Source organism: Hemiscyllium ocellatum, chromosome 17 (assembly GCF_020745735.1).
Source record: "Hemiscyllium ocellatum isolate sHemOce1 chromosome 17, sHemOce1.pat.X.cur, whole genome shotgun sequence".
Lineage (NCBI taxonomy): Eukaryota > Metazoa > Chordata > Chondrichthyes > Orectolobiformes > Hemiscylliidae > Hemiscyllium > Hemiscyllium ocellatum.
The window spans coordinates 72,735,926-72,808,014 of record NC_083417.1 but is presented as its reverse complement, the minus strand read 5'-3'; the positions used below and the strand labels follow the sequence as shown (position 1 = coordinate 72,808,014).

Sequence of the window (72,089 nt, the reverse complement as noted above, 5' to 3'; positions counted from 1 at the left end):
ATAGGGTTGTTAAGAAGGCATACAGTGTGTTATTGGTAGAGAGATTGAGTTTCAGATCCACAAGGTCATGCTGCAGCTGTACAAACCTCTGGTGTGGCCGTAGTTGGAGTATTGCGTACAGTTCTGGTTACTGCATTATAGGAAGGATGTGGAAACTTTGGAAAGGGTTCAGAGGAGATTTACTGGAATGCTGCCTCGTATGGAGAGAAGTCTTATGAGGAAAGGCTGAGAGACTTGAGGCTGTTTTCATTAGAGAGAAGAAGGTTGAGAGGTGACTTAATTAAGACATACAAGATAATCAGAGGGTGAGGTAGGGTGGATAATGAGAGCCTTTTTTCCTCGGATGGTGATGGCTAGCACAAGGGGACATTGCTATAAATTTGAGGGGTGATAGATATAGGACATCTGTCAGAGGTAGTTTCTTTACTCAGAGAGTAGTAGGGGTGTCGAACGTGATGCCTGCAACAATAGTAGACTCACCACATTTAAGGGCATTTAAATGGTCATTGGATATACATATGGATGAAATGCAATAGTGTAGAATAGATAGGCTTCAAATTGGTTTCACAAGTCATCGTAACATCAAGGGCCAAAGGGTTTGTACTGTACTGTAGCATTCTATGTTCTATTTTTTTCATATGGCCTGATCGCAGTGGGGTTCTGGGGCTCAATGTCAGAGAGGACAGTAGATCCAGAATTCCTTATCGTAACTTATTTTATTTTACAAAAAAACCTTTCAGTGTCATCATTTACAATTGTGATAGCCCTTCTTCAGTCAGTACAGAAATGGTGATTTAATAGCTGTGTTTCTAAATTAGCTTGTTATGCATAATTTCCACCCATGGCTCTGACCTAAATCTAGACTAAATTTTCCATTTTCACTTTCTAAATGGTTTCTTAATCTCCTAATCTGTGTTTTATATTCATCCTCATTCCTTAATTCGCCGGGTGTCATGATACTTTTGGAACTGCAGAATTTTTGTCTTCACTTGCTGTCAATATGATGCATATTTCAAAAGTGATCTCCAAATGAACACTTAGGAAGTATAGTATTTGCAGATGAAGTCAAACAAAAGCAATAGGAAAGATTATGTTTCATGAGAAGAGATGGCTGCTTACCAAGAACATTAACAAACAGTTCAAGAAACAGTTTGTAAAGAGTGTTGGACTTTGGCTCAATCTACCAACTTACTTTCTTCTCCTGTGTGTTCTTTAAATGAAGCAATAGGAGAAGATATTCAATGTCACACTCTTAGTTTTATTTTAGCAGTTAGTGGATAAAGTAGACAGAGCTCTGGGTCTAAACCTTTCTGTCCCTGACAAACTACAAAATGTGTCAGTTCAAAAAGAAAAGACGTATTCCTGCCCCTGACCCAGTCTTTTATACAATAAAAAACGTCATGCAATCACTGAGATGGGATTATCTTCTGATTGGCTGTTGTTCTGACTCCATTCTCCGCCTCCTCACGTTCCCGGATGTCCGACCCCACATGACCTTCTTTTGCCCGCGAAACGGAGCACCACGTGACCTCCTTCGGCCCGCGAAACGGAGCACCACGTGACCTCCTCGCACCCTTCTGGGGCGCGAAACAGAGCGTCACGTGATCTCCCTCCGCACACGCAACGGAGCATCACGTGACCTCCAAACACCAAGGACATCTACACTCGCAGCCAGCCATCTATTCTACAGTAAGCCATATATTCACAAGAGCTTGATTTGGAATGTTGCTTTGTGTAGATGGAAAACTGAGACTTTAAAAAAGAAAGGAGAACCACTTATTAACTTATTAGGGTGGCATGGTGGCTCAGTGGTTAGCACTGCTGTCTCACAGCACCAAGGTCCCAGGATCAATTCCAGCTTCAGGTGACTGCCTGTGTGGAATTTGCATCTTCTCCCTGTGTCTACTTGGGTTTCCTCCGGCTGCTCCAGTTCCCTCCCACACTCCAAAGATATGCAGGTTAGGTGAATTGGTCATGCTAAACTGCCCATAGTGCGAGGTGCATTAGTCAGAGGGAAATGGGTCTGGGTGGGCTACTCTGCAGAGGGTCAGTGTGGACTTGTTTCGCTGAAGGGCATGTTTCCACACTATAGGGAATCTAATCTAATTTAGCTAGCTTTGAATTTGAGGTCACAGGAGGATGGAAAGAATCAATTGGACAAAAAAAGTGAACATTGATGAAGTGCTGTGAAGAGTGAAAGAAGAAAGAAATTTGTGAACATAATTAGCAGCCAACGAAGAGTCTGGGCATGGTTCATTTTAACAGGAAATGGACTTGGAAATTACATTATGGAGGAAAGAGAATATTAATGGTAGATAACTTGAAAATTGCAGGAAATCATTGGTGAATCAAATGACTGATGAATGATAGCAGTATTCCTGTGAACCAAGAACCTGCTTTCAGCAGAATCCATATCATAATGGTCATTCCCCACACACTCCCATTTATGATTATTTCCAGTGCCCTTCTTCCACAAGAGGTCAGTTCTCATCCTTTGGTCACAGCAACTAATTAGTAACTAACGAGGGACCAATTATGTTCTCCTCTGGTTTGTATTCATTAAGGCTACAATTAACATTCTGATGGAAAAAAATTGGAATACCATTATAAAGTCACCATTGTTTATATTATTTTAAGTCAGGAAACACATCTTTACCTTCCGTTTTATTCAGTTCTAGTAATTTGGTCTGTATAATGGTCAGATGTTTTATTCTGAATTTTAGTTTATTTTGCAGAATGGTTGGTCTGTTAATCTGACTGGATGATATTGCGAGGGTGAGGCCAGAGCTAGTGTATCTCATCCATTTAGCCACATGGTGGTAGCAGAGGCTAGTAAAATGAGCTCATCACTTGCTACCTGAAACTGCAGTCTCTGTTCAGGATGAGAGTTGGTAAATCAAAACTGAAACAGAAGCTTCCAGTCTCCAGATATTTATACACTGGATGTACCAGTGTGAAAGATTTGCAAATGAGACCCTTTGCAGGTTTAAACTTCCTATGGGCATTGGCCCTGCATACGACATCCTCCAAAAGAGCCCTAACTCTGAGTTACAGCAATACACTTCAGAAGGTCCTGACTCACTTATCTTGGCGGAAGGATCAAAACCAGTTTTTCATTAACTATACCACTGCCCTCCACCTGGACACTCCAAAACTTCCCATTGACCTCTGACCCACCTGACCTTCTACTGACCTGAGCCCACAATGTAACACAAACTCCAAACCCCTGCCACAACAATCCAACTTCCCCTAGTCTCTGTGACCTGACTGGACAAACACCTGGTCTGACTCATTCACCATGCTGACTCTCGACTGATTGATGTTCCCACACCCCCAACCCAGCCACTTTACACACCTACCTGCTGCTCTCCCTTCTCAACTACCTGTCAACCCAGCCCTCACTTGCTTAATTTTTTTCAACTCGTTCATGGGACCTGGCCAGCTGTACCTGTGCCAGAATTTATTGCCAATCCCTCAATTACATTAAGGAGGATTTGTGATGACCTAGTGGTATGTTATTATCACTGCACTGTTACTACAGAGAGGTTCTGGGGACACAGGTTCGAATCCCATGATGGAATTTGAATTATTTAAGAATCTGTGATGAAGAGTCTAACAATGACTGTGAACCCATTGTTGATTGTTGAAAAATCCATCTGGCTCACTGATGCGCTTTGTGACAGGAAACTGCCATCCTTACCTGCTTTGGCCTTTCTGTGACTCCAGACCCACAGCAATGTGGTTGACTCTTAACCGACCTCTGGGCAATGAGTGATGAATGATAATTGCTAACCAAGCCAGCGATTCCCTCATCCTGTGAATTACTTAAAAAAAAGGTCATGATTTGGAGATACCAGACTGGGGTGTGCAAAGTTAAAAATCACACAACACCAAGTTATAGTCCAACAGGTTTAATTGGAAGCACTAGCTTTCGGAGCGCTGCTCCTTCATCAGGTGGTTGTGGAGTATAAGATCATAAGACACAGAATTTATAGCAAAGGTTTACAGTGTGATGTATCTGAAATTATACATTGAAAAAGACTTAGATTGTTTGTTAAGTCTCTCATCTTTGAACATGAACAGTTCCTTCATATGTAAATCACAGAACATTTAAAAGGTACATTCACAAGTGAACTTTAACAATTGGTGTCATGTCGGCCTAGAGAATGTATTGAAGGTGTGAGCTGTCCTGTGTGAGACTATCTGTGCCAGAATGGTCAGACTGATTCTCAGCTAAAAACTGGAGTTACAGATTCTTACATGGACTCATGCAGTTTTTGAGCAAAGTAAAATGTAATTCTGAAGTACAAATTCACCCCACAAACTTATATGTGTATGGATGCATGTGGGTGTGTGTGTTGGGGGAATGGGGTGCGAAGTGAGGGTTATAAGGGTGTATGTATGTGTGTGAGTGTGAATGTAAATGGGTATATGTCTGAGAGGGTGCATGTGTGAGTGTGGGAGTGTATGTGTGAGTATATGAGAGAGGGTCTGCATGAGTGTGTGTGTGTGTGTGTGTGTGTGTGTCTGTTGTGTGTGTGCATCTGTCTGTCTGTGTGTATAGTGCAATGAGGTCACCTATACTGTGACATGAACCCAAAGTCTCGGTTGAGGCCATTCCCATTGGTATCGAACTTGGCTATCAGCCTCTGCTTGGCCACTTTTCGTTGTTGCCTGTCTTGAAGTCTGCCTTGGATAACAGTCACCCGAAGGTCCAAGGTCAAATGTCCTGGACCGCTAAAGTGTTCTGCAACTGGGAGGAAACACTCCTGTCTGTAGATTATTGTGCAGTAACCATTCATCCGTTGCCGTAGCTTCTGCTTGGTCTCACCAATATACCATGCCTCAGGGCATCCTTGCCTGCAGTGTAAGAGACAGACAACAGAGTCACGTGAGAGTTGTCTTCTTGAACTATTGTAGTCCATGCACTTTGGGTACATCCATAATTCGGTTAGGCTGGGAGTTCCAGATGTTGATCAAGCACCACTGAAGACAAGACAATATAACTTCAAGTCAAGTAACTTGGAGGGGAATGTGAAGCTGGTTGTGTTCCTAAGTATCTGCTGCTCTTGTCCTTTTAAATGGTAGTTGTTATTGGTCTGGAAGGTGCTATCTAAAGAGTCCTATTGAATTTCTGAGAGGTGGCAAATGGAGTTTAATGCAGAAAAGTGTGAATTGTTTCATTTTGGAATGAGTAACAGGAATACAGCATACTGAGCTAATAGTAAGATTCTTGGGAGGGTGAGCAGAGTGTCCATGTGCATAGATCCCTGAAAGTTGCCACGCGGGTTGGTAGCGTTGTTAAGAAGGCATACAGTGTGTTAGCTTTTATTGGTCAAGGGATTGAGTTTCAGAACCATGAAGTCATGTTGCAGCTGTACAAAAATCTGGTACAACCTCACTTGGAATATTGCATACAGTTCTGGTCACCGCATTATAGGGAGGATGTGGAAGCAATTGGAAAGGATGCAGAGTAGATTGACTAGGATGTTGCCTGATATGGAGGGAAGGTCTTAAGAGGAAAGGCTGAGGGATTTTGAGGCTGTTTTTGTTAGACAGAAGAAACTTAAGAGATGACTTAACAGAGACATACAAGATGATCAGAGGATTCATTAGGGTGGATAGTGAGAGCCTTTTTCCTCAGATGGTGATGGCTAAAACTAGGGGACATGGCTTTAGATTGAAGGGTGATAGATATAGGATATATGTCAGAGGTAGTGTTTTTACTCAGAGAGTAGTAAGAGTGTGGAATGCCCTGCCTGCAACAGGAGTAGACTCACCAAGTTTAAGGGCATTTAAATGACCATTGGATAAACATATGGATGATAATGGAATAGTGTAGGTTGGATGGCCTTCAGGTTGGTTTCACAGGTCGGTGCAACATCAAGGCTAAAGGACCTGGACCGTGCTGTAATGTTCTATGTTCTATGACGTGCATCTTGTAGGTAGTGCAATACTGCTGCTAATGTGAATCAATGGTGCAGAGAGTGAATGTTGTGGATGTGGTGTCAATAAAGCGGGCTGCTTTGTCCTGGAAGGTGTTAGCTTTTTGAGTATTGTTGAGGCTGCACTAATACAGGCAAGTGGAGTGTATTCCATCATACTCCTGAATTCTGCCTTGTCGATAATGAAAGGCTTTTTGGGAATCTGGGATTGATTACTTGTTGCACTTTTCCTACCTCTGACCTGTTCTAGTTGCCACTGTATTTATCAGGCCAATCGAGGTCAGTTTCTGTCAATGGTAACTGGCTAGATGTTGATAGTGGAGTGGTGATGTGATGCTATCAAATGTCAAGGAGTAATAGTTAGATCCTGTCTTCTTACAATGATCAATACGTGATGCTTGTGTGGTACAAGTATTGATGGTCACTTGTCATCACAAGCCTGGATACTGTCCAGGTTGTGCTGTATTTAGGCATGGACTGTCTGATAGTCTGAGATATCATGAATGTGGCTGAATATTGTGCAATCATCCATGATGCTGTGGATTTCTGAAGGAAACTGAGATGGGTCATCCACTCAACAATTCTGGCTGAAGGTCATTGCAAATGCTTCAGTTTTGCCCTTTTTACTGATATGCCAGGATCTTGAAATCATTGAGGATATTTGTGGAACATCTTCCTCCAGTGAATTGTTTAATTGTCTACCACCATTCATGACTGAATGTGACAAGACTGCCGAGTTTATATCTAATCTATTGATTGTGGAATCACTTAGCTTCTTATTCTGTTTGGTATAAAAATAGCCCGATATTTTAGTTTCACTACTTTGTTACCTCATTTCTAGATATGTTTAATTTTGTTCCTGGCATGTCCTCCTGCACACTTCATTGAACCTTACAGGATTATCCTCTCTCAGTCATTTCTGAAAGAGGCTTGGGCCCTTAAGATTTTTCTCACTTAAATATGACAACAAATGCTCTAAATTCAGGGATGTGGGGTGTCTTCCAGCAATGCTGTCCACTCTGGTCCATAAGAGGATTGCTGTGCTCCAGTATTTGAGACAGATACTGCTTTGAAGCTTGGTCCCAAAAGAGTCATAGGAAATTAATCAAGGAATTTTCATCTGATTTTGGTTTGAAATCCAGGTCGTTCTCAAATAATGGGCATTCTGGCAGCATGATGTGCTCATAATGTCGCTGATGAATTAAGGAATGAGAGTTTTGAGGACACTCCCCTCTGTTAGCAATTATGCAATTCCAGCTGAGATCAGTTTGCGTTGTTTGTTCTGCGCATGCGCCAATGTCCGCGCTGAAATCTTCGTGCCATTTTGTACACGTGCCGGTGCCAGCTGCCGATAGAGCAGCTTTCTGTGAGAGGAACTGTACAGAGAGCAGGTTTCTGTGAGAGGTACTGTACAGAGAGCAGGTTTCTGTGAGAGATACATTGAGCAGCTTCCTGTGAAAGGTACAACACTCCTAGATTGTCCCTTCTTTTGAAAAAAATGGAGGAGCATAGTGACAAGAATGTTAGCAAGAAGCATCCTGGTGATAAAATTGTGCAAAACAAAAGCTATAACACTGGAAGAGAAGCTAGATATCATAAAGCATTTTGAATGTAGGCAGAGAATCTGTGATATAGAACATAGAACATAAAAAAATACAGTGCAGTACTTGCCTTTTGGCCCTTGATGTTGCGCCGACCCAAGCCCACCTAACCTACTATTCTCCATATGCCTATCCAATGCCCGTTTAAATGCCCATAAAGAGGGAGAGTCCACCACTGTTACTGGCAGGGCATTCCATGAACTCATGACTCGTTGAGTAAAGAATCTACCCCGAACATCTGTCCTTATACCTACCTTCCCTTAATTTAAAGCTATGCCCCCTCATAATAGCTGACTCCATACGTGGAAAAAGGTTCTCATTGTCAACTCTATCTAAACCTCTAATCATCTTGTACACCTCTATCAAGTCACCCCTAAACCTTCTTTTCTCCAATGAAAACAGCCCCAAGTGCCTCAGCTTTTCCTCATACGATCTTCCTACCATACTAGGCAACATCCTGGTAAACCTCCTCTGCACCCGTTCCAGTGCCTCCACATCCTTCCTATAGTATGGCGACCAAAACTGCACACAATACTCCAGATGCGGCCGCACCAGAGTCTTATACAACTGCAACATGACCTCAGGACTCTGGAACTCAATTCCTCTACCAATAAAAGCCAGTATGCCATATGCCATCTTCACAGCACTATTTACCTGGGTGGCAAATTTCAGAGATCTGTGTACATGGACACTAAGATCCCTCTGCTCATCCACACTACCAAGTATCCGACCATTAGCCCATAACTCCATCTTCTTGTTACTCTTACCAAAGTGAATCACTTCACACTTACCTACATTGAACTCCATTTGCCATCTTTCTGCCCAGCTATGCAGCTTATCTATATCCCGCTGTAACCTGCCACATCCTTCCTCACTGTCAACAAATCCACCGACTTTCGTATGATCCGCAAACTTGCTCACCCAACCTTCTAGCCCCTCCTCCAGGTCATTTATAAAAATGATAAACAGCAATGGTCCAAAAAACAGATCCTTGTGGAACACCGCTAGTAACTGCACTAGCTGTCTTCTTCCCGCCAGCCAATTCCTAATCCAAATCTCAAACGCACCCTCAATGCCATACCTCCGTATTTTTTGCAGTAGCCTACCATGGGAAACCTTATCAAATGCCTTACTAAAATCCATATACACCACATCTACCGCTTTACCCTCATCCACCTCCTTGGTCACCTTCTCAAAGAACTCAATAAGGTTTGTGAGGCACGGCCTGCCCTTCACAAAACCATGCTGACTATCCTTGATCACGTTATTCCTATCCAGATGTTCATAAATTCTATCCCTTACAACTCTCTCTCAGACTTTGCCCACAACAGAAGTGAGACTCACTGGCCTATAGTTACTAGGGTTATCCCTACTCCCCTTCTTGATCAAGGGAACCACATTTGCTATCCTCCAGTCTTCTGGCACTATTCCTGTAGACAACGAGGACATAAGAATCACGGCCAATGGCTCTGCAATCTCCACCCTTACTTCCCAGAGAATCCTAGGATAAATGCCATCAGGCCCAGGGGACTTATCTATTTTCACCCTTTCCAGAATTTCCAACACCTCTTCCCTACATAGCTCAAAGCCATCCATTCTAATTAATTGTGGCTCAATATTCACATCGGCAACAATGGCCTGTTCCTGAGGGAATACTGACGAAAAATATTCATACAGTGTCTCCCCAATCTCTTCAGCCTCCACACGCACAACTTCCCACTACTATCCTTGACAGGACCTATTCCTACCCTCGTCATTCTTTTATTTCTGACATACCTATGGAAAGTCTTTGGGTTTTCCCTAATCCTACCAACCAAGGACTTCTCATGTCCCCTCCTTGCTGCTCTTAGCTCTCTCTTTAGATCCTTCCTGGCTACCTTATAACTCTCAATCGCCCCAATTGAACCTTCACGCCTCATCTTTACATAGGCCACCCTCTTCCCTTTAACAAGGGATTCCAATTCCTTATTAAACCACGGCTCCCTCACACAACCCTTTCCTCCCTGCCTAACTGGTACATACTTATCAAGGACACTCAATAGTTGCTCCTTGAACAAGCTCCACGTATCGATTGTGCCCTTCCCTTGAAGCCTACTTTTCCAAGCCACGCATCCTAAGTCATGCCTCACCGCATCATAATTTCCCTGCCCCCAGCTATAACTCTTGCCCTGCAGTGCACACTTATCCCTCTCCATCACGAGAGTAAAAGTCACCAAATTGTGGTCACTGTCCCCCAAAGTGCTCACCTACCTCCAATTCTAACACCTGGCCTGGTTTGTTACCCAGAACCAAATCCAGTATGGCCTCACCTCTTGTTGACCTGTCTACATATTGTGTCAGGAAACCCTCCTGCACACATTGGACAAACACCAACCCATCTAACGTACTCAAGCTATAGCTGTCCCAGTCAATATCTGGAAAGTTAAAATCCCCCATAACAACCACCTTATTACTTTCACTCTTCTCCTGAATCATCCTTGCAATCCTTTCTTCTACATCTCTAGGACTATTAGGAGGCCTGTAGAAAACTCCTAATAGGGTGACCTCACCTTTCTTATTTCTAACCTCAGCCCAAACTACCTCAGATGGCGAGTCTTCATCCATCGTCCTTTCCACCGCTGTAATACTATCCTTGACAAGCAATGCCACACCTCCCCCTCTTTTACCCCCACCTCTGACCCTACTCTAACATTTAAACCCTGGAACCTGCCATAGCCATTCCTGTCCCTGTTCTACCCATGTCTCTGTAATAGCCACAACATCAAAATGCCAGGGACCAATCCACGCTGCAAGTTCACCTACCTTATTTCATATACTTCTCACATTGAAGTAAACACACTTCAAGCCACCTTCTGTTTACAGGCACCCTCCTTCGAGATTGATGCCATGTTCCTAACCTCCCTACACTCAAGGTCCTGCATCCTAAAGCTACAGTCTAGGTTCTCATGCCCCTGCAGAGTTAGTTTAAACCCCCACAAAGAGCACTAGCAAACCTCCCCCCAAGGATACTGGTGCCCCTCAGGTTCAGGTGTAGACCATCCTGTTTATAGAGGTCCCACCTTCCCCAGAAAAAACCCCAGTTATCCAGATAGCGGAATCCCTCCCTCCTGCACCATCCCTGTAGCCACGCATTTAACTGTTCTCTCTCCCCATTCCTCGACTCTCTATCACATGGCACGGGTAACAAACCTGAGACAACTCTGTTTGTTCGAACTCTGAGCTTCCAACCTAGCTCCCTGAAAGCCTGCCTAACATCCTCATCCCTCTTCCTACATATGTTATTGGTGCCAATGTGTACCACAACTTCGGGCTGCTCCCCCTCCCCCTTAAGGACCTGGAAAACACGATCAGAGATGTCACGTACCCTTGCATCTGGGAGGCAACATACCAATCGTGAGTCTCTCTCACTCCCGCAAAACCGCCTATCTGTGCCCCAAACTATTGAGTCCCCAATAACTATTGTTCTGCTCTTCTCCACGCTTCCCTTCTGAGCAACGGGTACAGGCTCCATGCCAGAGGCCTGAACCCCATTGCTTACCCCTGGTAAGTCGTCCCCGCCACAAGTATCCAAAACGGTATACTTGTTCTTGAGGGAAACGACTGCAGGGGGTCCCTGCACTGGCTGCTTCCTCCCAGTCCCCCTCACTGTCACCCATCTATCTGCAATCTTTGGAGTTACTACTTCCCAAAAGCTCTGATCTATGACCCCCTCTGCCTCCTGAATGATCCTAAGTTCATCCAACTCCAGCTCCAGTTCCCTAACACTGTCTTGAAGAAGCTGGAGATGGGTGCACTTCCTGCAAGTGTAATCAGCAGGGACGACCATGGCATCCCTCACCTCAAACATGTTGCAAGAGGAACATTGGACTGCCTTCACTGCCATCCCTTTAAAAAAACTAGGTCTAAAGAATAGAACAAGCAAAATGCAGCACTTACCTGGTTACCACCACAGGCCTTACTATTAGGTTAGAGGAGGAGGGCGGGTGTGAGGCACTACCCCTGTAGTGCCTCGGGTTCCTCTCCTGCGCGCCTTTACAGGAAAAACCTTCCCAGGTAAGCTTGCGCTACACCAGCTTCCAGGTCCGCTCCGCGCTTTTTCAAAAAAAACTTTTAAATTTAAACCGTTAAAAAAATGTAACCGCGTCTACAACGAGACACCGCCAAACAGCCCTTACCTGCTCTGCCGAGAGAGTGAGGCCTAGGCCTTGGAGCTGCACGCCTTTACAAGAAAAACCTTCCCAGGTAAGCTTGCGCTACACCAGCTTCCTAGTCCGCTCCAGGCTGTTCTAAAAAAAATTTTAAATTTAAACCGTTAAAAAAACGTAACTGCGTCTATAACGAGACACTGCCAAACATCCCTTACCTGCTCCGCCAAGAGAGTGAGGCCTAGGCCTTGGAGTTGCGCGCCTTTACAGGAAAAGCCTTCCCAGGTAAGCTTGCGCTACACCAACTTCCGGGTCCGCTCCATGCTTTTTAAAATAAAAACTTTTAAATTTAAACCGTTAAAAAAAACGTAACCGCGTCTACAACGAGATGCCGCCAAACAGCCCTTACCTGCTCCGCCGATAGAGTGAGGCCTAGGCCTTGGAGCTGTGTGCCTTTACAGGAAAAACCTTCCCAGGTAAGCTTGTGCTACACCAACTTCCGGGTCCACTCTGCACTTTTTAAAAAAAAACTTTTAAATTTAAACCGTTAAAAAAAACGTAACCACATCTACTACGAGTCACCGCCAAACAGCCCTTACCTGCTCCGCCGAGAGAGTCAGGCCGAGGCCTTGGAGCTGTGTGCCTTTACAGGAAAAAACTTCCCAGGTAAGCTTGTGCTACACCAACTTCCAGGTCCGCTCCACGCTTTTTAAAATAAAAAGTTTTAAATTTAAACCGTTAAAAAAACATAACCGCGTCTACAATGAGACACCGCCAAACAGCCCTTACCTGCTCCGCCGAGAGAGTTAGTTTGCTTAACTGGAGTTAGGGAGTCTACCTTATACCCCGTATTTCCCGTTGTCCCTGCATTAACATTATTTCATAATATACTGTATTAAATGTACTTTTGTGGATAAATACGGTTTAGCTGACCTTCATTCAGCTGTGCTATACTTTGTGTTAGACATTTGGGTGATTTTTGAGTGATGGTGAGTGCTTTTTTTTTGCTGGTCTGCCCTTAATCCCATTTTCTATACAGGCACCATTATTTCTATTAATCGATTTATTATTAAGTGAGGTTTTGCTGAAATGCAACCACAGTGTTATATGAAAGCTACCTGTAGTGACTCTGAGCCAGATTGGAAGGTTTGATCCTCAAAAATGTGACTGATAGAAGGAGGATCACTCAAGTGTAAAGTGCCATTGTGGATCAATTTGTACAAAAGGACAGCGCTTCATTTCTGCTTATGTTGATGAGAAGCTGATGTACATGATTGATAGTCAAGTTGAACAATTATCCCAGGTTGGACTGGTGAATATTTTGATTTTTGTTTAATTCACTCATTGGACATGGGCGTCACTGGCTCATTAGTCTGTGCCTGTCTGAATGCATGGAGATACTGCACTGATTCACTAGGAGTAAGGTTTGCTGAATATTTACCTGCACATTACATTGAACTGAATGTAATATCTGATCACAATGGCTTGCAGTTGGTGCCAAGTCAGGTATAGGCAGAAGAGATCGAGTGAATCGTTAGAAGAGTATAAAGGCAGTAGGAGTGTACTTAAGAGGGAAATCAGGAGGGCAAAAAGGAGACATCTGATAGTTTTGGCAAATAGGGCTAAGGAGAATCCAAAGGGATTTTATAAATTCATTAAGGGCAAAAAGGTAACTAGGGAGAGAATAGGGCCGCTCAAAAATCACCAAGGCAGCCTCTGTGTGGAACCACAGGAGAAGAGGGAGAGACTAAACAAATATTTTGCTGTGTTTAGTGGAGAAGGATATGAAAGATATAGAATGTGGGGAAATAAATGGTGACGTCTTGAAAATGTCCATATTTCCGAGGAGGAGGTGCTGGATGGGTTAAAATGCATAAAGGTGGATAAATCCCCGATGTACCCTGGGAAGCTAAGGAACTGATTGTTGGGCCACTTGCTGAGATATTTGTATCATCAATAGTCACAGGTGAGGTGCTGGAAGACTGAAAGTTGACTAACATGGTGCTATTGTTAAAGAAAAATGGTCAGGAAAAGGTGATCCTGACATCGATGAGCCTGACATCGGTGTTCGGAAAATTGTTGGAGGGAATCATGAGGGGCAGGATGTCCATGAATTTGGAAAGGCAAGGACTCATTAGGGATAGCCAACATGGCTTTGTTCGTGGGAAATCATGTCTCACAAACTTGCTTGAATTTTTTGAAGAAGTAACTAAGAGGATTGATGAGGGCAGAGCAGTGGACGTGATCTATATGGACTTCAGTAAGGCATTCAACAAAGTTCCTCATGGGAGACTGGCTGGCAAGGTTAGGTCACATGCAATACAGGAAGAACTAGCTATTTGGATATGGAACTAGCTCGAAGATAGAAGACAGAGGGTGCTGGTGATGGAGTCTCGCCTTTCAGACTGGAAGCCTGTGACCAGTGGTGTGCCACAGGATAGGTGCTAAATCCACTGCTTTTTGCCATTTATATAAATGATTTGGATGTGAACATAGAAGGTACAGTTAGTAAGTTTGCAGATGACACCAAAATTGGAGGTGCAGTAGATAGCAAATAGGCTACCTCAGAGTACAATTTGATCTTGATCAGATGGGCCAATGGGTAATGGGCAGTGGCAGACAGAGTTTAATTTAGATAAATGTGAGGTGCTGCATTTTGGAAAGATAAATCAGACCAAGTCTTGTACACTTAATGGTAAGGTCCTAGAGAGTGTTGCTGAACAAAGAGACCTTGGAGTGCAGGTTCATAGCTCATTGAAAGTGGAGTCGCAAGTAGATAGGATAGTGAAGAAGGCATTTGGTACGCTTTCCTTAATTGGTCACAACATTGAGTACAGGAGTTGGGAGGTCATGTTGCGGCTGTACAGGACATTGGTTAGTCAACTTGTGGAATGTTTTGTGCAGTTCTGATCTCCTTGGCTCAGACGTATGTTGTTTAACTTGAAAGTGTTCAGAAAAGATTTACGAAGATGTTGCCAGGGTTGGAGAGTTTGAGCTATAGGGAGAGGCTTTATAGGCTGGGGCTGTTTTATTTGAAGTATTGAAGGCTGAGGGCTGACATTATAGAGGTTTATAAGATTATGATTCACATGGACAGGGTAAATAGACCAGGTCTGTTACCTGGGGTGGAGGAATCCAGAACTAGAGGGCATAGGTTTCAGGTGAGACAGGAAAAATTTAAAAGTGACCTAAGGGGCAACGTTTTCATGCAAAGGGTGATGTGTGTATGGAATGAGCTTACAGAGGAAGTGGTGGAAGCTAGTACAATTACAAACTTAAAAGGCATCTGGATGGGTATATGAATAGGAAGGGTTTGGGGGATATAGGCCAAGTGCTGGAAATGGGACTAGATTAATTTAGTCTGGTCAGAATGGACGAATTTAACTGAAGGGTCTGTTTCCATGCTGTACGTCTCTCTGACTCTATTTACAGCAGCATCTAGCCAAGACTCTCGTCCCTTACAGACAAGTGTTCTCCTTTGGATCATGCTGCTTTCCTTAAAAATTCGCAAACTTCCTGAGAAAATAGCCAATGGCTCATGGTTCAATGATATTGCTGGAAATGTTCTCATCCCTGCTGTTCTGGAAAAGGACACAGCGCTGTTCGCCAGTGATAGCAGGTGTAAACCCTCTCACCTTATTGAGGGTACATGGACCGAGATCACAGCAGATGTTATCAGCCATGTGGTCCACAGTCAGAACTGGGTCCAGAGGCAATTTCCTTTGCTCCATCGTAGTGACACAATGGCATTTCAACCAAGTGCCAAGCATTGTATATATTGTGTAAGATTTTATAAGCTATGGCAGCACAATTGCTCAGTGGTTAGCTCTATTGCCTCACAGTGGTAGGAACCTGGGTTTGATTCCAGCCTCGGGTAACTGGCTGTGTGGAGTTTGCATGTTCGCCCTGTGTTTGTGTGGGTTTCCTCCCAGTGCACCAGTTTCCTCAGACAATCCAAAGGTGAGCAGGTTAGGTGGATTGACCATGCTAAATTGCCTATTGTGTCCTTGGATGTGCAGGCTAGGTAGATTAGCCATGGGAAATGCAGTGTCACAGGGTTGACTAGTGGGGTGGGTCTGTCTGGGATGCTCTTTGGAGGGTCAGTGTGGACTCAATGGGCCGAATCATCTGCTTCCACACTATAATTCTATAGCACTATAGAAGTTGGGAGATACACCAGTGGGAATTCGCATTCTAAAAACTTCAATATCAGAAATGAAATGAGGCCTGAAGGAGTGGGTAAAAGCACGACAAGGCATGTTACAGCCTGCCGGTCTCAGCATTGGAGTCAACAACTTCAGATGATTATCTCATCTTGACCCCTCTGTTTTCATTCTGCTCCGTAATTTTATTTCATTTATTTTATTTATATTTTTTAAATGTTTTTTCACTGTTCTGTACCTCTTATTTCTTGATTGTCTCTCTTTCTCTCGCTGCCCACTCTCTCATCACTTTTTTCCTTTCCTCTTCCCCCTTTGCTACCCTTCTCTCCTGTTTTCCATTTTGCCTCTGCTTCACCCATTCTCCATCCCCCCACCCCCACCCCATTTCCCTCATATTTTGTCACATAGCACTGGCTTCAGCCTTGGTCATTCACAGCTCCTAATCTCCCTATAATCTCTCTGTGCACTGTCATTATCATCTCTTCATTGCTACCTTTGCTTCTGAAGCCATGACTCACCTTCTCTTAGCCTAGTATAAATACCTTCCTATTTCTCCCTTTTTGTAGCTTTGACAAAGGGTCAGTTAGACTCGAAACGTTAGCTCTTTTCCATCCTTACAGATGCTGCCAGACCAGCTGAGATTTTCCAGCATTTTCTCTTTTGGTTCCTGAAGGAGTGTGGTCCAGTTTAAGAAGATAAACTTGTGCAGGTTGCAAAAGGGAACTGTGCTTGGACCACCAACAGAGAGGGCCATTAGCAGCATGGAACAAATTCAGCTGCTCAATGTGAATATGCTCAAAGCCTTTACCCACCTCGAAAATAAAATAGTGCAGAGTCCTGGAGAATTGGTGTGGCTGGCTGCAGGAGTCCCAAAAAGTGGAAGAATAACTCCTGTAGAGGAGATGGAGTTCAACTGGCTAGCAAACAGAGAGGTAGGACACCCAAGACAAGATGCATTCAACCTGGTATTGAGCACCTGAATACAGGAGATCCCTGTAATGCAACAATTTGAATTATGTTGAAAATGTGGTACTGGAAAATCACAGCAGGCCAGGCAGTATCTGAGGATCAGGAGAATCAACATTTTGGGCATAAGCCATTCATCAGGAGTGAGACTTGTGAGCCAAGGGGGTAGAGAGATAAATGGGAGGGGACTGGGTCTGGGGGAATGTTGCTGACAGTGCCATTGGTAGATGAAGGTGGGAGAAAGTGAGGACTGCAGATGCTGGAGTACCAGAGTTGAAAAATGTGGTGCGGGAAAAACACAGCAGGCCAGGCAGCATCCGAGGAGCAGGAGGATCGAAATTTCGGGCATAAGCCCTTCTTCAGGATGAAGGTGGGAGTAATGGTGATGGGGCAGAGAGGAGGGTGGAACGGGTAGGTGGGAAGGAAGATGGACAGGTAGGACAGGACCTGTTGAGCACATTTCAGATGTGTAACAGCGACTGACAAAGGCCATAAGTAAAGGAGCAGACAGCCAGACGATTGTTGAGGCAGACTTCTTGATAAGTCCTGTCTGGAGGAAATGCTTGTGATTGTGGCTACAAGCAACCTGCTGGAGATGCAGGCTGGGGAGCATTCAAGATCCCAAGGATTAGAAACAAGGGGGGATCAACTACACTATCAAGCATGCTTTGTCAGTCAGAACCATTCTAGTTGAGCTTAGGCTTCAACTCCACTTTCCTGCCCACTCGTCATATCCCTGGATTTCTGGAGAAACCAAAAGTCTATCTACCTCAGCTTTAAATCTATTCAATGATGGAGCGCCCACAAACACTCTGGGCAGAGATTTCCAAAGTTTCAGTATCCATTGAGCAAAATAATTTATCTTCATTTCATTCCAAAATTTATCCTGAGACTATGTCTGCAGTTCCTCAGCTGGGAGAAACAAGTGACAGATGCCTCGAGGTTGTGTGCAACTGTGTGTCGATGGTTGTGGAGTCTCTCAAAGCCATGAATCATCCCGGTCTTAGACATGTGAGCAGATGACTTCCTGTATGAAGAGGTTAATGACTACCATGGAGAGCTAAATACCACACAACACACTGTGGCTGCTGGATATACAGTATACCTAAACATTCCATTGTCCGACCCTAGGCTCCACATCACTGGCTAAACATGTGTGTAATTGCTTTTCAGATATCCAAGTAACATGGGGCTGTGAACAGGAGAATGAGAGACCTCCATCATCTCAGACGCTCTCTTTGTTCTCTGCAGTAACATCTATTTTAAGCCTCAAGAAAAGCAATTTATTCTTTCCTCTAAAAATTGTGATAAACCCTGACTTTTAATTAATAACAGATTTGTATGCTAACTGTTCATAATTTACCTGTTTTTCTGAAACTAGTGTCCATTTTTTGTAAATTATAATTCTTTTTAAGTCTAGAAATGTGGTTTGTGCATTCTGTCAGCCTAGGATCTGAAAGGATATTGTGAAACTTGAAATGATTCAGAAACGATTTACAATATCGTTGCCAGGGTTGGAGGGGTTGAGCTGCAGGGTGAGGCTGAATAAGCTGCGACTATTTTCCCTAGAGTGTCGGAGGCTGAGGGGTAAGCTTATGGAGGTTTATAAAATCATAGGGGCATGGATAGGATAAACAGACAAGGTATTTTCCCTGGGGTGCGGGAATCCAGAACTAGAGGGCATAGGTTCAGGGTGAGAGGGGAAAGATATAAAAGGGACCTAAGGGGCAACCTTTTCAGGCAGAGGTGGTGTGTGTGTGTAGAATGAGCTGCCAGAGGAAATTGTTGAAGCTGGTATGATTACAGCATTTAAAAGGCATCTGGATGAGCCTATGAATAGGAACGGTTTAGAGATATATGGATTCCTGATGTAGGGCTTTTGCCCGAAACATCGATTTCGCTGCTCCTTGGATGCTGCCTGAACTGCTGTGCTCTTCCAGCATCACTAATCCAGAATTAGAGATATATGGGCTAAGTACTGGCAAATGGAACTAGATTAGTTTAGGATATCTGGTCGACGAGTTGGACTGAAGGGTCTGTTTCTGTGCTGTACATCTCTTTGACTTTGTGACTGTTGAATGGGGTTACAGACATTTAATTCTTTGGGGTGATGAGGGTCTCATGGATTGTCTGCAATATTTGAGAGGTGGAGGTTGAAAGGTTTCTTCAAATTTAATGTCAGTTCATGGGAGTGGAATCTTGCCAACACACAAGCCCCTCACCTAGCAGCAGCATCGTGAGTGGTCATCACTCCTGAGAAGGTGTATTCTCAACAGAAGCTACTTACAGTAGTGTCTATCTATTGAAGATGTCCACACAGAGCTGTTAAGGAGGTAGTTCTAGACTGTAGTCTGTGCTCTCTTTTAGAGGCAAGAAGCGAGTATACACTTGATAGCATCATTCATAAAGGGATGTTCCTGGAAAAGTCCTTCAAGAAGGTAGCTAGCAGAATAGATAAAAAGGCACCTGCAGGTTTCTTGTGTGTGACCTTACAAACTATTTTGTAAAAAAATAGGCTTCATTGCTTTGGGATAATACAGTATACCAACATAGATTGAGATTTGGTTCATGGAAAGAAAATAAAGAATGCAAATGCAGAAATGAGGCCCAGAAATTTTGAAGGTAGCTGAAACTCGACCAATTACCTGACTCCAACAACCTACTGAAAAATGTTCTCTTTGGTCAGATATTTCATAGGATTCTGACTCACTTATGCTTGTTATTTACCAAGCAACAGTTGGATGATTAATAACTCACTCAGGTTGCTGGGTAATAATTAAAGTGACTCTCGAGTTAATGTTGAGACAATGAGGGCCGTTTTCCTCAGATGGCAATGGCTAGTATGAGGGGACATAGCTTTAAATTGAGGGGTTAAATATATAGGACAGATGTCAGAGGTAGTTTCTTTACTCAGAAAATAGTAGGGGTGTGGAACGGACTGCCTGCAACAGCAGTAGACTCACCAACTTTAAGGGCATTTAAGTGGTCATTGGATAGGCATATGGACGAGAATGGAATAGTGTAAGTTAGATGGGCTTCAGATTGGTTCCATAGGTCAGTGCAACATCAAGGGCCAAAGGGCCTGCACTGCACTGTAATGTTCTATGTTTATTATATGATCACCGCTACCTAGGGACACATTCCATATGAAGTAATTAATATTAATAATTAATACTCATTGCACAGTTCCAGATCTTGCATAGCCTGTTCCCTGGTTGGCTGCAGATCATGCTGTTCTAAGAAACTTTTCCAAGAACCCACTTCTCCTACAGCAGTCTTTGAATATTACTTTCCTCTCTAATCTCTTGTACACTGTGCCAGTTTGTATGTAGCTCTCATAATCATGCAGAATTTACAAAATTTACATTTCTGCTGCTTAATTTTTTTTATTATAAATTTATGAGATATTGATCATAGAATCCCAACAGTGTGGAAACAGGCCATTTGGCCCAACAAGTACACACTGACCCTCAGAAGAGAAACGCAATCAGACCCATCCCCTTACTCTGTTACTCTACATTTACTCCTGACTCATGCCCCTAACCTACAATAAGCACAATTCCACGCTGTTCTCAGCTGGTATGACAAATAAATCTAGACTAATGGCATCAATCGAAATCGCAAACTCAGCTAGTTAACTCCCTCAGGCTGGAGTGAATCTTGTCAAACTTGCCTCCAGATTTGATTAAGTCAATGGAAGATGATCATGACTGCCCTATTATTTACACTGCACAGTGACAATCTATGTCGTGTTGAAGTTTGCTCGGGAAGAATTCTGTGCCCTTGTGCCTATCATTCAGTTTTCTTTTAAATTGATTCATAGATTCATACAGCCTACAGCCTATTGAGTCAGCACGGACATAATTACCACGAAAAATGCACAAATCCCAATTTCCTGTAATTTCTCCCAAATCCTTCAATGTTAAGAATGTTAAAGTACTCATCCAAACATTTGTTTTTAATTGTAGGGTTTTGGGCCTCTACTAACTTCTCAGGCAATGCATTTCCGATTCCCAACGTCCATTGATTGAAAAAGTTTTTTTTCCAAATCCCCTCTGAATCTTCTGCCCATATCCTTAAACTATGGCCCTCATGATTGACCCCTCAGCCAAGGGGAATAGCTGCTCTACATTCACTCTGTCCATAGCCCTCATAATTTTATACATGTCAATCATTTCCTCCCTCAGTCTTCCCTGCTCTAGAGAAAATAATCCAAACCGATCTAGTCTCTCCTGATAGTTCAATTTCTCCATTACAGGCAACATCCTGATACACCCAGGATGTTGCCTGTAATGAAGAAATTCAACTAGGATGCAAGCCAGCATTCATTGCTCATTCCTTGTTGCCCTTGAGAAGATGATGGTGAACTGCCTTCTTGAACTCTTATATTCCATTTGGTTTAGGTAGACCAACACAGTGACAGTGAAGGGATGGTGATATATTTCCAAAACAGGACAGTGAGTGCTTGGAGAACCACATCCAGGTGCTGGTACTCTCATGTATCTGGGGCCCTTGTTCTTATTGATGGTAGAGATCATGGCTTTGGATGGTGCTGTCTAAGGAACCTTGATGAATTAGTACATGGTATCTTATAGATGGTAAATGTTGCTTCAAGTGATAATAAGGATTCAAAGTTGCTTCTTCTTGATGTCAAGCTACTTGAGTATTATTAGAGGGTGGCATGGTGGTGCAGTGGTTAGTACTGCTGCCTCACAGCAGCAGGGACTCGGGTTCAATTCTAGCTTCGGGTGACAGTCTATGTGGAGTTTGCACATTCTCCCTGTGTCTGTGCGGGTTCCCTCCAGGTGCTCTAATTTCCTCCCACAGGCCTAAGATGTGCAGGTTAGATCAATTGGCCATGCTAAATTGCCCACAGAGTTCAGGGATGTGTAAGTTAGGGGAATGGGTCTGGGTGGGTTACTCTTCTGAGGGGTGGTGTGAACTTATTGGGCCAAAAGCCCTGTTTCTACACTGTAGGGATTCTGATTCTGATTCTCATTCTCATTCTAGAGCTGCACTAATCTAGGTAGGAGGTAAATTGTGCCTTCTCCAATGGTGGAAGCTATTTACAGAGTCAAGAGATGAGTTACTTACTGCAGGATTCCTATTTATATGTCAAGTCCAGTTTGGTTTCCTGTCACTAGTAGTTGGTAATATTATTGAACATCAAGATGTGATTGTTTGTTTCTCTCTTTTTTGGAATTGGTCATTGCCTAGCAGTTGTCATTACTGGAATATGTATGAAACAAACTGTGAATGTTTCTTGCTAGTATTTATTAAATGGTGACAAGCTCCTTATAATGATTGTGCACTATCCCGTTTATTGTCCTACATATGTTTTTAGCTGCTACATGGACCAAAAAGATTGGCGCTTCCTCAGCCAGTGCGAGTTCTTCTCCTATCCAACTGAGATGTCCCAGACCTGACACTGAGCAAGCAGCACAGCCATCCTGCCTTGCGCTCTTTGCTGCTGATAATGCTGCCAAACCCCTTTATTATTCTCACTCTGACTCCACCATTTTCCTTCTTACTCTCCGTCATGAATAGCTTTGTGTAACACATGCCGGGATCATTTAGTTCTCCTTTGCAGCCCTCACCCTCATCTAAACAAATGGAAAGAACCTCTAACCTGTGACTGATTGGAAAATCCTGGGGCTTGTGCTCCTTTCCTTTGAATCCATTTACTTGCCTCACTTGCAGTCACAAACTGCTGACACTGAACACAGATCAAATCAGATGACTGAACCCCCAGAGGAATGGTTACCTCTTGGTAGTCAGAATCCAGGTAACTTTGCCCCCTTCTTTGGTGCATTACAGCCTGCAGCTCATAAAATCTCTGACAAAGCTCCTCAAACTTTGAACGCTTCCTGCAAACTTATAGTCATACAGATGTACAGCATGGAAAGACATCCTTTGGTCCAACCTGTCCATGCTGACCAGATATTCCAAACCAATCTAGTCCCACCTGCCAACACCTGGCCCATATCCCTCCAAACCCTTCCTATTTATGTACCCATCCAAATGCCTCTTAATTTCACTGTTTAATAATTTTCTCAGATGCACTCCGATGTCCAGCGATGCATGAATTCAAACATCAAAGGCATGAACTATACAGGTTGTCTCTCTCTCTCTCTCTCTCTCTCTCATGCAATGACCTCACCATGTGCTTCCTTTCTCTATTCTTCTGCCTTTTAAAACTGCTGTTCTTTAGACATTTTTTTCCAAAGTTCCAAAACAATGAAACAGCATATAAAACAGTAATTGCTGCTCCTGGAATTCGAGGAAATCACCCCCAGCACCTAAAATACCTCAAAAAAGGAGCAGGTGTTACAGCCAGAAAGTTTTCCCATCCTCTATCTTGGATTACCCAGATCCTCTACGATGGATTACTTATTAATTTTCTTAATTATATTATTTTAAAGCAAATACTTCATTATTTTGTTTTATCTTTACTTTGTTTACATACCGTACTGTATGTTGTGCTAACCTTGCCACAAGTTACTGTACTATATTGACATTTAGAAATAATATAAATTGGTTATTTACCCAACACTCAACAAATAACTAACTTCTCATGTAGCAGAATATGAATTAATTCCCAAGACTGCAAATGTTTCTGAAAATTAAAAATAGAAGTAACAGATTAGCTCTTTCCCTTCTCCCCCTAACCTCCCTTAATCACTAATCTCTGGTGTACTGTTAAGAAATACTAAAATGCTATGTCACCCTAGGTTGGCTAGGTTTATGTAATAGGGCATGATGGCTCAGTGGTTAGCGCTGCTACCTTGCAGTGCCAAAGATCTGGGTTTGATGCCAGTCTCAGGGAGTTTACACATTCTCAAATGCCAATGTGGCTTTCCTCTGGGCACTCTGGTTTCCTCCCAAAGACCAATGATGTGCAGGTTAGGTAGATTGGCCATGCTAAATTGCCCATAGTGTCCAGGGATGTGCAGGCTAAGTGGATTTTCCATGGGAAATGCAGGGATAGGGTGAGATGCTCTTTGGAGGATTGATATGGGCTGAATTGCTTGCTTCCATACACTTGGAATTCTATGATCTATTCTATCAAAAAGGAGGACAAAAGACTGACTCAATTTGCTCAATCAGGTGAGGTTCAGCTGTTTATTAAATAAGCTGTTCTTTCACTCTCCTTAAACCTTTTAACTCAGCTATAGAATTTAAACTGTAGTTTTCATGATAATTCAAATTACAGATGACAAACAAATTACGATTGTTCCAAAATAAAGAAGTCCCTGTGCAGCAAGTTCAAACACCAAGTACAAGGTTAAACCATGTTTCTGAACTGAAGTTGTCTGCACTAAGCCAAAAGGCCTATCTGACTCATTCCATTAGAATCCAGATTGAGTTGCTTCTTTACTAAGCCTAATTGCTCTTTCATGGGAGACTCTTTTAAAACCTTGTCTAAGACTGGCAACTACAGAATGTGAATTGTCGATCCCTGTTTTGTGCAAATTATCAACTACAAACAAAATTGAATTTGTGCAAAATAAAAACGTAGACCTCCTTACCAAGAGCTAACTACTGCAAGCACTCAGTCTTAAAGAAGATTAAGCTGGAACTCAGTTTCACAGAAACCAATCTCCTCCAGCAGTCCTCCACAATCAAGCACCTAAACTTCCAACAACTGTTATCGATGGGGTGAGTTTAAAAGTTTTGAAGGTTTCCTGTATTTCAGCAGTTATTTTCTTCCAAAAAAGACATCACTGAGGTTGAGATCAGCACAGAATCAGCTATGACAGAGCATGTATTCAAGATTGCACACACAGGTCTGGGAAAACCAAAATCTCCATAACAAAAGAAGGTTTCAGTTTAAAACGTCAACACCATCCTGTATGGTTTTGAGAATTTCCACACAGTGGTCTCAGCAGGATCAACAATTTTATGTGCGAAGCCAGGCAAACAGCTTCCCACATTTTTATCAAGGCCAGTTCCTCCAGTCTTACAACATAGTCATGGAGTTCTTGTGACACACTGGCAATATCATGACTCTGGGTTCAAATATTACCTGCGCCAGAGCAGTCATAACATTTTAGACAGATTGGTTAAAAATACCTTCAACTCTAATGACATGCAATCACCTTCTCTGGTCTGGATACTGCATCTTCATGAATGATAGTGCATGACTCAGTGCACAAATGACGTTTTTCTTGAGATCCTATAATTTTATATTCACAGAATCATAGAGATGTATAACACAGCACCCTTCATTCCAACCCTTCCATGCCAAGCAGATATACTAAACTAATCTAGTCCCATTTGCCAGCACCCGGCCCATATCTCTCTAATCCCTTCCTACTCAAATAACCATCCAGATGTCTTTTAAATAATGAAATTGTACCAGCCTCCACCACTTCCTCTGGCAGCTCATTCCATACACGCACCACCTGCTGCATGAAAAAAAAGTCCCTATTTTATATCTTTCCCATTTCACACTGAACCTATGCCCTCTAGTTCTGGACTTGCCCAACCCAGGATAGTCTGTTTATACTATCCATACCCCTCATGATTTTGTAAACCTCTATAAGGTCACCCCATCAGCTTCCGACGCTCCAGGGAAAACAGCCCCAGCCTATTCAGCCTCACCCGATAGCTCAAATCCTCCAACACTGGCAACGTCCTTGTAAATCTTTTCTAAAGCCTTTCAAGTTTCACAACATGGTGGCACAGTCGCACAATGGTTAGCACTGCTGCCTCACAGCACCAGAAACCCGGGTTCATTTCCTGCCTCAGGCAATTATCTGTGTGGACTTTGCACATTCTCCCCCTGTCTGTGTGGGTTTCCTCCGGGTGCTCCAGTTTCCTCCCACAGTCCAAAAATATGCAGGTTAGGTAAATTGACCATGCTAAATTGCCCGTAGTGTTAGGTGAAGGGATAAATGTAGGGGAATGGGCCTGGGTGGGTTGGTCTTCAGAGGGTCAGTGTGGACTTGTTGGACCAAAGGGCCTGTTTCCACACTGTAAGTATATAATCTAAAAAAAAATCCTTCCAACAGGAAGGAGGCCAGAATTGCATGCAACAATCCAAAAGTGGCCTAACCAATGTTGTGTACAGTGTTGTGGAGAAAATGTAGAGAACCACCAGGAGACGCAGAGAGTTCTTCAAGGAGTAGGTCTTTTATTTGCAAACAAAAAACCATGACACTGAGAAAGCAGATTCTCGAATGCCCACGAACCTCAGGGTCTGTGGATTTTTATATTTTTTTATTATGTTTCTGTTAGCTCATCAGCATGCCTAACTATATTAATCAAAGTACCTCACTCTAGCTACACAATTAACTACTGACGTTAGTTCCTATTATCTCTTTAGTTGTACATTCTACTTAATTTATTCTAATGTCACGGTTAAATATTTGTTGCTAACTCTACTACAGTGATCTTCCCATTCCAGACTAACCTGTCATGATAGATATTTAGCTATTCCATCTATTACAATGGTGTTCTGTCTCAAGCAGACACTACTAATTATTAATTAGACATTTTAATGTCATGTCCCAAATATTTACGGTCCCAATCCAGTCATAATAACAATTAACAGAGAAACTTGCTTTATTACTTGTGTTATCTCATCTCGCCATAGTAACCTTTCAGCCTTAACCTTACTCTGCTAATTGGTGTAAGAAAATTCCACTCTGGTTATCCCATCCTGCCTTCCACAGACCATAGATTGCCAGTGGTGTTCATGTTTTAACACTTTCCATGCTTTCATGTTTTAACCCTTCCCATGCTTTCATGTTCTTTATTTCCATAATAGCTGCAACATGACCTCCTGACTCCAATATTCAATGCTATGACAAATAAAGGAAAGCATACCAAATGCCTTGTTCACTATTCTATCTACCTGTGACTCTACTAACCATTTACATTGACTGTAATTCTCTAATTTCTTGAGCTTCAATATTATTAATAAATCTTTTATGTAATAGTGTGTCAAATTCTTTGTTAAAAACTACATAGAAGACATGTTGAATGTCCTCAATACAATTCTGTAATTAACTTAGAAATAAAAACCCTTCAATTAGGTAAGATCTGTCTTTAACCAAAACCCTGTTGGTTCTTTGTAGCTGACTCAAACTTATCACAGTGTCTGTTGATTTGAGTCCCTAATTATTGTTTTCTAAGTGTTATCAGCATCTATGATCAGTTAACAGGTCTTTTGTTACAACGATTATCCTTCCAGTATTACTTAAGTAAAGGTGTCCCATTTGCCACCCAAGAATTATTTGGGTCCTCTCCAGTATCTCAGAAAGATTGGAAGAGCCTGATAATCTCTTCTGTTGTCTCCACACACACTACATTTAGCAATCTGGAATGGAAACCAATGTTTCCTCTCTCAGGGTAGCCACTATTTCCATTGCATCTTACTGAATGATTTCCAACCATTATATTGCCATTCATTATTTCCACCTTCTCTATTTCTCTCTGTATTATATCTGCATTCTCTTCCTTGGTGACAACTATCACAAAGTACCAAAGAAGTCATTGTGTGTCTCAGTTTATTTCTTCACCTCCAAAAATCTATCACTTCTTTTTATCTCCAAAGTGTTCCACTCTACCTTCCTTGGAGTTTGAAATTTAAATGGTATTCAGAACTTTGTGTATTCCCTTTTACCTTACTGCCATTATATTCCTTAAATGAAAAGAACTGTGGATGTTGGAGATTAGAAATAAAAACAGAAATTGATTAAAAAAAACTCAGCAGGACTGGTATCTGTAGACAGAAAGCTAAGGTCACGTTTTGGGTCCACTGACCCTTCTTCAGAATGATTGTAGCAAGGCAATGGTTGGTATATATGCTAAAGATGGGGTGGGGAATGGGAAGGAGTGAATGATAAGTCAAGATGGAAAGAAAGAGAGAGAGAAAAACAGTTGAGCATGTGTATAGGTCAGCCAGGGGAAATCAATAGCTGCTAATGGGAACCATGAGTGGCAGACAATGGATTGTTTGTGGTAGCAGCCCATGTGATGACAAGGCATAGTGTGTGGGGTTAGCGCAAGGACAGGGGAGAAGGTGTTCAGGATAGAAAATCATTGAATTTAAAATTATTAGGATGGCATGGTGGCTCAATGATTAGCATTGCTGCCTCACAGCACTAAGGAACCAGGTTCAATTCCAGTCTTGGGCAACTGTCTGTCTGTGTGGAGTTTGCACATTCACCCCATGTCTGTGTGGATTTTCTCCAGAGTCCAAAGATGTGCAAGTTCAGTGAATGGGCCATGCTAAATTGTCCATATTATTCAGGGATGTGTAGGTCGGGTGCATTAGTCAGGGGAAATGTAAAATATTAGGATATGGTTTAGGGTGGGATACTCTTTAGAGGGTTTGTGTGGACTTGTTGGGCCTAATGGCCTGTTTTCACACTGTAGGGATTCTACGAACTTGATATTGAGTCCTGAGTCCCCAGGCAGAAAATGGGATGCTGTTTTTTCTTTAATTTGCACCAACTGTGACAGAAATGTTGGCCCGGGAACATTGTGTTATCTTACATTCTCTCATTGAGATGTAATATTCGTATCTGATTAACACGGTTTCAAATAGTTCATAGCAAGTTCATGTCTTTGTTATCGTAAACACCACAAAATAACTTTTTTTTTGTTCATGGGATGTGGGCATCACTGGCTCGACCTTTATAGTCAGTCTCTGATTTGCCCAGAGGGCAGTTGAGAGTCAACCACATTGCTCTGAGTTTGGAGTCACTGTGGACCAGGCCTTGTAAGGGTGGCAGTTGACTTACTTAAAAGGATATGACTGAACCAGATGGGTTTTTCTCAACAGTCAGAAATGGTTTCATGGTTACCAGTAGACTGTTAATTCCAGATTGGTACTGAATTCAAATTCCACCATCTGCCAAGGTAGGATTTGAACCCAGGTCTATTACTAATACAATTAAGCAATTGCCTCTCCCCATTCTCACTGTGCCACAATCTGGGATTGAGCCAGGGATGTTTTCAGTCTGACACTGAACTCTCTTGGCCAGTGCTTTTTCTTCAACTTTGGTTTCTATATTGGGTATTTATTGCTCACATTCTCATCTATAATATTTTGGAATGTTTCTATAATGCCGGAGTCTGGACTGTTTATGGCTTTCCAAAGTTATGGATGAATTCAAACAAGTTTATGGTGGTGACCATCCCCCTGAAATCATTGTCACCGTGACATGCCTCACGGAATGGTGGATTAAAAGTGAATAGACATTCAACTTTTTGTTTTATCTCACGGCTCCAATTTACTTTTATTTTTCGTTCTATCAGGGGATGTCGGTGTCCCTGGCAATTCCCGCATTTGTTTCAAATGCTGAATGGTTCTTGAGCTGTGTTCACTCGGCCCTAACGTTAATTTTCATTTCTCTGCACAGATGGTGCCAGACTTGCTGAGCTTTTCCGGCAATTTCTGTATTTCTTTGTGGTTTTTGAGCATTTTAGGTCATTTCAGAGAGCGGCCATTCTGGATTATGCTACACCAGGAAAGGATAACAGATTTCAGATGGCATTATAAACATCAGGTTTTGAAATCTCAATTACAGAATATGTATCCAGTCGGAGAACATTGCCCTTGAACTCTGCATTAGCAACTGACCGGTACAGCACCATATCTCCTCGTTCCTGCAGAAGATGTCGTGCAGTGGAGAATACTGTGAGCAGGAGGAACAACTCTTGATAAAAACATGGAATCAAAGACACATGGAAGGAAGGTTTCCAAAGTAGAACATTTCAGAAGCATTTTACAGATTCAGAGCCCACCTTTCCTCGCACATCGCTGTTTACCGCCTTGCAACAGATTAGTATTAGCCCGAAGGAAAGCAGAATCTACGTATTTCTTTGAGGTGTTAAAGTTCTGTAGAAATCAACACATATTTCACAGAGATATTGCCCAACATTTCTACTGTTTGTTTCTGACCACATCCTGCAGCATATTTTGCAGCCATCCCTTGTGCAGTTACCGTTCGGTCAGTTGGTGAGAGTGTGTGGTCAGTGTTTGTTGGGGGCGGGGGTGCTGCCTTGCCGCAGGCTTCATGTGAAGCAGGGCCGCTCCCGCCATCCTGCCCATGGACAGAGAGAGGGAGAGCTGGGGGCTGGTTAGCACCATGTTTTTACACCAGCTTTCGGATTATCTGCGAACATGGTTTTCTTTTCTCAAAATTTCGGGTACTTCGAATTTAAAAGACACATGAATATTCAGGAAGTTAGTTCCGCACCTCCGAGATTCACACACATTGGAGCACTACTTGGATTTCAAGGATCGTGAATTCTTTCCTTTCTATGTTAAAATGAGTATGTATTTCTCTGTAGCCCGTGTGACAGTAACGTCTGCTTCAAGGGAATTTCGGGGAAGCAAGCGTTATCCAATTTAGGTCCCACCGCCTGACCACAAAACACGCTGCAAGAACTTATCTCAATAAATTGTGTTCCTCCAGTATGAGCAAGTTAAAGAACAGTCGGTTTATTTTACTCCTTAATGTCAAGTATTCAAATTCACTGGGCTGCAAGTAGACAGCACTGATCTAATTATATCTTGATTTTGGCGAAAAAACTGCCCAAAATTGTCACATCTGATGCAGGGTGAATTTCACACAACAAAAGCGGAATTTAGTTTTGCTGTTGTTCTCATGTTTGTTTCCGTAACATTGCCGACATGTCTAACTGGGAACCTAATGAAAATATTCTCCAGGATTTGCCTGTCTCCCCAATGATACAATATCATTCTTTCCCGATTCAATATCAAACTATCTGCTTTTTTAACGTTGCAAAACAGCAAGTTAAACTTAACACGTCTTTCAAAACAAATCTCACAACAGCCAATTCTGTTTTTTATATTGAGTGAAATGCCATTCTGACAATCTGACTACTTCGAGATGTACAGTAGTAAACTATTTACTATCAATGATCCAGCTGTTTTTTTATATAACCTCGCCTAATGCTGCGTCTAATCATCTATGTTACAGTCACAATCGTTACAAAAACAAACAGTATCTTAATGCAACCAGCGTTGTTACATTCACTAATTAGGGCATTTCTATGTTCTGACCATGAAAGATAATTGAACGTTAATTAAGTAGGAATTTTAATTGGTCAACATTTTGTCTCTGACCTACGCTAGTTCTTAAGAGCTCACCATGTGGGCGGCACGGTGAATAGCACTGCTGTCTCACAGCGCCAGAGATCTGGTTCAATTCCCGCCTCAAGCGACTGACTGTGTGGAGTTTGCACATTCTCCCCGTGTTCCTCCAGGTATTCTGGTTTCCTCCCCAAAAATGTGCACGGTATGTAAATTGCCCGTAGTGTTAGGTGTAAGGGAATGAGTCTGGGTGGGTTGCGCTTTGGCGGGTTGGTGTGAACTTGTTGGGCCGAAGGGCCTATTTAAGTAATCTAAAAAAAAACATATCTTCGGCATTAAGACCACACAATTTGGTTTTCTAAACTAATATGGGGATTGTCTAGTAAAAAGTGAGGTCTGCAGATGCTGGAGATCAGAGCTGAAAATGTGTTGCTGGTTAAAGTGCAGCAGATCAGGCAGCATCCAAGGAGCAGGAAATTCGACATTTCGGGCAAAAGCCTAACCCGGAATGAGGAAAGTGTGTCCAGCAGGCTAAGATAAAAGGTAGGGAGGAGTGACTTGGGGGAGGGGTGATGGAGATGTGATAGGTGGAAGGAGGTCAAGGTGAGCGTGATCGGCAGGAGTGGGGTGGGGGTGGAGAGGTTAGGAGGGTGGTGCTGAGTTTGAGGGAATGACTGAGACAAGGTGGGGGAGGGGAAATGAGGAAACTGGAGAAATCTGAGTTCAGATTTCTCCAGTTTCCTCATTTCCCCTGCAATTTTCTTCCTGACCTCTCCCCCCACCCCACTCTGGCCTATCACCCTCACCTTGACCTCCTTCCACCTATAACATCTCCATCGCCTCTCCCCCAAGTCCCTCCTCCCTACCTTTTATCTTAGCCTGCTGGACACACTTTCCTCATTCCTGATGAAGGGCTTTTGCCTGAAACGTCAAATTTCCTGTTCCTTGGGTGCTGCCTGACCTGCTGCACTTTAACCAGCAACACATTTTCAGCTGGGGATTGTCTAGATCCTTTTTTTAAAAAAAACATTGAATTCCTGTACTGACAGATATAACCACTCTGCATTCATACAATAGAAACCAGTAATCATTCTTTTAAAAATGCTCCATGAAATAAGAACTTGACATTCTCATCCCTAACCAAATCGATCAATTTTACATAACATTCCCTATGAAACATTAAAATTTGAGAAAGGGGGACCTTGTTGTTCTTAAATGTACAGAGCATGGCACCCATGAAATTGATAAATGAAACAAATGATTTTTATTTAGGATGTCTGATTGATTAATCAAAAATATGCAGTTCTGTTTTTTTTTCTAAAGAGAAAATGTCATTTCAAGCTCAAGACACCAGACTGACTATGTATAGCGGTTCTATAACATTCCTTCACTTCTTCACACTAATCGATATAGTTCATCATGCACTCCTCCCAATTATCTACATATATCAATATTTCACAATTTATTAAATGATTAATTAGGATTCTGACACCCAGATCCAGTTTTAATTTAAGCAGAATGCTTTATGTTGGTTTGCTGAGTGACCATTGCAACAGCAAAATCTGAAGTCATGTTGCATTCTGCTTCTCTTTCCACAGATGGTTCCAGATCTGCTGAGTTTTTCCAGCATTTTCTGATTTATTACTCATTACAGTTCTTGCCCCACACAGAATTTACAATTGTATAACTTGTCCACTCCTGATATGTATTACCTTGCCCAATGTTGCATTCAACAGTGCTCTAACTTTACTTAAATATACTCTCCCATTATATTTCTACCTTCATACAGAAGACCAATGGTTCCAAAGCATAGATCACCCTTCTCTGTATTGTGAAACAAAATGCAAATCTTATTTAATACTGTGTTCACACTATGCCTCTTAATTCTTTGAAGAGGTGACAAGTAGGTTGGACCAGGGAAATCCAGTGGATGTGGTCTATCTCGACTTCCAAAAGGTCTTTGATAAGGTGCCACACGGGAGGCTGCTGAACAAGGTGAGGGCCCATGTGGTTCGAAGTGAGCAACTGGTATGGATTGAGGATTGGCTGTCTGACAGAAGGCAGAGAGTTGGGATAAAAGGTTCTTTTTCGGAATGGCAACCGGTGACAAGCAGTGTCCCGCGAGGTTCAGTGTTGGGGCCGCAGCTGTTCATATTATATATTAATGATGTGGATGAAGGAACTGGGGGCATTCTAGCGAAGTTTGCCAATGATATGAAGTTAGGTGGATAGGCAGGTAGTACTGAGGAAGTGGGTAGGCTGCAGAAGGATCTAGACAGTTTGGGAGAGTGGTCCAGGAAATGGCTGATGGAACTCAATGTGAGCAAATGCGAGATCTTGCACTTTGGAAAAAATACAAGCATGGACTACTTTCTAAACGGTGAGAAAATTCATAAAGCCAAATTACAAAGGGATCTGGGAGTGCTAGTCGAGGATTCTCTAAAGGTAAACATGCAGGTTGAGTCCATGATTAAGAAAGCAAATGCAATGTTGTCATTTATCTCAAGAGGGTTGGAATATAAAAGCACCGTTGTGCTACTGCAACTTTATAAAGCTCTGGTTAGGCCCCATTTGGAGTACTGTGTCCAGTTTTGGTCCCCACACCTCAGGAAGGACATACACTGGAGCATGTCCAGCGGAGATTCACACAGATGATCCCTGGAATGGTAGGTCTAACGGCTGAGGATCCTGGAATTTATTCATTGGAGTTGAGAAGATTAATGGGAGATCTAATAGAAACTTACAAGATAATACATGGTTTGGAAAGGGTGGACGCTAGGAAATAGTTTCCGTTAGGCGAGGAGACGAGGACCCGTGGACACAGCCTTAAAATTAGAGGGGGTAAATTCAGAACAGAAATGCGGAGACATTTCTTCAGCCAGAGAGTGGTGGGCCTGTGGAATTCATTTCCGCAGAGTGCAGTGGAGGCTGGGACGCTAAATGTCTTCAAGTCAGAGATTGATAAATTCTTGATGTCACAAGGAATTAAGGGCTACGGGGAGAATGCGGGTAAGTGGAGTTGAAATGCCCATCAGCCATGATTAAATGGCTGAGTGGACTCGATGGGCCGAATGTCCTTACTTCCACTCCTATGTCTTATGGTCTTATGCCGAGAAACATAATGCATTAATTTGGATTTTATTTTCATTTTTGACACATGGAAAAATTGTTTAACCCCCTTCTAGTCATTCCTTTCCATTTGGATTTTGAATAAAATAAAAGAAATTTATTGTTACATGTTCTTTTACATGAAAAAATATAGTGAAGTTTTATAAGTCACCCCACTCTACAACTTTATTTTACAATATTTTATATATTCTATCAGTTACTTAATTAACGATGCACCAGATAATTGTTTACACATGATTGTTGAGATAGTTCAATGCATCAACTGCAGCCATGTGATTCGCAGTCACTTTATTGGAATTCAACTTTTGCCGACAGAAATCCTTCTCAGGAATCTTGTGTAATCTTCACTTTTTGCAAAATTTCCATAAGAGGTTTACTGCTTCTGAATGTAGGACAGAGTTTTCCTACAGCCATTGGAGTGCATCATGTGAAGGTCCATCCCATCATGGTCGTCTCCAGATTCTAACTTGATCAACAACTCTGCAATCTGTGCTTCCTTTTCATTCCTTCGGGGAATTGCCTTGTCCCTTTAGCTGTCATTATATCCTTGGTGCCTTGCCCTCATCAGCACTGAATCACTGAGCTATTAGAAATAGGATTTGTTAGTTATATATTTAACATATTCCCAATGAACAAGTGACAAATAAGCCAATTATGACCTTAAAAGAAATCTGCTTCCATAGTACAACCAAAGTGTGGCTGATCAATTCTTAAATGCTGTATGCATTGTGGACTCTAATACTCTATTGATAGATGCAAAGCTCAAGTGGTGAGGAATGGATGTTTATAAATATGAATCATTAAGACTGGACAGTGAACACAATAAGAATGAGACAGGTTGGCAATACTGATTTTGCAAAAAAAGTTACATTGTTGGATCTAAGTGATAAACTTAGATAGATGCTTTCCTTAGTCTAAGTTGAGAAGCAAAAAAACATGGTTATGTTATTGGTTATTTTATCAAATTTTGAATAAGGGAATGAAAGTAGAAGAGATGCTAAGCTGCATGTAAACAAAAGCAATATTGCATAGTAGTATTATTAGGACTTTAGTTTCCGACATATTGATTGGGATAAGATATGAATCAAGAATAAGAAGGAGAAGCATTTTCTGAAATATACTCAGGAAGCCTTCATTGACTAGATTGTTATTGACCCAATTAGAGAACAGGTGTTGCTGAATCTGATGCTGGGAAATGAGATAAGCTTGGAGTACCAAAACCAAGAAGGAATGTTGAACATTTTTAAAGTCCTGATGAGGTCCCAAATAGAACATTGTGTACGATTCTGGTCATCCCAATAGGAACATTGAAAGAGTCTTTGACAGGATGCAGAAAAGATCTACCAAATGCTACCACGATGGTAGATTTCAGTAGCAAGGTTAGGGTAAACAAGCTGGTAATTGTTCTTGAGCAAAGAATATTGAGGGGAGATTTGATCAAATTCCAGAAGATCACATGACTAGTTTGGAGAAGGTGAACAAGGAACACAAATTCCCATTAGATAGCAAGGGGCAAGTGACATGGATTTAAGGTTTTGCTCATGATTTCAGAGGCAACATTTGGGAGGTGTGTTTATATGCAGCTATTTCTTGTGACCTGCAATTTGATACACACAAGCTCAGCGGAACCAAAAATAATTAATGAATTCAAAAGGAAATGAGTAATTAAGGGACATCAATCCACTTGGCTATGGGGATTGAGTAGAAGTGGGATTGACTGGACTGCTACAAAGAAAGGACAAGGACTCGATGGGCAGAGTGGCCTTACTTTACGCCATAAATGACTTTTTATGACATTGATGAATGGAACTAAAGCTTTCTGAGTTTTCTAATATGTAGCAGAGCATAATACAGCCTGAATGAAATCTATAGATAGAAACACCCCTAAAACCTATTGCCAGTTTCCCTGTTCTCCAGTCCTGGCTAGGAGAAAGAAGTACCAAATATCAAAAACTCGGTATTAGCCACTGAGGTGGGTTTTTGTTGAGATCATGCAAAACCAAAAGAATGCAGTGATTATTGAATTCTGGGATCACTCAGCAGTTAAAAAGCTCACAATAATTTACAATTAAAAAAAAATCATTTTTATAAGTTTAACTTACTAGAAATTTTTTAAACAGTCGTCATAAGGAAATGTATTTTAAAACTTGCACTGTCATATCCCACTGGAGTGCATTCACTGCATGGCTCTAACTTTCCAATTGTTACACTGTTTCTCTTGGTTTCTTCATTTTGATACCTGTTCAAAAGAAAAGGGAGGAATCAGGAGAACTCTTCCAAAATTTCGATGTTAGAAACCATTAACCATAATTTTGTAGTAACCTCAATCAAGATGGTGACAGTGACAACAAGCTAATTCACAGAAGAAAAATGGAGGGAAGGTAATCTAAACACACTACTATATTAAAGGAAAAGTAGACAGAGATTTAACAGGGAATTATCGATGAATATTCTGACATCAGTAGTAGGGAAATGCTAGAGTGTATTATAAAAGATTTAAAACAGAACACTTGGGACACAATGACAGGATTGGACAGAATCAGCATGGATTTACAAAAGAGAAATTGTGATTGACCAATCTACTGGAACTTACTGAGTGTAACTAGTAAAATTAATAAGGGAGAGTCAGTGGACATGGTTTACTTGGACTTTCCGAAGGCTTTCATAACATCCACTTAAGAGATTAGTTCGTCATTTTCAAGAGCATAGGATTAGGGATAGTATATTGAGATGGATAGAAAACTGGCTGGCAGGCAAGAAACAAAAGAGTAGGAATAAATGGATCTTTCTCTGAGTAGCAGGCAGTGACTAGTGCAGTGTTGCAGGGATCAGTGCTTTGACTCCAGCTATTCACATTATATATTAATGATTTAGATGAGGGACCCAAAGAGTGCAGTGAAGGAAACAGAGTGCAGATACACTAGTAACAATTCAAAATAAATCTGGCAAATCAGTTAAAAGAAAGATATGAAATGCAACATTTCAGTGAAAGAATGAAAGTGTTAGATATCTGTAACCCACTGTTTATGAGCGATGCCTCATTTGAAGAACTCAGTCCAAAAGAGAACAGATTTAAATTGCAGTGTAATTACTGGGAACTGATACCACAGGCAAGATGTTTTCCAAAACTAATTAACAAGTTTCACACTTTCATTCCATAAATCTACAAGTACTGTTGAACATTGGAACTCTGTTAAAATGCATACCTATGGAGCGTATCTGATGTAACATGGTCAAATATGATCATTGCTAGTATAATAATCATAATCCCCAATATGGATCGATCAATCAGGTGGACAGGAACAGCATGATAATCTGAAAAAGTATAAAGTAATCAATGACTCGCTCAAAACATACCATTTTAACAACAGTTTGACTACTCAAGAATCCAGAGTCATCATGTATTCAACTTGTTGGCCTCTAAATCCACTCACTGTTGCTCACAGTTATGTAGGCCAGTGACTCTTTTACAGTTAAAGTGAATTAGGACAAAAATAATGAATTTATTTGTCAAGAAACTACCAGCACTTTGGTAAACGTTGTGTTTCTCCATTATGTTTTCTCATGCTGTAAACAAAATCCAAAAGAACATCATTTAAAAACCTTCTTTTCAAGCAGTCATAAATCGATTAACTATTTAATATCATTGGATTCATTCAGGGCATGCACTACTGATTAGGCCAGCATTCATTGCCTTCCCTGAATTTGGTGTTTGAGCAACAGTTGGAAAGAGGGTGAGTTTATTGAAGTAAGACAAAACCATGGGACATGGGTAACTCTGCCTTGGTTAAAATGGAGAAAGTGAGGACTGCAGCTGCTGGAGATCAGAGCCTGAAGAAGGGTTCATGCCTGAAACGTCGATTCTTCTGCTCTTTGGATGCTGCCTGACCTGCTGTGCTTTTCCAGCAACACATTTTCAGCTTGGTTAAAATGGACTGTCCATCTCTAATTGCCCTGAAGAAGATGATAATGTCATCCATTTTTGACTCACTGCTGTCGATGTCATAGAGCTGTGAATAGCATGGAAACAGACCCTTTGGTCCAACTTGTTAATGCCGACCACATAAGCTAATTTAATTTGTCAGCATTTGGCCCATACCCCTTTAAAGCCTATTCATGCATGCATCCAGGAGCCTTTTAAATGGTATAAAATTGTACAAGCCTTCACCACTGCGCTGGCAGCTCATTCCAACACGCATTACCCATGGCATGAAAACGATGCCCTTTACATCCATTTTAAATCTTTCCCCTCTCACCTTAAACCTATGCCCTCAAGTTTTGAACTCCTCACTCTGGGGAAAAGATCACAGCTATTTACCCTATCCATGCCCCTCATGGTTTTATAAAATTCTGTAAGGTCACTACTTAGCCTCAGAAACTCCAGGGAAATTTGCCCCAGCCCATTCAGCCTCTCCAAAGAGTTCAAACCCTCCAACCTTGGCAACATCCTTGTAAAACTTTTCTGATCCCTTTCAAGTTTCACAACATCCTTCTAATAGCAAGAATACTACAATTAAATGCAACTTTCCAAAGTGGCCGAACCAATGTCCTGTACAGCCACAAGGTGACCTTCCACCTCCTATACTCAATGCACTAACCAATAAAGGCAAGTATACAAATACCTTCTTCACTATCTTGTCTACCTGGGACTCCATTTTCAAGGAACAATGAATCTACACTCCACGGTGTCTTTGTTCAGCAACATTCCCCAGGATCGATGTGGTGTACAATTCTGAGGTAGAGGGTTTCAGGATTTTGACACAACAATGGTGAAGTAATGGAATGATGATACAGTTCCAGGACAGGATGTTGTGTGAAACTTGCAGGTGCTGGTATTCCTATGTATCAACTACCCTTGTGGTACAGATCATGGGTTTGGAAATTGCCGTCTAAGTGACTTTGAGGAGTACAAATAGGATATGATCAACCAATATATTTAGATGGACTACACACTGAAACTGACCTGGTAATACTTCTTGATTCCACCTGGTAAGACTCCTAATTATTTTGGTTATCTGTATTACCAATTTCATGTCAGGGGTCATAAATAAATAGCTGTAACATCATTTAACATAAGAGCAAAAGTAGGCCATTCAGCCACATGATGCACTCCAATGGCTATATGTGTAGATCAGAGTGGTGCTGGAAAAGGACAGCAGATCAGGCAGAATCTGAGGAGCAGGAAAATCAACATTTCGGGCAAAAACCCCTCAGATGATTTTCCTGCTCCTCAGATTCTGCCTGATCTGCTGTGCTTTTCTAGCATCACTCTGATCTAAATTCTGGTTTCCAGCATCTGCAGTCCTCACTTTTGCCTTTCCTATTTGTGTATGCCATTCCCTTTGAAATAAAGGTCAACATTCCATTTGTCTTCCCGACTTCCTGCTGAATTTGGATGCTAGGTTTGGTGATTAATGCATTTGGACCCCAAATTTTTGCACTCCAGTTTTCTGCAACTTTCTCCATTTCAATAATATTCCTCTTTTCTTCCTGATAAAAGTGCAAAATCTCACGTTTTCCTTCTTTATAATCCAGCTGCCAAGTTTTTGCCCTCTTGTATATCCTGTCTATATCTCTGCAGCCCGTGACACTCTCATTACTTGCCTTCCCTCTTATTTTGGTGTCATCTGCTAACTTAGTGACAGTGCATTCATTGTGCTCATCCAGTTCATTTATATTTTAAATATTATGGCCTAGCATTGATGTTTGAGCACTCCATTAATTGTAGGTGAAATATAGTGTATAGGTGCCCTCTTTCTTCCAATTTTTTAAATCTTCCTATTAGATGATCCTGTATCAATACTAATATATTTCCCATGATATAATGGAATCTCAGCTAATTGAGTTGCCTTGTAGAACATTACAGCGCAGTACAGGCCCTTCGGTCCTCGATGGTTCCACGGGTCAGTGCAACAATCTGAAGCCCATCTAAAATACACTATTCTATTTTAATCCATGTGTATATCCAATGAGCATTTAAATACCCTCAAAGTTGGCGAGTGTATTGCTGTTTCAGGCAGTACATTCCACGCCCATCCTACTCTCGGAGTAAAGAAACTACCTCTGACATCTGTCCTACCTAGCACCAGGAGCTCAGCTCTATTTCTCTGTATATTCTCTACAACTGAAATATCACATCTTTGATACCAGCGAACAAAAACATACTTCGTATTGCACAAATCAATCAGCCGAAATGTTCAGATAATGTCTAAATTCAGTCCAGCCAGCAATGCATATATGCCAGAATTAAGCACAGTGAAACCATTACCCCAATTTAGGAATCCACACTCCTTTTCTGGGCTTCTCCAAACTTTCCTGCTAAGCTGATTTTAAGCATCTCTGAAGCAGGACACTGAATAGCTTTTCTATCTAGTTAATTTGAATGCAATTCTATGTAACAAACTTAGAAATTTCATTACTGCAAGTAGAATATATCATCTGATATTACTTTGTAAACAATAACATCAAGTTTTTTCTTTGCAAATCTGCTTCAATGTTTATATATTCTTAAAGTCATTTTACAGTCTCTTTCACCTTGAGATCCTCCACTGCTTTCATCATTCTGTAGAGTACAACATTATGCCTGTGCTTAATATAGTACTGGATATGTTGCCTGAATTTAGATAGATGAATGCATCCTGCCACACTACTCAAATTTATGTTGAGCTTGCATAAAATTCTGAATTACTAGCAGATTTGAAGATTCCATAGTGGTATTGAATTAAATACAGAGTACTCTTTACATTTTACAAGTGACAAATATCTGCAATAACAGCTCAACTACTGCTGATGAACATATACATGCATCTAATGTTGTAATTTTACCTACATTGTCGACAATGTAGCTGCAATTTGCTGGACCAGTGATAGAAAGATGATAGAATTGATAAGTGTAAACCGTGCCTTGTTCAATTGGCCGTGCCTCTTCTAAGGAACTGATCACTTCATACAGTCTGTCTGTTGTTTCCTGTTGTACAGTTGAAATTCCTGTCAGAATTCTGCTGCCATTTTTATACCAGGTAAGGTTGAATTCCTTCGGATGAAACTCAGCCGTTTGACACTGGAGTCTTAAAAAGGTAGATGAAGCCTTGTGGAATGACGTGGAGACAATCTTCAGGGGTACAGGAGCAGCTAAATTGAAAGAAAAAGAAAAAAGATTAGAAAAAAAAATGCTGATTATCTTTAAGTATTTTACCTTCATAAACAGTGTTTAGTAACCACATCAAGGCATCTTCATTGGATCTTAGTTAAATGTTATTTTGTGAATGGACTCACTCTTGTCTTGAAACACAGACAATGAGTCACCCAACCATCTCGGATTAACTGCAGATCCACTGAACCACCAGGCTTGCAGAAAAGACACATTTGTGCAAAATACAGACCGATCGGATGAAACATACGGACGGCTAAGAGCTTGCTGAAATACGCCTGCCTAAAAGATTCTCGGTTGAGGCACTGCATTCTAGCCTGAAAAAGATCAATCTGAACCAACTAGCTGAAACACGCTAGTCTAAGAAGATCCCATTTGGGACACTCAGGTATTAAGCTCTGCTTTTATCCTAGGTATCTTTTAAGAACATTCAAAAAGGCTGTAACGATTGTGATTAACTGAAAACATCTGATTGTGAGTATTCAACTTATTATAGTGATAAATTTCGATTATATTTTACACCACACACTTCGTATTCGCCGAACCTTTATTTGATAAGATATGTTTACCTTTGTGTTGGTATGTTAAGTCTAGAACTTAGCTGAGAAGGCATTAGGATTGACTTAAAGTGAATCCCTCTCACTCCTAGGTGAAAGGATAAACTGAAGGGACCTAGAGACCTGCGATAAACCCAGCCAAGTTTGTAGCTATCAGGACCATACAGTCAATAGGGACCACTGGTAAACTTGACAGGTAACGGCCTCAGGTATAAGCCCGAGGTACTGTAGTTTAATCCGGTAGTAACCCATACCTATTGAGGATATCCACCTGAATAACATAACACAGATAAAGGGAATATAGTTAAACATGTATAACAAAGTCAGCTGCATTGAGATCTGGGTGTCACATTTTAAGAGAGGTACAGTACGTTAGATGAGGGATAAATAATATTTAAGACAGCCATTTCACAGTGGAGATGCCTGCAAGCATGATAAAAGGAAATATAACAAAATACAAATTTATTGTCACATGAAAAATGCAGCAAAAAGTTGCCCTACTGTCCACTGATAACATTCTGCATATGTTCCTCATGGACCCTAAGAGTACTCACACACAGGTAAAATGGAGCCAGGTTTAGCTCAGTTGGCTGGATCATTGGTTGACAAAATAATGTAATACCAACAGTGTAGGTTCAATTCCCATCATCGGTTTGAGGTTACCACACATGACTCTCCTTCTCAACCTCTTTTCCCTAGCTTCCCTATGATCTGGTAAGATTATGGTGACACAACAACCATAAGGGATTGTTTCTGTGTTATTAACTGCACATAAATGGATCAACTTCTCAGCCAATTTTGAAGCATGTGCCTGAAAATATGAGGTGCTTTGATTCATGCTACTATTTGTAAAGTACAATTATCTCTATTTAAGGAGGAAGAGGGGACTGCAGAGGGTCAGATCATCATCACCAGCTCTGCACGAGAAAATATTCTATTATATCAGTGGGTATCTACTTACAGTTAGGTTTTGAATCAAAGCCTGCTGAGGTTACCATATCATAAGCAACCCATTGAACCTGTGGCTACTGTGGTCACCAAAGCTCAATGGGAGGTTGGGTTGATGTTGTTCCACAAGCTGTCTGTTTCTTGTCTATAGAGTCAACAGTAAGACAACAGATCTTCCACATGCAACTGCAGTTGAGTGAAGAGCTGGTGAAGATTCCAGGCGGCATGCAATAGCTTAATCAATAAGCAGAATAATCCCTGCTCACCATGAGTGCTGTCATTTCTTCCTAGTCTGTGGATGCTTCTTAACCCATCCAGATACTGGTCTATCATCTTGAAACACAGATCTCATGTACCAGTTAGATAGAACATAGAACATACAACAATACAGCACCGAACAGGCCCTTCGGCCCATGATGTTGTGCCGAACATTTGTCCTAGCTTAAGCACCTATCCATGTACCTATCCAATTGCCGCTTAAAGGTCACCAATGATTCCGACTCAGCCACTCCCACAGGCAGCACATTCCATGCCCCCACCACTCTCTGGGTAAAGAACCTACCCCTGACATCCCCCCATACCTTCCACCCTTCACCTTAAATTTATGCCCCCTTGTAACACTCTGTTGTACCTGGGGAAAAAGTCTCTGACTGTCTACTCTATCTATTCCCCTGATCATCTTATAAACCTCTATCAAGTCACCCCTCATCCTTCGCCGTTCCAATGAGAAAAGGCCTAGCACTCTCAACCTATCCTCGTACGACCTATTCTCCATTCCAGGCAACAGCCTGGTAAATCTCCTCTGCACCCTCTCCAAAGCTTGCACATCTTTCCTAAAGTGAGGTGACCAGAACTGCACACAGCACTCCAAATGTGGCCTTACCAAGGTCCTGTAGAGCTGCAACATCACCTCACGACTCTTGAATTCAATCCCTCTGCTCATGAACGCTAATACACCATAGGCCTTCTTACAAGCTCTATCCACCTGAGTGGCAACTTTCAAAGAGCTATGAACATAGACCCCAAGATCCCTCTGCTCCTCCACCTTACTAAGAATCCTACCGTTAACCCTATATTCCGCATTCTTATTTGTCCTTCCAAAATGAACAACCTCACACTTGACAGGGTTGAATTCTGTCTGCCACTCCTCAGCCCAGCTCTGCATCATATCTGAGTCCCTTTGCAGCTGACAACAGCCCTCCTCACTATCCACAACTCCACCTATCTTCGTATCATCTGCAAATTTACTGACCCACCCTTTGACTCCCTCTTCCAAGTCATTAATAAAAATTACAAACAGCAGATGACCCAGAACTGATCCCTGCGGAACTCCACTCGTAACTGGGCTCCAGACTGAATATTTACCGTCTACCACCACTCTCTGTCTTCGACCGTTTAGCCAGTTCTCTATCCAACTGACCAAATTTCCCACTATCCCATGCCTCCTGACTTTCCGCATAAGCCTACCATGGGGAATCTTATCAAATACCTTACTAAAATCCATGTGCACTACATCCACAGCTCCACCCTCATCCACATGCTTGGTCACCTCCTCAAAGAAATCAATAAGACTTGTAAGGCATGACCTACCCCTCACAAATCTGTGCTGGCTGTCCCTAATCAAGCAGAGTTTTTCCAGATACTCATAAATCCTATCCCTCAGTACCCTTTCCATTACTTTGCCTACCACCGAAGTGAGACTAACTGGCCTGTAATTCCCGGGGTTATCTCTATTCCCTTTTTTGAACAGGGCACAACATTCGCAACTCTCCAGTCCCCTGGTACCACCCCCGTTGACAGAGAAGACGAAAAGATCATTGCCAACGGCTCTGCAATTTCCTCTTTTGCTTCCCACATAATCCTAGGATACATCCCGTCAGGCCCGGGGGACTTGTCTATCCTCAAGTTTTTCAAATTGCCCAACACATCTTCCTTCCTAACAAGTATTTCCTCTAGCTTACCAGTCTGTTTCATACTCTCCTCTTCAACAATACGGTCCCCCTCATTTGTAAATGCTGAAGAAAAGTACTCATTCAAGACCTCTCCCATCTCTTCTGACTCAGTATACAGTCTCCCACTACTGTCCTTGATCGGACCTACCCTCGTTCTTGTCATTCTCTTGTTTCTCACATACGCATAAAAGGCCTTGGGGTTATCCTTGATCCTACCCGCCAAAGATTTTTCATGCCCTCTCTTAGCTCTCCTAATACCTTTCTTCAGCTCCCTCCTGGCTATCCTGTATCCCTCCAACACTCTGTCTGAACCTTGTTTCCGCAACCTTATGTAAGCCTCCTTCTTCCTCCTTACTAGACATTCAACCTCCCTTGTCAATCAAGGTTCCCTCACACGACCATCTCTTTCCTGCCTGACAGGTACATACATATCAAGGACACGTCGTATCTGTTCCTTGAAAAAGTTCCACATTTCAATGACATCCTTCCCTGACAGCCTATGCTCCCAACGTATGCTCCTCAGATCCTGTCTTGCAGCATCGTATTTACCCTTCCCCCAGTTGTTGCACGCACCTATCTCTCTCCATAACCAAGGTGAAAGTCACAGAATTGTGGTCATCATCAATAAAATGCCCACCCACTAACAAGCCCATCACTCGGTTCGTTACCGAGCACCAAATCCAATATGGCCTCCCCTCTGTTCAGGCAATCTACATACTGAGTTAGAAAAGCTTCCTGGACACACTGCACAAACACTGCCCCGCCCAATCTACTTGATCTAAAGAGCTTCCAATCAATATTTGGGAAGTTGAAATCGCCCATGACTACTACCCTGTGGCTTCTGCACCTTTCCAAAATCTGTTTCCCAATCTGTTTCTCCACATCTCTGCTGCTATTGGGGGGCCTGTAGTAAACACCCAACAAGGTTTACTCAGCAAGTCTTGAGTTCATGGAATGCCCTGCAAGTAAAGTGGTGGACTCTCCCTCTTTATGGGCATTTAAATGGGCATTGGATAGGCATATGGAGGAAAGTGGGCTAGTGTAGGTTAAGTGGGCTTGGTTCGGTGCAACATCGAGGGCCGAAGGGCCTGTACTGCGCTGTATTTTTCTATGTTCTATGTTCTAAGGTGATTGCTCCTTTCCTATTTCTGACTTCAGCCCATACTGTCTCCAAAGGCAGATCCCCCTCGAACTGCCTTTCTGCAGCCATTATACCATTTCTAATTAGCAACGCCACACGCCCTCCTTTTTTTTACCACCCTTCCTAATCTTACTGAAACATCTGTAACCAGGAACCTCCAACAACCATTCCTGTCCCTCTTCTATCCACATTTCCGTGATGGCCACAACATCGTAGTCCCAAGTACCAATCCACGCCTTAAGTTCACTCACCTTATTTCTGATACTTCTTGCGTTGAAGTATACACACTTGAGCCAATCTCTGTGTCCACAAGTATTCCCTGTCAGTGCTATCTTCTCCACAGTCTCCCTACATTCCTGGACATCCTGAAAAACAACTAACCTACTTGCTGGACTACAAGTCCAGATCCCATCCCCCTGCCAAATTAGTTTAAAACCCCCGAATAATGCTAGCAAACCTACCTTCCAGGATATTGGTGCCCTTCTGGTTCAGGTGCAACCCGTCCTGCTTGTACAGGTCCCACCTTCCCCAGAATGCAGTCCAATTGTCCAAATACCTGAAGCCCTCCCTCCTACACCATCCTTGCAACCATGTGTTCAACTGCACTCTCTCCCTATTCCTTGCCTCACTGTCACATGGCACCGGCAAAAACCCAGAGATGATAACTGTGTCAGTCCTAGCTTTTAGCTTCCAGCCTAACTCCCTGAGCTCCTGACTGACCTCCCCACCCCTCTTCCTACCTATGTCATTGGTGCCAATGTGCACTACGACTTCTGGCTGCACACCCTCCCCCTTAAGGATTCCGAAGACACGGTCTGAGACATCTCGGACCCTGGCACCCGAGAGGCAACAAACCATCTGAGAGTCTCACCCATGTCCACAGAACCGCCTGTCTGTCCCTCTAACTATAGAGTCTCCTATAACTAGTGCCCTCCCCCTCACCCCCTTTCCCGTCTGAGCCTCAGAGCTGGACATCGTGCCAGAGACCCAGTCACTCAGGGTTACCCCTGCTAGGCCGTCCTCCCCAACAGTATCCAAAGCGGTATACTTATTGTTGAGGGGAATGACCACAGGGGATCCCTGCACTGCCTGTTTCCTCCCCTTCCACCTCTAACTGTTACCCAGCTACCTCTGTTCTCTGGCCTAACTACGTCCCTGCAGCTTCTATCTATCACCCTCTCAGCCTCTCGAATAATTCTCAGTTCGCCCAACTCCAGCTCCAGTTCCCTGACACGGACTATGAGGAGCTGGAGCTGGCTCCACTTCCAGCAGATGAAGTCATCAGGAGCATCGGTGGTCACTCCTACCTCAAACATCCTGCAGGAGGAACATTCCACTGCCTGCACTGCCATAACTCTACACTTAGTCTCCAAAACAAGAACACTAAGTAGCTTACTTTTTTTTAGGTTAGAGGAGGAGGGAGGGTGGGAGACGCTGCATGTGTAGTGTCTCGGGTTCCTTCTCCACTCAAATATCAATCACTTACTTTCCCGACCAGCTCCGCGCCCCGACCCCACTTCCGTCCAGCTCCCACCGCTCTCCGCTGTGAAAAAAAGTGCCAGAGTTGGGAATAGAGCTGTGTATTGTTGTATTGGCAGTTATCACTGAGCACGAGTGGAAAGACAAATGAAAGACAAGGTGCCTGGAGTCTCAAATGGGAAGCATATTAGGGGAAATGTGGAAAGGCAGAGAAGCTAAGTGTTAGCATCCACAAAGGAACTCCCAAGAATAAGAACAATCCAATGGGCGAGTGAGAATGAGGAACTAAGTAAATACATTAAAATTACTGAAAAAAAAGATTTGCCAATTTATTGGTACTAAAAAATAACAAATCAATGGAACCCACTGACTGATATATATCCCAGAGTTTTGGAAACGGCAGGAAAATGCTGTTGGAAAGAACAGGGAAGTGGTCTGAAATGCATGTGTTTCAATGCAAGAAATATAATTAGCAAGGTAGATGAACTCAGAGCATTGGTTAGTACTTGGTACTGTGACGTTTTTATGATTACGGAGACTTGGCTGAAAGAGGGACAGGACTGGCAACTGAGTGTCCCAAGATTCAGATATTTCAGTTGTGACAGAAAGGGATGTAAAAGGAGGTGGGGGAGTTACATTCCTGGTAAAGAGTATCCCACAGCTGTACTGAGGGAGGATACATAAGAGAACTCATGCAGTAAGGCACTATGGGTAGAACTCAGGAATAGGAAAGGTGAAATCACAATGCTAGGCATATGCTACAGGCCTCCCAACAGCCAGCAATAGGTAGGGGACAGAATATGTCGACAGATTTTGGAAAGCTGTAAAAACAGCGGAGTTGTTGTGGTCGATGATTTTAACTCCTATTGTATTGACTGGGACACACTTTGTGAGGTGGGTACTGCAGATGCTGGAGATTAGAGTCAAGATTAGAGTGGTGCTGGAAAAGTACAGCAGATCAGGTAGCATCTGAGGAGCAGGAAAATCGACGTTTCAGGCAAAAGCCCTTCCTCAGGAACGAGGCTGGGAGCCTCAGTTGAATAGGATAGTGAAGAAGGCATTTGATATGTTTTTCTTTATTGGCCAGAGCATTGAGTATAGGAGTTGGGAAGTCATGTTGTGGCTGTACAGGACATTGGTTAGACCACTTTTGGAATATTGTTTGCAGTTCTGGTCTCCTTTCTATAGGAAGAATGTTGTGAAACTTGAAAGGGTTCAGAAAATGTTTACATGGATGTTGCGAGGGTTGGAGGGTTTGAGCTATAAAGGGAGGCTGAATAGGCTGGGGCTGATATCCCTGGAGCATCGGAGGCTGAGGGGTGGCCTTATAGAGGTTTATAAAATCATGGGGGGTATGGACAGGACAAATTGACAAGGTCTTTTCCCTGGAGAAAGTGAGGTCTGCAGATGCTGGAGATCAGAGCTGAAAATGTGTTGCTGGAAAAGCGCAGCAGGTCAGGCAGCATCCAAGGAACAGGAAATTTGACGTTTCGGGCATAAGCCCTTCATCAGGAATGAGGAAAGTGTGTTCAGCAGGCTAAGATAAAAGGGAGGAGGGACTTGGGGGAGGGGCGATGGAGATGTGATAGGTGGAAGGAGGTCAAGGTGAGGGTGATAGGCCGGAGTGGGGTGGGGGTGGAGAGGTCAGGAAGATTGCAGGTTAGGAGGGCGGTGCTGAGTTCAACAGGTCTTTTCCCTGGGTTGGGCAAGTCCAGAACTAAAGGTTTAGGGTGAGAGGGGAAATGGTGGAGGCTGGTACAATTACAACATTCAAAACGCATCTGGATGGGTACATGAGTAGGAAGTGTTCAGAGAGATATGGGCCAAGTGCTGGCAAATGGAACTAGATTAATTTCAGATATCTGGTCGGCATGGACCAGTTGCACCAAAGGGTCTGTTTCCGTGCTGCATTTGCCTATGATTCTGTGACTCTCTGCTAAAACAGACAAAAGCTCCTTACTTTGTTTTTCTGTGATTCTCCTTTCCAGAATTATTCCTGTAATGGGCCTACAATTATTCCAGCTAATCCTTCCTTTTTCAATACCTCAAGAAGGTTATACTGACCATTTTTATGTTTCTTCTAATTTCAAGTTCACATTCTAATTTCAAATCCTTTATAAATATCTTTGTCCTCCTTGCCAAACTCTGAAAGCCTCTCAACCTTCAGACTTGCAACTTTACTTGACAACTTTATAAATTTCTTACTTTGATGAGATATGATCCTCTTGCTTTTAATGTTCATTGTTAGCCCTGCTTCTCTCACTTCTTCTGCTGAGTATTTTTGACTCAAAAGAAATACATACATTTTCTTAAGTCACTCATTGATTACAGCTTCCACATCTACAAGCACTTCTGAATTAAATCACACCTTAAATTTGTGCTGCTAGTTATATAAATTTCTACACATCTCTTATCAATTTTTGCTGTTTCATACCCTCACAGATCCATCCTGTTTTTATTTCTGATTGGATCCTTGCTATACCCTCTCTCACTAATATTCTGAGTCCGTCACTTATTAGCCCAACTCACCTCAGTTCCTTTCTTTTTGGCCTGTTCCGCATAAATGTCATATTCAGCTTCTCTTTTTGGTCATACCGCAGCCACATCTCCATAATGACAATTATATTACATCATTTTACTTCCTATTGCCCCACGAATTGACGTACCCTGTTGTGAACACCGTGCACTAATCATTTCCATCATTATTACTGAAGATATTATTCTATAGTTTCCCAGGGTCTCATTAAAATTTTTTATAACTTTTTAATTAACCAGATATATTTTATATTCATGTGAAATGTTAGTTCTGCCTTTTCTGTTCTCCACATAGATTAAACACTAAAATAAATCACAAAAGATATATATTTAAGAGTAGATTCCCTACAGTGTCGAAACAGGCCCTTCAGCCCAACAAGGCCACTCCGACCTTCCGAAGAGCAACCCTCCCAGACCCATTTTCCCCTAACACTATGGGCAATTTAGCATGGCCAATTCACCTAACCTGCACATCGTTGGACTGTGGGAGAAAACCCATGTAGACATGGGGAGAATATGCAAACTGAACTTGGGTTCCTAGCACTGTGAGGTAGCAGTGCTAACCACTGAGCCACAATGCCACCCTTAAGCTAACAGCTATAAATACTAACTAGTGTACTTTAATGTTGTGTACACTTGTCCAATTATCATCTCTACTTCCATGAGTCCTACTCCTGATGGTGTGAAAGAAAAACCTTTGAATTGGTGTCTCCTTTAACCCGTTTATAAATTAGTATGTCATTTAATATGTGTTAAATTTTCATGTCATATTGACCTTGATTTATCAGAAAGTGAATAGTTTTCAACATTCTCACCATGTTTACATCTCTTCTGTCACTTTCTTTTCCACAGTTCCCCCAAGCCAACTGCATATTGATTGCCACAAGACTGAACGTAATGCATCGACTTATCTGGTCCTCATTTCTGGAAGTGCTGAATTGTATCCCAGGAATATAAATATCCGTTGGTACAAGAATGGTGTTGATGTTGACATTGGGATAAACACAGTTCTAAAGCTAAATGTTTGAGTATTCCAGTACTTTGGAAGAAAGAGAACCTGTGAAAGATGGGACTTTCTACACCTGCACCATTGAAATGACCGCCACCTATCAATTTATTTCATCCAGCAACAAAGGTACAGATAACATTCCTAACAAATTGAAAAGAATATCTGATGAATACATATTTACAGCAGACCAGGTTAAATCTCAGAACTAACGCAAGCAAAGTTATCACTCGTACAAATTTTACATTGAATCTCAAGTTTCAATTTTACTTTAATTCACGTGAGCAGCACTGATGAAGCCAAGAATTACCTTCCAACCCAGTTTCCTGTGAAAATCTTTCAGCATGTACTGTTTGAAAGGTTTTAATTTAGAATATCAGCTGGAATTACAGCATTGTCAAGCATAAATAGTCCATTTTAAACATTACTATTGATGATCGAAAATGGATATGTGTCCAATGGTTGATGGACAATTCGGAGCATGACATCAAATCATTATCGAGTGATTTCTAATGCGCAATTCTTATCATCTAATATACTATCTTGACATTTTCCATGTTCCTTTAAAAGCAAAACAATAACATTTTCATTTTTAATTAGACAATAATGTGGATTAATTCAATTTTTAAAATTTATTTTGCACCAATTTTCTTTGGAAAACTGGGCTGCGGTGCATCGTTGTTATGATTCGGCAAGATTGGTACCAACTGAGGGCTGGAATTCTGCTCTTAGAGTTTTAGAGATGTACAGCACTGACACAGACACTTCGGTCCAACTCATCCATGCCGAGCAGATATCCTAAACTAATCTAATTCCATTTGCCAGCACTTAGCACATATCCCTCTAAATCTGTCTTATTCACATACTCATCCAGAACCCTTTTAAATACTGCAATTGTACAAGTCTCCACCACTTCATTTGACAGCTCATTCCATACATGCACCACACTCTGCATGAAAAAGCTGCCCCTTAGGTCCTTTTCAAATCTCTCCCCTCTCACCCTAAACCTATGCCCTCTAATTTTGGACTCCCCCATCCCAGGGAAAAGATTTGTCTATTTACCCTATCCATGCTCCTCACAATTTTATAATCCTTTATAAGGGCACCCCTCAGCCTCCAACGCAACATTGAAACAGCCGCAGCCTATTCAGCCTCTCCCTCTGGCTCAAACCGTCCAACCCTGGCAGCATTCTTGTAAATATCTTCTGAACCCTTTCAAGTTTCACAACATCATTCCGATAGCAGGGAGACCAGAACTGCACACAATATTCCAAAAGTGGCCAACCCGTGACCTCCCAACCCCTATACTCAATGCTCTGACCAAAAAAGGAAAACATACCAAATGCCTCTTCACTATCCTTTCTACCTGAGACTCCATTTTCAAGAAACTACAAACCTACACTTCAAAGTCTCTTTGTTCAGCAACACTACCCAGGACCTTACCATTACAAGGCCTGCCTGGATTTGCCCTTCCAAAATGTAACAGCTTACATTTATCTAAATTAAACTCCATCTGCCACTTATCGGCCCATTGGCCCATCTGATCAAGATCCCGCTGTACTCTGAGGTAACCTTCTTTGCAATTTTGCTGTCATCTTCAAACTTACTAACTTTTGCAGTTCCATTTTGAGAATAGTATTGCAATATGCCAGAAATAATTATCCCTTTCCATGATAGTGTTCAGTGCAGAATCAACCTAATTGACTCACAAAATATAGTATGCAATCTTGAAGAAAGTTTAAAACATAATTCATTGTCGAAATGATGTAAAGGTATATTGATCAATGCAAGTATGGCCTCTTTGAATACAGTTCAGTGTTAGTATCACTTCTTAAAGTTGCAATATGAATACTTTATTATTATCATACATAATGTTTAATAATTCTGCATATTAAAGCAGCAATTGAATTGGGTGGAATAAGATGAAGAAAATACTTGGCAGTCCTTCAAAACATGCAGCCCCAGAAAATTTAGGTAGGTTTTCAAAATAATGCAGTCGCCGATAGATAGGATAGTGAAGAAGGTGTTTGGAACACTTTCGTTTATTGGTCAGAGCATTGAGTGTAGGAGTTGGAGAGGTCATGTTGCGGCTGTGCAGGACATTGGTTAGGCCACTTTTGGAATATTGCATGCAATTCTGGTCTCCCTCCTATCAGAAGGGTGTTGTGAAACATGAAAGGGATCAGAAAAAGTTGACAAGGTGTTGCCAGGGTTAGAGGATTTAAGCTATAGGGAGTGGCCAAGTATACTGGGGTTGTTTCCCTGTCCATCAGAGGCTGAGGCATGACTTTATAGAGGTTAATAATAGAACATGGAAAAGTACAGCACAGAACAGGCCTTTCAGCTCATGGTGTTATGCCAAGACTTAATCCTAATGTAAAATATAGTAACTTAACCTATGCACCTCTCAACTCACTGCTGTCCATGTGCATGTCCAGCAGTCATTTAAATGTCCCCAATGACTTCGCTTCCACCACCTCAACTGGCAACGCATTCCATGCATTCAAAACTCTCTGCATAAGGAATGTCTCCTTTATACCTTCCTCCTAATATCTCCAAACTATGACTTCTTGTACCAGTCAATCCTGCCCTGGGGAAGAGTCTCTGGCTATTGACTTTATCTATTCCTCTCATTATTTTGTACATCTCGATCAGGTCTCCACTCTTCCTCTGTCTCTCCAGAGAGAAAAGTCCGAACTTATTCAACCTTTCTTCATATGGCAAGCCCTCCAGTCCAGGCAGCATCCTGATAAACCTTCTATGCACCCTCTCCAAAGCCTCTGTATCTTTCCGATAGTAAGGTGACCAAAGCTGGACACAATATTCCAAGTGTGGCCTCACCAGTGACTTGTAGAGCTGCAGCAAAACCTCACGGTTCGTGAACTCGATACCCCTGTTAATGAAAGACAAAACACCATATGCTTTCTTAACAACCCTATCCACTTGGGTGGCAACTTTGAGGGATCTATGTACTTGCACACCCAGATCCCTCTGTTCCTCCACTCTGCCAAGAATCCTGTCTTTCATCCTATATTCAGCATTTGAGTTCGACCTTCCAAAATGAATCACTTTGCATTTATCCAGGTTGAACTCCATCTGCCATTTCTCAGCCGAGCTCTGCATCCTGTCTATGTTGCACTGCAGCCTGCAGTAGCCCTCTATACTATCGATGACATCTCCAACCTTTGTGTCATCTGCAAATTTACCAACCCACCCCTCAACCCCCTCATCCAAGTCATTTATAAAAACTACAAAGAGCAGAGGCCCAAGTATAGAGCCGTGTGGGACCCCCACTCAATACTGTCCTGCAGGCAGAATATTTTCCATTTACAACCACTCTCTGCCTTCTGTCAGCCAGCCAATTCTGAACCCAGATAGCCAAATCTCCCTTTACCCCATACTTCATGACTTTATGAATGAGCCTACCATGGGCAACCCTATCAAATGCCTTGCTGAAATCCATTTACACCATATCCTTTGCTCTACCGTCGTCGGCCTGTCTAGACACCTCCTCAAAAAACTCAATAAGATTTGTGAGGCATGACCTACCCCTCATAAAGCCATGCTGACTGCCCTTAATCACACTATGCTTTGTCAAATAGTCATAAATCCTATCCCTCCGAATTCTTTCCACAACTTTGCTAACTACAGACGTAAGACTTACTGGTCTGTAATTGCCAGGGATTTCCCTATTACTCTTCTTGAAAAGTGGAACAACATTCCCATCCTTCCAATCCTCCGCTACGACTACTGTGGAGAGTGAGGCGGCAAATATCCTCGCCAGCAGCTTAACAACCTCCTTTCCCACTTCCCAGAGCAGCCTAGGATAAATCTGGTATAGCCCTGGGGACTTATCAATCTTAATGTTTTCCAAAATTTCTAGCACATCAACTTCAGCAATCTTGATCTGGTCAAGACTGTATCCCAGCTCCTCTAAGTTTTCATTTACAACAAGTTCCCTTTCCTTGATGAAAACCGAATCAAAACACTCATTTAGGGCTTCCCCTATCTGCTCAGACTCCACGCATGAGTTTCCTCCGTTTTCCCTGATTGGCCCTACCTTCTCCTTGAGCATTCTCTTATTCCTCACGTATGAGTAGAATGCCTTTGGGTTCTCCCTAATCCTTCTTGCCAAGCCTTTTTTGTGCCGCCTCCTGGCTCTCCACAGTCCATTTCTAAGCTCCTTTCTAGCAAGCCTGTAATCCTCTAAAGCTGCGCTAGATCCTTGTTTCCTCCACCTTACATAAGCTGCCTTCTTCCTTTTGACGAGAAGTTCCTCTGTTCTTGTCATCCAAGGTTCCTCAATCTTACTCCTTCTTACCTGTCTCAGGAATAAATGCGTGCATCACTCGCAACAACTGCTCCTTAAATAGTCTCCACATGTCTGCTGTGCTCTTTCTGTGGAACAATTGCTCCCAGTCTGTACTTCCCAACTCCTGTCTGATAGTGTCATAATTTCCTTTTCCCCAATTAAATATCTTCCCTCGGTAACTGCTCCTTTCACTCTCCAGGGCTATGCCAATGTGAGGCAGTTGTGATCACTTTCACCAAAGTGCTGTCCCACTTTGCTGAAAGATCTGACACCTGTCCTGGCTCGTTGTCACGCACCAAATCCAAAATGGCCTCTCCCCTCATCAGTCTGTCTACATACTGAGTAAGGAAACCCTCCTAAACACACCTGATAAAAACGGCTCCATCCAAACCATCTGCACTTATGGGCTTCCAGTTGATATTGGGAAAGTTGAAATTACCCATGACAACAACCCTGGTACTTTTGCATTTTTCCAGAATCTGCCTGCCTATGAGATCTTCAATCTCTCTACTGTTATTAGGTGGTCTGTAGAAAACCCCCAATGCGGGGGCTGTTCCCTTGTTGTTCCTAACTTCCATCCAGACTGACTCAATAGACAAACTTTCCTCAACAACCTTCATTTCTGATGCACTCTCTGATTAACAATGCTACATCCCCATCTTTTTCTCCACCCTTCCTGTTCTTTTTACATGTTCTAAACCCTGGAACATCAAACAACCATTCCTGCCCTGCGAAACCCACGTCTCCGTTATGGCCACAACATTGTAGCCAAAGAAATGATAAATGGACAATATCTTTTCCCTGGATTGGGGAGGGGGGGGGGAGGCGTAGTCCAGAACTAAAGGGCATAGGTTTAGGGTGAGAGAGGGAAGATATAAGAGAGACCTAAGAGGCAACTTTTTCATGCAGTGTGTGGTGCATGTATGGAATGAGCTGCCAGATGAAGTGGTGGAAGCTGGTACAATTGCAGCATTTAAAAGACATCTGGACAGGGAAAAAAACAGGAAGGATTTAGAGGGCTATGGGCCAAGTGCTGGCAAATGGGACGAGATTAGGTCAAGATATCTGGTCAACATGGACGAGTTGGACCAAAGGGTCTGTCTCCATGCTGTACTTCTCTATGACAGTATGACTTTGAGAAGTGGGAATGGACAATACTATTGTACAACATAATTTTTTTAATATTCATTTTACGGGAGATAACACACTTTGGTACATAAAGGTGTATGGATCAGCTGGAGGTGAAATCTTGACTTTATTGCTTCTGTTAGTCAGGAGGAGGAAAAATCATTTAACATAATGTAAATGTACAAAATAGTGCAGCTGATTTCAGTTCCAAATGCTCCTTCAGTTTCTTACATTAGGATAGGACAATTTGGAAGGCACACCAAGATACTTTGATTAAAGTAGTTGTACTATAAAATCAGAATATTAAATGGAAAAAGTGAACATATCAGTTTGTCTTGCTACCCAGTGTAGGGTAGCAGAGCATTAACAAATGATGTCTTTAACAAGATTTCTTCTTGAATACAAAGTGACACTTGGGATATTTAAAAAAAAGCTCATAACACTTCCGGCCACGGGCAAAATGTTTTCACCCAATCCATACAGTTATAAGGTTAATTGTTGCTTTATCTGATCTCTGCAAGTGAGAACTTACTGTGCCCAATGAGCTGTTGCACTTTTTTATGAGATGTTCACATGGTCTTTGATTTACTTACTTATGGGAGTGAGTGTTCCTGGCTCGGCTAGCATTTATTACCCATTACTAATTGCCCAGAGTGTAGTTCAGTGTCAACCATGATGCTGCTGGTCTGGAGTCACATATAGATTACACGAGGTGGAGATGGCAGATTTTCTTCCCTGAAGGACATTAGTGAACCAAATGGTTTATTCTGACAATCAACACTGGTTTTACTGGTCCTCATTAGATTCCCAATTCCAAATATTTATTGAATTCAAAATTCCACGAGCTGTCATGGCAGAATTTGATCCTGTCTCTCCAGAACAATACAAGGGTCTCTGCATTAATAGCCTAGTAATAAACTACAAGGTCATCATCTCTCTACTAAACTGAGTGATTTGTTGTTAAGAATCAACCAGATTACTGTAGTTCTATATGTAGGCAGAAAATATAAGAATGGTAGATTTCCTTCTCCTTACTCAGGATTTTCATGGCAACTGATCATGGTTACAGTTACTGAAAGTAGCTTTCAGTTGAATTTAAATTGCATCACCTGTGGTGGTGGAATTTTAACCTGTCCTCACAGGACTGTAGACCTTTGGACCATTAGTTCAATGGCATTGCCAGTTCCCTAATGCCTCACTTCATTGAGCAATGGAAAAAAAAACAATTTATTGATTGTATTATTGAACACTATGATATATGGTGCATTAAACATGTCTGAAACGGTTGTGGAATCATGGAGAATCACTTCAAAATATAACAAGTGGCAACTACTTAATTCCAGATATTATAGGAATAGAGAATTTCACAGATCAAGCATCACACCATGAAGATTTGATAGGTCACGTTGTCAACCTGCTGTGTTCTGTTAATTAAAATGTAACAATAGTTATGATGTTCAATATGACTTGCATTGATAGATACATTTATACCCAAGGCTGAAATACTCTACTTCAGTCCTTCAGGGGAAAAATTAACCATTTGGAAATTTATAATATAAATACTTACTTCAGACCTCAACGAGATATTCAAAAATCCATGTTTCTCAAACAGGAACTTACTACATTTTTCATATATCATTGCAACTTTTCGCATCAAATGGGATGCAAAAAAAGTATTTTGATACGGTCAGTAACAAAATTGTAGCAGCTAATATTCAAACCCTGCACATACATGTACTGGGGAAGAAATATTTTAATTTTTCAGGTATTGTTCAGTGATTGCGCTCATGAATTTTTTTTCCCAGAACTCCAAAGTTAAAGGTCTTCAGTCAGGCATTTGTCTCAGCAGTGAATAAGAGCTGGATAAGACTGTCATTAAAGTTGGTGCCATATTTGTGCCTATGATGATGTCCCAGCTTTATTTTCGGAGCTCATCTGCTGCTAAAGCTCTCACCCACATTTCGGTTCCTTCAATGCCCTTTTGCCACAACTATTTTCAGACATCCTTAGTGCAGCCTCTGTGAGGTCACCTAAAGCTCCGCCATAATTAGCCTTATCTTTCTGAAATTTCATTGAGCCCTCACTACTCTGAAAACTGCACCTTCCCCTCATCTCACATTCACTCTGAATTAAGCAATAATTTGGTTTTAAACTTTTCACTGTCATTTTTACTTAACTCTATGCCTTTGTCACTGTCAGCTTTGGTTTCATTTCCAGCTTTTGAAACACTCTGTTAAACAGTTCAGATTTTAATCGCCCCATCATTGATGGATATTTGTCAGACACAAGGAGATTTATGCTCTAGAACTCCTTGTTCAAAACTCTCTGTTTTTCCAATTCTTTTTGAATTCTATGATGGTCCTGGAACCAATGTTTTGTACCTTGTTTTCTCACATTGGTCTCTGTATTGCCTTATGCTCAGTTTCATATCTTGATTCTGTGAATTGCCTTCACTGATTTTATTGTTAAGTGTGTGAAATAAATGCATGCTTTGTTACCTCATGCCAACCTCATGCATGACAGCCATACTTTTGAGTCCAACCATGGATCATATTCATAATGAATATTTTGATATATAGTGTCCAAATAATATATGATTAAATATGCATTCAGGGAGAAAATAAGTCTTAAAGTTTACATTTAACTTTCCATATCTCGGTGTGATATTATAGAGTTTGTTCAGTTTGATGTACATGCTGTTAAAAGCAGTGTAAAAAACAAGTAAACTAAATAACAGACACTATTTTGTGATTAATGCAGAGGGCAGAAAATGAAATGGTATGTTATGCATCATCAATCTTAACACCATCAAAGAAAATGGTCAGAATCCAATAATCAAGAGGAGTTGACTGAGGTATGCTGAGGAAAAAACATAAGTTGAAAATGCAAATAATGGTAACAGGAAAAGTAGATTATTTGTGTGGTGTCATTTAACTCATTCCATATGTTAGCTTTCTGAATCTTGTTTATTTATTTTACTGATAAGCAATATGAACATGTCCAAGTGCTTGTTATATTTCCCAACACTTGTGTTATAGATAAAACATACCAAGGTATATTGCAATCTGACATATGCAGCACGAGAATTGTTTGGATCCAAGAAAACAGTTAAAGGATAAGATATCCAAACATGCTCAGCTACCAGGGAAACCCCAAAGACTAAGAGCAGAGACTAACTACAATGAAAAGGAAGACACCTGATGTGGCCAACTATACAGAAGTGCAGACTTCTCATGTTGCCAAACACAGTAGCATGGATTTTTACTCTGATTATGCAGCCGATCCTTTAAAAGACATACTGTTTTAATAGAAATGTGTCAACTGCTATTCATTTGCATTGTAAGTTGTAATTTAACTGCAATGTTCATAAAGTTGACCTGTTGAAAATGTCAATATGAACCCAATTCCTTCATATTGGAACAAATCACTCAATTCTTTAATATTACCCATTTTTCATCAAAACAATGTGGTTTTACTTTGCTGAAATATATACATTGATGTATCACAATGTATCACGTGTTATGTGTATCATGTGTTTCAATGTATCACAGTCAGCAGAATCTTTGTTATGATCTTGCTTGATAGACCATAATCTTTCAATAAATAGTACACGTGGTGGCACCAAGGGCTTTTGCCCGAAACATCGATTTCACTGCTCCTTGGATGCTGCCTGAACTGCTGTGCTCTGCCAGCACCACTAATCCTGAATAAGAAAATAGGCGTCAACATTCCAGGGTTGATTTTACAAAAACAAACTTGCACAAGCAAACATCATGACAAAATTTGTATACTGCATATTTAACTAATGAGTTTAAAATATAAAACACTTTAAGTCAAAGTAGCTTAGACGTTAACATTTAAGATCATAAGGTAATAAACAAAGACAAAATATGGTAAAATATCACACAGACTGCATATTCAAATGCCACTGCATTGAACACTGACTTCACTCAGATGTTAATAACTTCATGTATCATCCAATCTGACCTAACACCAATCTATTTTGCAAAGGCTTCTGTGAGAAACAAAGCACACTCACTTCAATAATTTCAGTCCGAGACAAGATCTGAATCAGTAGTGTCATTTTTTTCACACTTGCAAGTGGGTGCGATGTCCACTGTCCACAAGGCAGGGACAAACACACCCTGAATTCAACGAATACACGATATTTATGTAATTTGGTTCCTTTTTTTTTAATCCCATTGCTCCACCCTGTTTATATCTTCCACTTCTCTAAGACCGGTACCCATTACTCCTGTTTATCTCTTGCCTTATCCGGCCTTGTCTGTGACAAAATGCTTATTTCTGACCTCTCAAGGCTGTTTGACCACATCCCACTGTGACTCATTGTTAGGTATATTGGGTTACACTTTTTATCGGGACAATCGCGAGGTGGTCGGAAGGGGGTCCGGTGTACTGTGACGAGACCGTTATACCAAGTACCATCCCCAAAGGACATAAGATGTATCTCATAGCTGTGGTACTGTCTCTGATTATCTACATCCCCACAATTTAGTAAGGTGCATGCATCAGTGTCTATTACTTGTAGATTATCAGACTCAGGAACCGTTAATAATATATATGAAAATGATATTTGACAAAATCCCAATACTAAGAGGACTAGAATCATAACTCTAAGCTTTCTCAGTATTCTAAAAATCATGCTGAAGCACAAAAAGACTTAATATACAATCCTACAGAAATAATCCCGCGCTCGCGTCACCACTGTATAATCAGTTACTCAAAGTCTCTTTAGTCTGAGTTTCACCGGGTCTTGCGTTGATTCGGCTGTCCAGACGTCTTCCTCAACTGGAGAGTCCACTGGCTCTTTGATCCGAGTGTAGTGAGTCCAGCCTTTTTCTGCCATTCTTATCACTGTTTCAGGGGTCAAAAGAACCTGGTACGGCCCTTCCCAGTCCAGTTGCAATTTAGTCTCTGTCCATGATTTTACTAAGACCCAATCTTCCAGCTGGATGGGATGAACAGCGGGGCAGAGTCTTTGCCAATAAACTCTGTTTCCTGAGGAAAGACAAAGAGGAGGACAAGCCCAGAATATACTTCTTTAAGAACAAATCTTTAGTTTTTGGGATTGGCAGTGGCCAGAGATAGAAGCTTCCCAAGGACCTGGGACAGCAGGTATTAGGGAATAAACCACCGCTTCCTGTGGATTCAGGGCTGCTTCTTTCGTTATCTCATCAGCCAGTAATGTAGCTTTTCATTCTTTAATTAACAATGAATTAATACAGTCATGTTTTAAATTGACCATGAATCAATATGACAGGTCACTGAGAATGCATGAAGGGATCCTGCCAATTAATATTGATTCAGGCTAACACAATCGATTTATTGTAAATATTAATTATTAATTATATATTATATAAATATAAAAATCATTATCTGTAATTTAGGATGGAAACGCAACAAATGACCAAAACATTTTTAAAACTGTAATTGCGCAGTTCTATTTGTTTACCAGTCACTTGTGCTTTCTCATTCTGTTTCTGTAATTGTTTTGCTCCAGCACATTCATTTTTAAGAAGCTCAACAGATTTCATAGCACCATTTGCAGTTACTTCAGTCCCAATTTGGTGGCAGTATTTTGTCATGAGCGCAAAACTGATTCTCATCACAAAACTGTCACCGTAATCCAATTAACTCTTTCATTCCCACTGCCTTGGGCTTAAATTTTAAGGATGACTTTGCTGCCCCCAGCTCGATTAGGAAAACTGCGTCCTCTTTATAAAGTCCCACCTTTAAATTTATCAAGGATTCTGGTGGGTCCCCGGGGGCAGGAACTCCTGACACCCCTATTTTCATCAGGATTCATAAACGGTACTGTCTTTACTTCCTTTTTCAAATCTGGACACTCTGTAAAGTGATCCATCCTTTCACAGTAATAACATCCCGCCTGTGGGGATTTCCACTTCGATCCTTGTTCCTGTCCACCAGACCCCTTAACATCTCCTCCCTGACCATTCCGGTTTCTTTCTCCTTTTAGTTTGTCCTTTTCTTTATTATCTCATCAATCGTGGGCTTTCATTATTTTTGTCTTTTGTTTCCATTTCTCATGTTATGTTGCCAGATCAATTGCTGACCCGATTTAACCAACTAACAGCCTTAGGGCCACCCAATGGCTGTTCTTCATCACCCAATGTTTTATTTAGACCTTGAGAATTTTTTTTAAGAAATATTGCAATATTTCTTGCTCCCCATAATTTCAAATACCAATTCATCAATTCATGCTTGACTAACTTATTTAAGCCTGTTCCTAACTTGTAAATATATTTATATATTTACATTCATTTATTCAGTATTTAATATTTAAAATGTAAAATGCGTACAGTTCCCAACTTTGAAATCCACTATAATTATCCAGTTTTAGTCTCTTAATTTAAATCCAAAATTAATTTTCTTAAGTAGCCCTGACCAATCATTGCTCAATTACAATACTATAGGTCGTGAAATAATCAGAGCTGCCTTAAAAGAATTTGTCTATTCAAGTTAAAAAAAACTTCTAATGCATGAACAATGGCCGAATCCAAGGTCACAGATATTAACCATAGGATTTTGATTTTACTACAATCTAATGTTGAACGGAAACTTCAACTGTCTTCCATTAATCATTTTTATGTAAGGATAAAAGAGATTAGTTAGAAACTGATAGTAAGGCAGTCATGACCTGTAAAAAGAACAGGAGTTATTTTTTTTTCATAATCACTATAGAGTTCTTAACCTTTAAAGAAATCATGTTAAGTTTCCATAATAAAAATCAGATTCAAAACAGTCCTGGAACTCAAGCTCCAGGGAATAAAATGCAAACATTCAATCACCAACAAACAAATGTGCATTCAAACCAAATCGCAAAGGGTTAAACTTTCTACCAGCTATACAGCTCTTTTCGTTCTTTCTCTCTCACACACACCATATCTCACACACTTTCTGAGATTCTCGCAACAACACCTCTAGGTGCTCCTTGCTTCAGCCCTCTATCTTTTGAATATTTTTCTGGATGTCTGGGCATGATTTAGTTACAAAGTGTACCCTCAGTAGCCCTTCAGCCACTAGCCCTTCCGAAGCATAATCTGATTCCTCCTGACTGTAAGGCTGTTTTTCATTGACATATAAATTCAAATATTTACAAACCCAGTCTTTGTCCGACCCGGACTTTGGCCAGAAGATGGCGTGATGAAGAATGGATTCCTTAGTCCATACAAAGCAACAATATTTAATCATTTTCTTTTTATCTTTTACCCTTGTACAAGTATTATTTTTCCAATTCCACAACATCCTGCCCAACTGACTTTCTGGAGGTATGTTGTAAGGGACCCCGCCTCCATTTCCATTGACATTTTCTTCTTTTGTTTTCCTGGAGATTTTTTCCTTATCCACAGCACAACCCATATTGAGTTCGTACTTAGTCCCTTATTAACTACTAAAACTCAATCCTGGCCACCAAGGTAGTACTTAAAAGTCAATTTTCTTACCCTGGTCTGTGCACAGAGTTGCCTGGCCCCTTTTTGCCGTATTTTCTATCAACCTCCTGTCACTGTCTGATTCAGATGTCTCTCTTGTGGGATTCATACCAGTCGCCCAAGGTAGCGGACCAAACCGGGACATGAGACCGCTCCTCAATTGGGAACGGGACGCATCTTCCCAGTGTCCAGGGTCAGCCACTCTCCCCGGCGATGGAAGAACATCCCAGACAGCCCCCAACTGTGAGAAACAAAGCTCACTCACTTCAATAATTTCACTCCAAGACAAGATCTGAATCAGTAGTGTCATTTATTTCACACTTGCAAGTGGGTGCAAGTCACTGTCCACACTGTTTCACACTGTCCACAAGGCAGGGATAAAACACACTCTGAATTCAAGGAATAAACGATATTGATCGCTTCCAAATTTCAAGGATTGGGATATCCTCAATGTTTCTTTGACTCGGACTGCCTTACCATTATTTGTATTGTCGCTGTTCACACTCTCCGCTCCTAAGTCGAGAGTGTGGTGCTGGAAAAGCACAGCAGGTCAGGCAGCATCCGAAGAGTAGAAGAATCAACGTTTCGGGCAGAGCCCTTCATCAGGAATCCTGAGATCGAGTCCTCCAGAGTTCCTGAAATTGCTTGCATGCATCTAAGTATTGGAACAATCGCAGTTTTTGTTAAATAGATATCTTCAATGAGCCTTCCCTCAATTTGTCTAAATTCCCTTATGTTCAACTGCAGCTGTAATAAACAATAGCTGCTGCCGGGCTTGGTTTCAAAACTTTCCACAGAATAGAGCCAATGTTTCTTCCTGACCCCTAAATGTCCGGCGTCTGCTAACAGCAGCACATGTGCTACCTGGTGCCAATTTTCTGCATCATCACAATCCAGCTCCAAACACCACTTACACAATAAAGACAAACTGAAACCAGAGACTCATAATCGCGCCATCTCCCTGATGAATAATGCACCCTGAACTATCCTTAACCAGTCTTTTTGCTTAAGAATGCCTATTTTTTTTTCTGCCTTTTAGTGTTCACGAAAGACTTCGAATACTTTTGCACTAACCCCTCCCCAAAACAACAATATCGCTGGACTGACATTACAGTCCTGAAGAAGGGTAACACCTGAAACGTCCACGTCTGCACCACCTGATGCTGCCTGGCGTGTTGCGTTCTTCCAGACTCCTGTCTGTCTGATTCCAGCATAATTACAGCAAATAATCCAGACACCATGTCTCCCACTCAGTACACACACGCACGTTATTTCTGATTCTCACTTTTTAAGTTGTTAGTCACTTAAAGCTATATGTTTCCAATATCTTCAGTGTTCTTGACTTTCCTGTACTTCAATTGCACATTTTGCATTCTCTGTAGCTAGACTTTAATTGTGGCAACAAAAAAAATCATAAAATATGCAAATAAATACTTGCAACTTATGAAAATAGTATGCATTGCGTTCATCACGTTGATTGTGTGGAAATCAATTGTTCTCATGGAGCAGCAGAATCAAACTTACTTCTCTGTTTTCAGTAGTGCAGTGATATAATTAAGTTCAAATTGCAATTGTTGTGGAGACAATGTTGAGCATCACCAGGAGACGCAGAGAGTTCATCAAGAAGTAGGTCTTTTATTTGCAAACAAATAAAATGACACTCAGAAAGCAGATTATTGAATGTCCATGAACCTCAGGGTCTGTGTTTTTTAAATATCTTTTTATCATGTTTTTGTTAGCTTATAAGTATGTCCATCTATGTTAATCAAAAGTACCTCACTCTTGCTACACAATACACCAGTGATGTTAGTTTCCATTATTTCTTTAGTTGTGCCACAGTAGTTTTTCCTACATTCTCTTTAATGATGTCATGATTAGACATTTTATTGTCAACTCTGCACAATGGTCTTTCACCCCAGACCCTACTTAATATTTTCCTAATGTCATGATTATTTGACTGTCAAGGGTCTCAAGCAGGCTGACTCTTCGAACTATTAATGAGTTATTTAATGTCATGTCCCAAATACTTATTATTACAATCTATTCCAAACCTGCCATCATGATATTTAGCAGGCCAGGCTGAATCCTGCCACAGTGACCTTTTGACAAGTGTAGCATTCCACAGACCCTTTGCAACAGATCTTCATGCTTTAACCCTTCCTATCGTGAGAAACAAAGCTCACTCACTTCAATAATTTCAGTCCGAGACAAGATCTGAATCAGTAGTGTCATTTATTTCACACTTGCAAGTGGGTGTGATGTCCACTGTCCACACGGCAGGGACAAAACACACCGAATCAACGAATACTCGATATTTATATAATTTGGTTCATTTTTTTTATTTCATTGCTCCTCCCCTGTTTACATCCTCCACTTCCCGAAGACCGGTACCCATTACTCCTGTTTATCTCTTGCCTTATCTGGCCTTGTCTATGACAAAATCCTTATTTCTGGCCTCACAAGGCCGTTTGTCCTTATCCTGCTGTGGGTCATTGTTGGGCACATGCTTTACCATTATCTACTCCCTCCATCTGTTCCTTTCCTCACAGCATCTTATCATTAAGACCCTTTTAATTGGGGTTTGTTCCTGTGTTTCTGTAAAAGTGGGAAATAGATGTTTATACCTACTGTTTGTGCAGGTGTATCTAGCTTAACTGCCTCTCTTCACAGCATCTTATCTAGTCGCCTGTAATATCTACCATTGTTTTGCAGTCCCATTTCTTTCTTGCATACATTTTAGCTAATACAAAAAATATTATGCATTTCCTCCACATCGTTTCCATTCTTGTTGAGTCAGCTCTTGGCTGAAACAATTACACACTGGTGTGAGTTCATTTACTTTGTATCAGTAATTATAATTGCAGAAGTAACATTACCTATATCCCACACCATGCTTTCATGCTCTTCATTTTCCATACAATCAGATGAATTGATTATATGTTTTCAAATTCCAGACTTCAGAATAGTGGATAGCAACAGCAGGCAACATTTTGAAAATGACATTTTGATAATGCAGAGCAAACACAGTTTTATAAGGGGAAAATTATGATTTATAGATTTTCTGAATGTACTTTGAATTGTATTGTAGTCAAATTTGTTGACGATACAACCATTAGTGAAAAGCAAAATGTGAGTACCGCATGAAAAAATGTGCGAAGTGTCTGGTTGGGGTTCAGTGACTGCAGAAATTCTGCAGATGGAGTACTAAGAAGGAAAATGAGAGGTTGTCCACTTCAGTGAGAAAGCCAGAAAATCAAAAAATTATTTGACCACAGAGTGTAGAATGTGACAAAAGGATATAGTTATTCTCTGACATGAATCATGAAACATTACTGGCCAGGTATACAAGAAGATGCAAGAAGAAATAGAAAGAGAATGGAATATTAACCTGCAGTGCAAAAGTATGGAGTGTCAAAATGTAGGATTCTTTCTAAAACTGTATCGTGCATTGATGAGATTGTGTTTAGTTGGTAAAGTTTACTTCGTCATAAAGTTTTAATATTCGTACATGAAGATGGATATTACTTGTTCTTGAGTACTTCAAAGACTGTTCACTTGTTTGAATTTCAGAAAGATGTTCTCATACGAGCCAAAATTCTGCATATTGGACCAAACAAAATACACTGGAGAAACTCTACATCTGTGGGAGAAAATTGAATAAACGTTTCAGTCTGGTATGGCTCTTTTTCCAAACTCAAGTTTCATACCAGACTCAAATCATTCTTTTAAAGAAAGGTCACTGGACTCTGTGGGAGATTAGAAATGTAGTTTCTGCAGGTGGTGATGGTTAGAGATGTTGTTTTTGCAGATGGGTGAGGGGAGTTGTGGGGGGAAGGGAAGGGGAACATTACACAAACGGCCGCGGGATTCTTGCAGCATACTTAAGGCTAAGATTTTAACGAATATCGAGGTTTTTGTTTAGGAAATAGTTTTAAACTGAGAAATAACTTTAATGTGTTGTAGATGACCACAAAAGAAGCAGTTGAGGCATTTCACAATAAGCTTACAGTATGATAAGGGGAACTGGATAAAATAACAGACAGTCTGTAACAGACAAGGACAAGGACAGCTGGGTAGTCAGATAAGGAAAATTAGAGAAAAACAAGTTAGGTAACTGGCTTATGATAGGATGAGATTAGATCAATGAGAAAAGGGAGGGGTGATTCAGCAACTTGCAAACTGAACAAAGAAAGTTTACATGCTTTGTTACGCGCGCATTTTTGCTTGATTGCAGAGGCATTCAGTACTTACAAGGCTGTAATAAATTGTTCTTGTTTCCAAGGCTTTGTCTCAGGCTGATTCGTGAGTGAATCTTGTTTCTCACAACTCTGAACATTAACTTTGTTCTCTCTCCACAGACGCTGCCAGATCTGCAAAATTTGCCAGCAATTCCTTTGTTATTTCAGATTTCTAACATCATGCAGTTCTTTGTTTAATATTAGAATGTAGAAAAATTATTTCAAAGTAAGGCTTCATCTTCACAAGCAATTGTTATATTTTGGAATGTTGTCCCTTAGAATGTTAAAGTAGTCATGCAATTAAATAGTTTATTTGTGGCTGAGGTAGATCTTGAAGAGATCTGAACTCAGATTTCTCCAGTTTCCTCATTTCCCCTCCCCCCACCTTGTCTCAGTCCCAACCCTCAAACTCAGCACCACCTTCCTAACCTGCAATCTTCTTCCTGACCTCTCTGCCCCCACCCCCACTCTGGCCTATTGCCGTCACTTTAACCTCCTTCCATCTATCGCATTTCCAATGCCTTCCCCCAAGTCCCTCCTCCCTACCTTTTATCTTAGCCTGCTTGGCACACTCTCCTCATTCCTGAAGAAGAGCTCATGCCTAAAACATCGATTCTCCTGCTCCTTGGATACTGCCTGACACATTTTCAGTGTAGATCTTGAACAGTGAAGGGAATAAGAAGTTGGAGAGGGATGTCAATGCATAGTAGAATTATACTAAAGTGGAGTCAAGCCAAAATGAAAGTATCCAAAAACTTACTGAGTTGTGGTCTTGGTTCAAGGAGCCAAACTGATCAGTTGTTTTTCAACTTGCTGTATTCTAATGTTCAAAACAACTGATCAAATTGAGAAGTGTATTCAAGATCACTTAGAAGGTAGATACATAACACATTCCCAAGTGGTGGAGGGGGGTGGGGGAAGAGCATAAATATACACTCAATAAATAAAATGTCAAGCAATATGTAAGTGACCAAAGTACAGTTTTCGCAATTATTTCAACAGAAGGCAATCCATATCACATTTTATGTTGCAGTTGGATCTGCAGAGGAAGAATTTACTTAATGGATACTGCCTTTACAACATTTCATGACTTTATTTCAAATTGCCAGCATTCCCATGAGTTGCATTTTTTTTGCACTATGCTTTTTGACAGTACTTCTTTAGTCAGCTTCTTCATAATGTTTTTTGTTGTCATTCCACATCAGGATCATGCTGAAATACCCGAACATATCCCTAATTAGTTGCTGGGACCACATGCATTTAATGGGTATACCGGATATACCAGTTAGACCAACGTGATAGTTCTTCTAAATACATATAAATTATCCTGGTCATAATGTTTCAAATATTTCAAAGCACACGAAAAGCAACATAGGTTCGTTACACATGCAAACGTGCAGCATCACATGATCTTTTCATATTGAGAGTAGGTCAACTAGATTAGTAGGTCAACTGAGAATGGTGAGGTGAGAAATTCGTAGATCTTCTGAATATTGGTGAAAAATGGATATTTCTTTGTTCAAAATGACTGCCCACACTGTGCTTAAGTGTATGGTCATCCTAGGGGCAATATACATAGGTTTGTTTCACAATTTCTAATTTGAAACCTTTGTGTTTATTCCTGCTTGACTACATTACATCAGCAATAGCAAGTCAGGTCTGGCATTTTAATTGATGGATTTCATTGTTCCATCTTTAAAAGTTTTGGTTTTGCAGGGTTCCCAGTGTTATAGAGGCCCTGATGCATGACTGCGAATTTGGGTTCAAATATAAGCCTCGCTTGTGTGTTCAATCTTCTATAAGATGATTCAGATATTGATATTTTCTGGTGGAGATTGGGTAACAGTGTATTTGTGCATCTTACCTCCAACTCCAGGAGGCAATATTTTAAGAGAAAAGGTCAAGGCACCTTCAAGCTCTTTTGACATTGGTCTTCTAGATGCTGGTGTTTATTATTGTGGAGTCCAACAACAAAGAGATATTATGATTAACAGAACCGGAACAACACTTGCTGACCATGATGAGTATCATTGTAGTTGATGGAATTAATGAGAATCTTTCCAAGTTCAATGAATTACTAAAAATATTTGATGTCAGGTTAAAGTGATTGGTGTCTGATTTAAGTATGTTCATGAATGTTTTGAAACCTGTCCCTTTGAATATTCATTACAAGATATAAAAAAAGTTTTCTGCGCACAATTGATGATGATCAATCAGTAATCAGTGTACCAATTTAAAACCATATGCATCACTGTAACTCTGACCAGGTTGTAAAGATTACTAGATCATTGGAAAATTGCGTAAAATTATCAATTTGAATCATGTGAACCCAATATCACCAGTAGTCTATATACACATATAATTTTATATAAATAAGCTCTCTATTATGTTCTACTTTTTATATTGTTGGTGACAATTCTTAAGTTTAACACTTTGATATTTCACATTTACTGTAGAGCCACAAGAAAATTCTTCAAATCTTAAAAATATTGATGTTAAAGACGTCTGGTCATAAAATGCATGATATAAAATAAAACTGCCTATTTTATCTATCATTGACTAGTTAAGTAACATTCAGAAAATATGTTACAGCATAATCCTAAAAGAGAATTGGCTGGTCAGAAACAATATTGTTTGCAATAGAAAGTGAGTTGGAGAAGAATAATTGTTTAAACATGTAAATGGATGTTTCATTATTCAAAGGATATAGTGAATGCATTTACAGTCCATAATATCTTGGTAGTGGACCTCATGGCATCTTTTCATGGAATAATTACGTGTAGAATTCAGGACAGTTTTCCATAATGCCATAAAATTAAATATCTGACATGACTTCATGGAATAAGCAAATGGCTGTTTATGGTCATTTATATGTCTAACTTTTTTTTTACACTGACCTACTCCTGCATGTTTCAAATTGAGCAGGGAAACTTATAAGTACTTTTCAGACCCAGAATTTCAGAAATATTCCTGCATTTAACTGATGGACTTGAGCTGCACTGTCATTTCAGTTGTCAGGATCATTGTTGTGTTATACCACTTCATTTGAGATAAGAAAGCAACCAGCTCATGTTTGTTCTTTTGATAGTAATCTATTCCACGTTATAATTAGAATAATAGGTTCTTTCAGTGTGTTGGCTAATATTCTGCTCTTAACCTGTTACAGCATTAGTGAGATCACATCTAAAACAGTAAACAAATGTATCTATCCCATTGTTATTACTTTAATTGATATTTGAACCAAAACATCACAATGGCATCTGATGATATATGGGAACATATGACACAGAAGCAAAAGTAAAATTTGTCTTCTCGAAGCTGCTGCACCATTCAATATGAGCATAGCAGGTCTGCCTGTCTTTTGAATACTACATTCCCATCTCCTGATGATATTTGATCCCAGTATCTAACAAGAATCTACTTATCTCTGCCCAGAAAATATTTACTGACCAACCTGCACCACCCTTAGAGACAAACCTCAAAGTCCTGAGAGAGAAAATAAATCTCCACAATTTGGTCCTAAAAGGACGAGACCTAATTTTGGAACAGCATCCTCTTGATCTGGCTGACCCAGGAAAGGAAGCATTGTTTCCACTACCACCTAGTCAAGGTTTTTCAGGATTTTATAAATTTCAATCAGGTCACCCTTTACTCTTCGAAACGCATGGAAACAAGTCCAGCTTGTCAAGTCCATGCTCTTGGCGCAGTCCACTTATTCCACATATCAGTCTCTAATGAACTTACACCCTTCCTTAAATTAGCATTAACTAACACAACTTTAGTTAAAATCTAAAACTGCTGCTTCTAAACTTCTCAAATTCAAATGCGAGTAGTGATTCAATAAAGTTGGGTAGAGCTGGCTTCATCCCCCACCTAGCTGTTTTCTCCACTAAATTCCTTGAATTTACCTCCCATGCATTTATTATTTGTTTCATTGCTTGCTGCAGCTGCTGAGTTGCAGTTTCTTTATTTCTCTTATTGAATTTTAGCATTAACTTGTTTACATCTTTGCAGAATGGTGATTTTTTTGTTCTTCTTTTCACTCGTCTACTCATGTTTTGCTCTTTGGGCATTCCTTATGGGTTCTACCTATTTTTCTGCAGCTTCTTCTTTATGTTTGGATGTTGTTGTTCCACCATAAGCCTTTG

General features: G+C 41.2%; 1 long non-coding RNA gene across 1 annotated transcript; it reads left to right on the top strand.

Moving 5' to 3' along the window:
* The first annotated feature begins 30,983 nt into the window (after window positions 1-30,983).
* Window positions 30,984-70,396, top strand: LOC132823819 (uncharacterized). The gene is made up of 6 exons (XR_009645593.1): window positions 30,984-31,099; window positions 41,002-41,561; window positions 50,638-50,920; window positions 58,992-59,085; window positions 67,274-67,377; window positions 68,062-70,396. It is a non-coding gene; the product is annotated as an uncharacterized LOC132823819 (long non-coding RNA).
* Window positions 70,397-72,089: the final 1,693 nt, after the last annotated feature.